General features: G+C 37.5%; 1 protein-coding gene and 1 pseudogene across 1 annotated transcript; both read right to left on the reverse strand.

Annotated features, from left to right (window-relative positions):
- Nucleotides 1-422, reverse strand: part of LOC139310237 (uncharacterized) — an 8,072-nt pseudogene extending 7,650 nt beyond the window's left edge.
- Nucleotides 423-9,386: 8,964 nt separating this feature from the next.
- TGFBI (transforming growth factor beta induced) lies at nt 9,387-59,653 on the reverse strand. The gene is made up of 17 exons (XM_070933897.1): nt 59,447-59,653; nt 49,162-49,260; nt 36,665-36,729; nt 34,273-34,430; nt 33,163-33,327; nt 30,849-30,995; nt 30,558-30,699; nt 27,775-27,987; nt 26,451-26,588; nt 25,089-25,225; nt 24,271-24,407; nt 21,890-22,020; nt 19,344-19,468; nt 17,673-17,775; nt 15,335-15,414; nt 14,041-14,065; nt 9,387-10,739 (listed from the first exon to the last, which is right to left on the reverse strand). The coding sequence occupies exons 1-17, from the start codon at nt 59,566-59,568 to the stop codon at nt 10,699-10,701; spliced, it is 2,028 nt and encodes a 675-aa protein (XP_070789998.1). The 5' UTR covers nt 59,569-59,653; the 3' UTR covers nt 9,387-10,698.
- Between the last annotated feature and the right edge of the window lie 12,436 nt (nt 59,654-72,089).

Here is a 72,089-nt window from a genome sequence, read left to right on the forward strand (position 1 = left end):
TAATGCTATAATAAAATGCTGTCTGAATTCCCCAGTTTAATTCAAGTTCTTATAGAAAAGCAGTATTACAATCTCATGAAACAATCATAGTCTGAAATCAACTTGTATTGGGAACTGGCTTCCCTAGATAATGAAAAATATCCATGAACTGTCTAGTCAAGAATAATCTCTGTATATTTTATTTTTAATATTCAGAAGGTGAGCTTCTCAGCTTAAAAGAGTACAGTTAGGTGCTAAGGGGACATAGTTATCTTTTGGAACAAGACTTTATTCTTCCTAACAATCAGTTGGTATACCTCAGATGTTCTGAACTGACCCCTTGCCAGAAATGTGAGATGATTGGAAATGGCCTGAAGTGACCACTCACTTTTCCTTTGAGCTTGACATTGTTCAGAAACTAGATTCTTATTATCTGCCTCCATTTCTATCATCAGAAAACTGCTGTTCATCAAAACACATCAGTCATATATTGATTATTCACAATCAAATACCAAATTTGGTATTTGGGGCCTGGTGGCGCAGCTGGCTAATAGCCTGTTATTAACATTCAGCTGCCTGCAATTACTGCAAGTTCGAATCTCCCCAGACTCAAGGTTGACTCAGCCTTCCATCCTTTCTAAGGTAGGTAAATTGAAGACCCAGTTTGTGGGGGCAATAAGCTGACTTTGTATAAATATACAAAAGTATGAAGGCTATTGCTTAACGCATTGTAAGCCGCCCTGAGTCTCCGGAGAAGGATATAAATCAAATAAAAAAATATATATTCTAGGCATGTAAATGATTTGTGTCTTTTTCAGCAGAATGTATGTATGAATGACTAGTTTTACCTTTGCTTGACCTTTACAAGTACTTTACTTGTACTTTGAGGTCTTTCTTTCTTTCTTTCTTTCTTTCTTTCTTTCTTTCTTTCTTTCTTTCTTTTCCTTCCTTCCTTCCTTCCTTCCTTCCTTCCTTCCTTCCTTCCTTCCTTCCTTCCTTCCTTCCTTCCTTCCTTCCTTCCTCTCTGTTACATTGGGTGGCTTTTTTAAAAAGAATTTGGCTGCTCCTATAATTGCATGTTTAGTAACTAAGGGCTAAGACACCTTATGTACATATTCACCGATCATCTGCTGGACAATTTGAGACCCGGTCAAATCATACAAAGATGCTTTGCAAACTAGGGAAACAATATGCTGTGGTTGCTAGCCTTCATCGCTGATTTGTTGTCTATGGAATTTCAGTTAAAAGAGATTCCAGGCTTATTTGCTCACAAAAAACAACACTCAAACATAAAAGGAAGAAGAGGTCCTTAAAAACAATTTAAACATAAAATGAGAGCACCTACTAGAACACTTAAATATACAATGATATCAAGTTTAACAAATTGCAATTAAATGTTGACCATATGGATTTTATTTTTCTTCTTTATATTTCTAATATTTTTCTGCCTTATTTTCTGTTATTTTCAGGTGTGGTTTTTTTGTATTATTATTTATTTTTGGATGTTTATGAAAAATGAATGCATGTTACTGATAATACATAAATATTTTTAAATAAAAAAGTTCACCTAATGCTGTTTTGTCTATTATTATTTCTAGCTGCTTTTACTATGAATTTTTGTTGTCTGAATTTTGTGCCACCTCAGTCTAAATTACTGTAATACTTATGATACAAATACTGAAAATAGATGCTATCTTAAGGAAATAGAGTATTCTATATTTAGATAACAAATAAACATCTGACACAGTCTGCATATCTAAAAAAAAAATCAATTTTTAATTTTAAAGCTTTGAAAATTGACTTTTAAAATATTTGAAATTTTACCGGCAACAATCTGGACAGTACAAAATAGTATTTTGTAAATCTTGTAAGGGGTAAGCAATATCAGATGTGTCATGATTTATGATGGAGAGTGTTGGTCTTTTAGGATCAGCTATCAACAGCTGTCAAGAAAAACACTATAGACTAACACTAGAGTAAAAATAAGAAAGTAATGGCAAAAAAAGAGAAGAAGCCTGTGAATGGATTGGCTCCTTGGAACCAACGTCCCCCTAAAGTTCTCATCAAGCATCTTATTTATACTGTATATGTATATCTTACTGATATAGTTTGATACATCACATCACATCATACACTACAGTACAGTATGATTCCTCGCCTCTTACAGTAAACTTAATCTTTCAAGTTGGGAAAGGATCAATCTATAACAGCCATTTAGGAAAAACAAGGAATTTCTCAGAAGAAGTGAAAATTGATTAGTAAGAACCTCAGCTGCAATGTATGAAACTCACAGTTCAATTTTCTCCCACATTTGAATGTCAACTTTTTGTTCAATTTAAAAAGAAGTGTGCAAATCTGAGTAAATTCTTATCTAGCAAATAAACAACATAGAGGCCCCTTAGGTAGCACTGAAAATTCATTATTGCTGCCTGGCCTGGGCTGGAGTTTTTAATTATTATTCTAATCAAGCTGGAGAAGATCTCAATATTTTACTGTGGGAACAGTGAAGCTATTGCAACTCACTAAGCAAGGTTGTGAGCAGTCTAGTTTGACAGCTCATAGTTTCTATGTTGTAATAGCCTGAGGCTAAAGTTCACTTGCCAATTCAGACTTGGTGTATATTTAAAACTTTCTCATCCTATTGTCCAGGGCATCTAATCACACTATGTGTGACAGGGAAATATTTGTAACGGACATTGGCACTCCGGCCAAAGTAGGACTTATGATGGCCTATTTGTCTTTTCCAGGTTGAACCACTTCTTTCTAGGTTCCACCCTTCCCTCAGATTAGGAAACCATCAAGTAGCAGCTTCTGAAGTCTAGTACCCCTACAGCTCTCTAATATCTCCTTTGTGCGGCTCACATGTCTCAACGTGCAAGTTAAATAGGAGCATAGGATTTTCATTTAGTTGTTTACTTAATGAATTTATACCCTGCCTTTCTATTGATATAAACATGTAAGTCAAACAAATGAAAAAGCCCAGAATATAACCCATAACAATTAAAATAACACAATTAAAATCAGTGAGTGAATTTGGGGTAGTAGTTAAAGCATAAGGCTAAAAACCAGGAGAGCATGAGTTTTAATCCTGCTTTGGCACAAAACCAACTGGGTCACATTGGGCCAGTCAGCCTCTCTCAGCCCTAGGACAGTGGCAAGGTTAAGCCACGTTGGAAAATGTTGCCACGAAATGTTGTCCTGGCAATTGCCAGGAGTCAAAAATTCACCCGAAGGCATAAATACATAAACAAACTAATAAAAGAAAAACACAGATTTAATTATGATACCATTATATTGATTCTCACAAAAACCTGGGTGAAGGAGAATTTTGCCATTTTTCCAAAATAGACAGTGGAGACCAAACATATCTATCAATTTGCTTATTTGTTTATTAAATTTATTATTTCAAGGGCTGCCCCAAGACAACCTCTTTTTCTAGGTAAAGTCATAATTACCATAATTGGCTGGTCATGGCTAAGTCTCTAATGGCCAAATGTCTGCCTATTTTTTCTGCAGGGCCATGGGTTCAGGAAGACTTTAAAATTACTGCTGTCCTTGGGGAGCACTGCCATATCAAGAGCCAAAGATGGTATAACCTGAGATTCACTGAGCTTCTGAATGAATCTGAATCTGACCATGTTTTTCCCTAACAGCTTCAAGACATGAGGTCAGTACTTCCATTGCTTTTCTCATTCAGCTCAAAATAAAGAGATAAAGTTGAATGTCATCAGCCTGTTGATTGTTTGGTGAGATGATCTCTCTAAATGGCTTTAGATAGTTAAGTTCAAGTTCCTAAATATTTATCTATTTGTATCCATTTCTATATTTTTATTTCTTATTGATAAATCTATACCAATAATCTATACATACTGTAGAGTCCTCTTATGAATTACTATATTTTGCGGAGTAAATAAGTGGGTGGAAATATCTGTGCGTCTTATATAGCGAATATTGTGGAGGGGTGGAGGAGGGGTGGTGCGGTGCCGATCAGCTGTTCTAGAATGGGCCATGGTGGTGAATGGGCGGCGGTGATGAACGGGCTGTGGCGAACAGGCCATGGCGGCGGTGAATGGGCCACAGTGAATGGGCCACAGCGAATGGGCCATGGCGAATGAGCCATGGCGGTGAACGGGCCACAGTGAATGGGCGGCGGTGAACGGGCCGCAGTAAATGTGCTGTGGTGAACCGGCCACATGAATACCGGATGGATGCTGGGAGGCAGAGGCAGATTTTTTTTTCTTGTTTTCTTCCCCAAAAGCTAGGTGTATCTTATTCTCAGGAGCATCTTATAGTTCGAAAAATACAGTAGTTCCTTATTCCCTATTCCTTTTTCCAGCACATCTTTGCACTGCCCTTTCCTAAAATCCTCTAAACTTTAGACATAATGAGTAACTGAGTTAAAAGGTCATTTTCTGGCCATTTTAACTGCTGGATCTACTCTTGTGATTCACCTCAATCATAACTTCTAAGCTAACGTTTTCATTGGTAGCAGCAGTGCTTTTAATAGAACTAGGTATCTACTTTACAAAATGACTTCCTTCTTTCCACATTAACCCCACACATATAATGTTTTTGCAGTAGATAAGACAAGATGTAACTAAGGAAGAAATAATTATTGGCTCAGGAAATATTGTTCATGTGTTCCTTGCTACTATCACCACCTCTGAATACAACACTACCTTGAGGAGCTTACATTGAAAAAGTGTGATGGGTTTTGGAGAGTAGAAACTTTATTCATTCAACTGTTTCCTTACCATCAGCATTTAATTTCAGTTTCTTCTCCCTCATCATCCCATTAATGAGATTAAGCAGTATTTAAGAGCACAATATGCGATTAGATGATAAGGAGTGGTAGAATGTTTGTCAGCAGTATACATTGTATATCTAAACCTCCAAATGATCTCCCCCAGGAATTTCATCAAATTTGAAACCACATAAGAGACATCACAAATCAACAACATAGGAGTTGAACAGTATCTACCAGCATTACAGACATTACATATACTTTGTGTTCTGACAGAAAGGACTGAAACCACCATAGTAGTAGTAGTATGTATCAACAACAGAATGTCAGATGAGATGGAATTTTTATAGACCAATGCTACAAGAAACTGGGAGATATTTGCCACTGCTACAAGTTTTGTTTCTCTTTTCTGGCCTCTTCAGACCTAAAAGACAAATCAAGCTAAATCTAGGTATCTGCTAAAAATTGAAATATGTGAAAAATTTGTCTCACTTCAGTGGATTGGATTCCGATTTATTCTTCAAGAACCAAGAATAGAACTTAAAATAGTCCCATCTAACCTATCTCATTGATTTCAGTTGGTCTCACTAACTGTTAGTGCCAATTTATTATTATTATTATTTTATTCAATTTATATCCTGCCCTTCTCCAAGTGGACTCAGGGCGGTGCACATTATTATTATCCATTAATAATAATATTATTATTATTATTAAATAATAATTATATAATATTAATATTATATGATATTAATATTATAATATTATAATATTATTATTATTATTAAAAGCAGGGGTGCTTTTTTTTTTTTCCCCAAGAGGCAACTGGATTTTCTAGTTTTTCTTTGAAGAAGTTTTGCTTCTCATCCAAGAAGCTTCTTCAGCTTTGTAGGACCTGGATGACTGAGAATCTCCATAAACACCCCAAGGAAAGCAGCAAGAGCAAACTACTTCTGAAATCTTGCCAAGAACACTGCAGGGACTTGTCCAGGCAATCACTATGAGTCAACACTGACTTCAAAGCACACCCATAGATACACCCAAAAGCTGCTATACTAATTCCAGCCATAGTCTTAGACTCTGTTACCTGGTGGGCAGAGCTGGGGGAGGTTGACTCTCCCCTTTTCAGCTTCTCCATTATATATGTCAGGGCAGCACTTTGCATCCTGGATAAGTAGCAACTTATCTGACATTTTTAAAAAGCCAGACCTTTAGTTTATAGGGGACAGCTAAGCTATCATCTATGTTTCTTTGATTAAACTGCAACTGAAAGAAAAAAAAGACCAGACATTATTGTATCATCTCCCAATTTGATTGTTTCTAAACTGCACATAGATATGGAGAATGGGACAACTTATAGCTTCACTACCCCTTTCTGCATGTTTGAGGAAACATGCATTGTGGCACAAAACTTTCTCCTTACATTCTTGAATGAGGTAGAAAAGGGTGGAGCTTGTTTTGTGACATCACAATGCACTTTTCAGGATTGGCAGGATCATTCAGAGGTTAAACGTAGGCATTTAGCACAATGGGTTAAGGCTATCACAATAGCTTGCTGAATCAGATCAGTCAAGATTCTTTTCTCATCCTGACCAGCCAGCTGCTTGTAAATATGCAAAACCACTGTCCTACTTATGTCCCCAGAAACTTGCCTCACAAGATACATTGCTTCTTTTGACTAGCATTTAAATCATTTGATGAGCTAACCGAATGCTGGTTCTTTCTATACACAATGTACTGAATGTGTGTTGGTGTGTGTTTATATAAGAATTCCTTCTTTCCTTCCTTGTCTTTTGCACTGCTTACAGGCCAGGCAACAAATTATTTCCACTTAAAAGGACAGAATGGACAACTGATTCACCAAGTTTATTTTTGGAAAGTGAATACTTGATGACCCAATGTGGGTTTTCACTTGAGTCTTCTCATGGCCAAGAAGCGAAAGGAAATTGAGTAGCATCAGACCTTGTTATGGAATGTGTTAACTCTCCCAACTGGCCATATTTCAACCATTTCCGCTATTTGTACCTGGTCTCTCTTCCATGAACTCAAAACAGCATACACAGAACTTCCTCTGGCCCAAAGTCACCCAGAAAACATCTATGCTCCCAGAGTGGATTAAATAGTCTTACTTTATTGAAAAGGAGCGCAATGATTTCATGATCAGTAGTCACAAAGATGATTGTATTCTGAGCTGATAGAAGAATAAAGTTTAAGGCTTATTTCAAATATATAAATACTTGTTCCTTTTTCAAAAGTCCTTCTTTCAGTTCCCCATTTGCCTCCATAATAGCTGTGCACTGAATTTTGTCCTGCTAGATCTTTTTGTGGTTTCTTCAGTCTGGATGAGGCAACAAGGCTTTTCATTCCAATTGTACAGCAAAGGGCTTTGGCAATCCTGCTTTTGGACAATAACCTTACCCAACCGGCTATTGCTATCCTGACATTCTTTGGCTCTTTAAAGGTCTATTTACCCATTTGTGCGTTTGTTTTCTCAATTACTTAATTGCACATCTGTTTCCGTTTCTTGGATTGCATAGAAAAAAAATATAGTCTCTAGTTCACTTTTTTTTGGGGGAAGAAAGCTCAAGTAATTAAAATATGTAGAAGTAGCCGTAGAGTTCACAGTTTACCTTTATCTGTAATGAAAGAAATTTTGCTATACATTTTAGCTTAAGCTGACTGGTGTTAAAACTTCAGCTGAGGAGAAAGGTGTTTGAGTGTTTTTCAGGGGATGGAGAAGGAATTGGTGCATGGCCCAAATTACATGTCAAGATGAAGGATTCACTTTTACATATAGATAATGCCAGTTCATTTTCAATCAAGGAAAAGCAATTGGATATCACCGGATATTGGTATGCCACGGGGCAATAATAAAGAGATGAGTCATCCTTCTATATTAGGTAAGGAAATCATTGTCCTGAAATGATCCATTCCTCTCTTATAAATGGAGTTAAGAAAAAGTAATGTCAAATTGCACCTGGGGCTGGTTGGACAAGGCTCAGGAGGACAGCATTCACATTTAGCAAGACAATAATTTTAATGCCTTAAAAAGGTTAAAAAAAAAAAAACTATTTGAGGCCAAGTATTAGAAGAGATGCTGAAATTTCGGCCAAGGGACCTAAATATAAAAATGGGGCCACTTACATTTATTTTGAGAAAATATGTCCCTCGTGGTTACTATTTTTCATTCCGATTCATCTCATAAAGCTGTTGTTAGTGTAATATAAAGGGAAAATCTTGAGCTCCTTGTGATATAATTGTGATACTAATGAAATTATTTGACAAACAAGTAATTTTATTTCATGCTATAATTCCAAAGTTTCCCCCCAAAGTACGGAATGTATAATTCTCTAGATTTCTTTGAATTCTAATCACTATCAACCTCAAAGAGGGCCAGCCATTTATTAGAGATACAGGAATTTTGGAGCTAAACAATAACTGTAGAATCCACAGATGTTTCCCCCTTATTCTAAATATATCAATACACCAAAATGAAGAGTGTGAAGTCTGTATGTGGAGTTTCTTCCCCTCACCAACCTCTTACTTTCCTAGTTTTCACATGTAAATTCACTTGCTTGAATTTGTCTACAGGTGAACGTAACTTCTGTGGGTCAAAACTTTCATAACTATGAATTCAATTTCTTTTACTTGGATCAAAGTCTCCTGGTGATTTAGGGAAGAAAGTAATGGCTGTAGCTTCATTATTATAAAGACAATGGGGGTTGTCACATACCTCTAAGATAAAAATCTTTATGTCCTCAAACATGCTGGAATCATCTGTAATAATTATGAAGCATGCAACCAACCACATCCACATTGCCAAGAAAATTACATTGTCCAAAGATCAAGTTTGATTTGAAAGAAATTTTACCTTACCTATCTATTTAAGTTTAAACTCAAATTTTATTACAGATTGATTGTTTACTCCAAGGTTTTTATGAAGGAGAACTCCATGGCTTTTTTCTTTCTTTTTTTAATGTGAGGGTGTATTTTTACATGTGGGAAGAACAAAGGGTATTAAAGTTAGAAACATATGTGTAAACCAAAGCTAATCAGCAGCACTGATCAAACTGTGGCTTGCATCATGCAAAGTTCCTAATTGTAACAGGAGAGAATATGTAGCTCAGAGTTGAACTGTGGAGTCCTTGATGATCTCTGAGCTTGGTTGTTTTGCTTGCACTGATTATGTTAGTTTGGTTGTCTGCAGGCAAACAACCAAGTTCAGAGAGCGCTAAAAATTCCCTGATATCAACAATGAAGGATTAAAAAAAAAAAAAGTTAAAATGCAGAATTGCATGGAAGATTTTCAAAGCACCAGGAAGAAATTAAAAACCACAGATTCTTGCTTAAGAACTTGCTTATGGTTATCATACAGTATAAGATTATAGACCATCTTTCAGAAAGCTCATGTCAACATATGCAATACCTTGTACCTGCCAAAGTGGCTTTGGACAACAGCCTCTCATATGACATTGTAAAAGCTTTTTGAATTCTAAATTTTAAAAAGGGTTTTTTTTTTTTTTTTTATCAGATCTGGAGATGGCACGCTGTGAGAGAGAGCAGAAAGAAACCCAGATTTGGATTGTCACTGATAGAGCCACGTTCAATTGACAAAATTCAAGTTTACTTTGCATAAAATATGTATATACAAATGTAATTCCAAGTTATTGCAATTGAGAAGAAAAGGGTATGATTATCATGATGAAGTTTCAGGCTTTCTTTTCATAACATAACTAGAGCTGAAAATTCAAACAATCCCTTGGAACTGCACAAAAAGGGTCATTGACATCCTCTACTACAGTCAATGGCAAAACTGTTATGAAACGTGTGTAAGATATGTAAGACGAAACCCATGAGTTGTGCATCATCATGTCATAATGCACATTCTGTCATTTTTCCCCTCTTGCCGCCCCTCCCCTCTCCAGACACCTATGAGAAAGGTCAAATTGTAGGAATGTGAAGATTGTGAGCCTCAAGTCAGAAATAGAGATAGAATCTTAAACCCGGAGTTTATTCTACAGTATTTTTTTTAAAAAAAAGAGTGCAATTTTAAAAAGAGCATTACAATTTAAAGAATCCTAATATGTAAAGATAAAGTAATAATTCTGCCAGTTTACAGTAAACGTACATGAATGGGTCTCTTGACTCTATCCAAAAATATTCTTTGATAAAACTATATAGAAGCAAAATCCTATTGTTTGAACCTTACAAAAAATTGACCCTTCATCCCATTGGACTTGAGAACATTAAAATAGTTTAGGCTCTTGATCTCTAGCAATTGTTTTAGAAGTGAATATGAAAGCATAGTTTAAAGAATTGCAATTTGGTCTACAGAGAGAATATAGACAAACAAAATGGAAGCCAACCTGAGAATTATTTAGACTAAGAGTGCTCAATGTCTTCATATTCCGCAGCTAAAGTCCAAATAAATCGTAGAAACCACTGAAAAAAATAATTTATGGAAGAAATCTATTCACTGGAACAGAGCAAGGTTATATACATAAGATCTAAGGCACTGACACTAGCTAACGAGTTCCATCAGAAAACGCAGGAAAGCTGTTCCTTTGAGAACTAGGGCAACTTTTGTCCAGTGAAGTAGAAAGCATTGGGCTAAACAATTTAATGGGTGCGCTTAGCATATGACACCTGATTCTCTTCTTGATAGCACCTACAAATATTTGGGTTTTTTCTTTGCTTAAGCTCATATGACTTAAATAATTTTGGAATAGATATTTCCTAAATTATCCGCTATTGAGGACAAAGTAATCTTATAAAGTGATGGGTGTGTCTGGCTGTGTCTGGCTATATGGCTTTTATTTTCTTTCTTTTATTTCACTTCAAAAAGAAGATAACCTCTGTATTAAGATACATTCCACCTACATGGTGGTGTTTTGTTCTGTTTAAATTTAGACTTTGCTTTCCACAGTAAAAATCAACTGAACCCTTGATTGTGCTTGACATGTAGATTTGTTGTCACTTTACTGTTTCATCCTGGCTAACAATCTGGAATACACAGGAGCTGAAAAAAGAGGGGAAGAAAAAGCAGAAGCAGATTTAAAACACAAGCCATGTTATTTGATCTCTGCACAGAAATTTGCACAAAAATTAAAATCAGTATTCAGGTATTGTCTCTGTTCCAGGCAAATTGATATTCCTGATGCAATAGATTGAAGCTCCCATAATTCTCTAACTGTAGACTATGTTGTTAAGAGCATGTAATGGGCTATGAGGATAACCTTGAGGGAGACAGGAGGAATTGCCCTGAGCCTAGACCACAGCCTGATAAACAAAATCTGAGTGAAAAGGAAAGCTGAAGATAGAATAAGCATGCTAGAAAGGACAACCCACCCCTCCCCCAGCCCAGCTATCTGGAATTTAAAAGGCAGGGAGGAAAGTACAGTCAGACTTACAAGATTCTGTTACTATAACCTTATAACAAAAGTAGTATTAGTATTTATAATGTGAGTTTCCTTGTCTGGACTACCTTGAAGAGTTAACAGGGTATATGGAGGTTGTAGGCTTGCAATAATTTGTTTTCTTTTAGTCTAGTTTGTCTACCGTCTATTTATTTGGAAAACTATTCAACTCTAATAACATCCAATGATCAACAGAATGTTCACCGATCCACATCTTAGATCAGGTTTAGACATGGAGCAGAATTAGGAAGGAATAAAATGACAGAATCAGTTATACTCACTACAAGTGCAAGTGGGGGAAATATGTTTTTTTTTAAAAAAAGAAAATCTTCTAAATGAGTTTAGAGTTGATTTCCTTGATGTGGTAGCTTTTAAACAGATTTTTAAATAACAATGTCAGAATAATATACATGCTAAAGCGTCTTGTCAATGCCTTTTTTTCTCCATCAAGAAAATAGTGGTAGTATTCAAACTAGGATGTTTATTTTATTTAATTATTGATAGTATTTATAACCTGCCCCAATCCCAAGACTCTGGGCAATGTTCTACAATGTTACAGGACAAGGTATCAAGTCAATAGGTATGATAAGAGCAATGGAAGCTTTGCTAAAATAATATAGCTTTTGTTTGTTTACTGATGCTTGGAAAGCAGAAAAGAGGTTTCCAAGAATGAGAGGCTGCTATCCTCTATGCTGCCTGTGAAGGTTGCTGTCCAATCCATCTTCTGTGTCCTTGTGGGCATGGGGAAGACATTGTGTGTGTGTTTATGTAAGACAGAGAGTGTCTGTGGAGACTCTCAGTCATCCAGGTCATGGCTGTCCCAAAGGTGCTTTTTCAAGAGGCAATTGGACTTTCTGGTTTTTTCTTTTGAAGACGTTTCACTTCTCATCCAGCTCTGAGCTGAAGAAGCTTCTTGGATGAGAAGTGAAACGTCTTCAAAAGAAAAAACCAGAAAGTCCAATTGCCTCTTGAAAAAGCACTTTTGGGTAAGAGAGAAAGGAGAAGAGTGCTTTAAGAAGAGCATTATATTAGCTTAGCTTTTATGGTTGTATTGCGGTTTCTGATTTAACAAAATTCTGAGCAGACTGAAGACTGCTAAACTCTTCCAAATAATAGTTTAAGAAAGATGTCAAGTAGCCATAGTCTGAAATAACATAATGCATTTTCCTATTTAACAATTCTACCCTTTCATTCAGGTGCATCGCTAAATCAAGTTTACTCTTAGGCTCTGGCAGACAAAAGAAACAAATTTGTTAAGAGTTTGGATAGGGAGAATCTCATCACTGAATGACAATGAAGATTAAAACTAATGATTGAGTCATATAGACAATTGATTTATAGATATGATATTTGGCCTCAGGCAGTTATTTTCATTCTTTTCTTCATGATGGTGGATTCAAATTTTATTAGGAATCCTTTTATTCTTTCATCAGATGCTGTCTAACTAATCAGAGCAGGATTTTGGAAACAGCAGTGAATGAAAACCTGTCAGGTTATGTAATGTGGAGCTAATCGGTAGAGGTGAGAGAGGAAAGGATACTTAAATATAAACAAGTCTATTTTTATAAATTATGACAAACAACTCTTTTGAAACGTGAGTAATGCACTCTATATCTGCTGTCTTGGCACACTACAATCATTTGCAGTTTGGCTCAGATATTCATGCCAGTGTGATATGATCATGACTGGTCTTTGCCTCGTTTTCCCTTTGGATATATTTGCCAAGTTGTATTTGACAAAAAGAGAATTAATAGTATATTGGTTCCTTAAAGCAGTTATACAGCGTAAGGTAATGCCGAGATTCTTAACAACCTTACTTCTTGCTGATTGCACCAGAGGCAAAAGTGTGTATGTATTCCTGTGTGTGTAAAGATTATGCAAGACTGTAAAGAAGATCCATGTTGAACCAGACTGAAGGTGAGTTTAGTCCAGCTTCTGTCTTCACAATGGCCAATTAAATAGCAATAGCAATATCACGTTGACTTATATACCATTTCACAGTGCTTTACAGCCCTTTTTAAGCTGTTTACAGAGTCAGCATATTGCCCCCAACAATCTGGGTCTTCATTTTACTGACCTCAGAAGGATGGAAGGCTGAGTCAACCTTGAGCCAATGAGAATCTCAAACTGCTGAACTGCTGGCAGCCAGCAGTCAGCAGAAGTAGCTTGCAGTACTTCATTCTAACCACTGCGCCACCACGGCTCTTTCATGCAAAATAATGCCTCTGGCAAGAACATAAGTTGCATAAAATAGTACCGTCCTACTTATGTTTCCTAGCACATGAATTTGAGACCATTCAGCTCTGATAGAGTTATTGTTTTGCTTAGGCATCCATTCATTATCTTCCATCAGTTTACAAATTGAAATATAAAATCATCTCAATCAGTGCCCCTTCCTTCCTATATACACTCTTTATAAATACAGCTGAACTTTGGGCTACCGTGTGCCAATATGTCTCAGAAATTATTGCATATCTCAGTCTAAGGCTAATGAGGGTTCAGTGAATGCTCTGGTGCTGTAAACAGAAGGATTTATGCTGTTGCAGAGATAGCAACTTCGTAATACAGTGTTTCTCAGTGAGTTTTGTGAGCTAAAACCCATTCCAGTCATTTCTTAGAAGATTTCCATCTGGCTGCACAGTTAATGGCTATAAACATTGTTGTACAAATGATTGTAATACAAACTGTGATTATTTTTTAAAAAATGATAAAATGTGTGTTGAGGTATTGTGACATGTACCCCATTATAGCCATAAGTTTTTGTTTTGTTTTCACTTCAAAAACATAGATTCCCCCCCACCCCATTCCTCTGGGGATGCCTGTGCTTGTATATCCAAGAAGAAATCCATAATCTTATTTCATATTATAAAAGTACATTTAAAGAAGCCAGAATATATCACGTACCGAGCCGAGCATCCCTTAGCGAAATCTGTCAGGAACAAAAGAGAAAAACATCAGTGAAGAAATAGAGGTCCAAACCCAGAGAAAGTCAGGCAGCATCTGTGTGCCTTTCAAAGACATCATTTCTTGCTGTCCTCTTCACTCAACTCCAAAATAATTTCAGACTGTAGGAAAATTTTCAGAGATGATCTGAGCTACACAGAGCTTCCATTAGAAAAGAATTCTTGCAGAAGCACAGAGCATCCAGGGGGATATTTTGGATTACAGGCTCCGTAGCTCTTGCAAGTGAGGTTGGAAAATATTTAATTGAAATTGTAGCCTGCTACAATCCAGCAATTCTCAGAAGTGTACTAACATAAAACATCCATGGCACAGTGAGTAATCAGTATATAATAAAGCAATTAAAAGGATTACAGGCTATCTCTAAAACCAGTTCCTGTAATATTCTTCAACCAACAAAGCTCTCTGAAATAATTTGGCTTAACTGGCCTCTGAAGGGCAGGAAATGGCCCAGTCAATCTGATTGCCCAAGGAAGACTTGGACACTACAAAGGCTCCACTCGACAGAAGTCCTTCCTCTCAGCCTCAGTCCCCCAATGTTGCGGGGGGGGGGGGGGAATAGAAGCTGTCTCTCATGCCCAATTCATATCTCGGAGTTGTCACAGGGAAGACAGAAGGAGAAAGCATTATTTAGCCTGTGAAAAGTGAGATATAAATCTAGCAAAAAAGATGACTAGGCTGGATGGTTTTGTCAACAGCTACAGTGACCTTCTGATCTAAGGAAGCCAGTTCACTTACAAGTTTAAGACTGAGATTGTAGGTAAAGACTAAAGCAGACAGGCACCAGGCTATATCTTAAACATGAAAGTTGACTGGATGTCTTTGGGCCAGTCGCTCTCTCCCAGCTCAGCCTACCTCATAGGTTTGTTGTTGTGGGGAAAACAAAAGGAGAAAGGATCATTTAGATATACTGAAGAAAAATAATAAAGGCGGGAAATAAATAAATAAATAAATAATCTCATTATAATTATAAATGTTAAGCCTGTTCAAGCAATCCTTTCTAGCCTAATTTTCTATATGCAGAAAGATTAAAACTGAATCTGGATTTTGCACAACTGTCTCTGATTCCCTCACAATGCATATGTGTTTGTGGGTGTGAGGGTGTATGTGTGGACACACAGATGAGGGAATTGCATTTATTGGTTTTATCAAAAAACATGCCTTGATCAAATAACTATAACATCAAATGACAATTTTAGAAAAATGGCTATATGATGATTTAATAGCATTATAATACCTTGGATAATGCAGAAGCATGTTTGAAGATTTCCAGAGAAGAATCTGCAGGTTCATCACTTCTTTCGTTATGCTTAGAAGCTGAAAGGACAACATTCAAATATATTTAGTTTTAAAAAAAACCCTGTATTCTCTAATTCACAAATCAGAATTCTTTATTTTATTTTAATATTTTTGTTTGGAATTTGTGCAATGTGCAGTGTTGACCAATACGTATTTTTACAATAAAATTAATGGAATCCAGGCAAAAAAAAAAAAAATTCAACAGTGCTGCTGGATTAGTACCCTGTCGGGGTTAGCAAATGCCGGGTTAGCAAAATTCTCCACACAGATTACATAATAGCTGCACCCTGATATCCTCCTTTTAACAGTATTTCTGAGTCAGTCACTGGTCCACTCAGCAAGGCCTACCATAATAACAACTTGTTCCCAGGGTTTTAACTGGAAGTCTTATCCAGATGTATCCTGCCGATTTGGGACAGATAGAAAAGGCAGATAACTATTTCCTAACCTGATGCCTATGCTTCAGAGGAAGCTACAATTCCTTTAGTGTCAGCCTGCTAGCTGCAGAAAGTTGTAATCCCAATACCATAGAGTTGATTTTCATTAGTGCACATAAATATGATCACTCTATGTTCAAGAATTTGCATTTTTTAGTCTACTTTTTCAACCAAATGAAAGGTTTGCAGCTGTACCCTCCAGCTTGATGAAGTATCAAAAGGTGCTGACAATTTTGAGGGCAGGAAAAGGGATTGTCACAAAGTAGATAAGAGTAACATTAGAGTTTGAATAGCAAATGATATTCTTTAGAAATTAACCTCTGATCTTTTTGTTGCCCCTCTCTTCCATCAAACATATATAGGACCCCAAATCAGCAGAGGTACATAACTAAAGCTACATTAGAATCCATCTAGAATAAGCTTCAAGCCAAGCAAAGAGCTTTCAAGAGAGAGTTTGTTAAAGGCCATTATCAAAACAGACGAAGTGTATAAAAGTGCTTTGGTAGAGAGGAGAATCACAGATAAGCTGCATGGAATTGCTTTGTGTGATTCCCAGTAAAAGTGCCTGATCAAAGGAAAGGTTGCTCTTCCTTTTTATAATCAACTAATTTCTGTCTGGCAAGATTCTTTGTTTCAAATAAGGCTACAGGAATGGGTGCAGATAATGCATGTAACCAACTTGAGCAAATTACTTGCTTGCTTGTAAACTTTGTATACACCCTGTGATCACAGTTCCATTCAAACAGTTTTAAAGCCCACTTCAACTGTTGTTTTGCAGTTCATTGGTCTTAAGAAAAGGTTCCCTATGTTTGATTGTCCTTTTTGAAGAACAGTGGATGTAGCCAGTGGTGGGATTCTACTGGTTCGCAGTTTGGGCGAAACATTAATTCTGACTTTCAGTCATGAGCGGTTCACTCCGACTTTGAAGTGGGCCCATCCGCCCACCCCTGTGTTATACTCACCTATATTTCCATTTCTGAAGCCCAGTTGATCGGGGCGGCAGATTCGATTGCCATGCCTCAGCTGTTTTCCTCGCCGGCTGCAATGTGGAAGGTGAATTTTCTCGAAATTGTACACGCGCTCAGTGAACCGGTTGTTAAATCAGTAGGATCCCACCACTGGATGTAGCTTCTGAGCAACTTCTGCGTGGGATTCTAACCTGACGAGCTTCTGAATTTTGAAAGTCTTGTACTAGTCTCAACCTTACCACCCAACATATGACAGCAGAGACAGAATTCCATGAGTAAGGATGTTATTGTGAATTGCCACTCTGAATTTGGCATATTGTACTTCTGCCAGTGCCAAGTGCTGAATGGAAAAATGAAATAATTTCTGAACTATATGTAGAATCACTTTTTCCTCCTAAATATGTTCTTCTGATCCACATGAAAGAGATTCCAAGAAGCAGATAGAACCTGCCCACATTCCACCATATCCAGCCTCTCCATCCAGTACTGATCTAGAGAATACCTCTGCGCATCCACGGAAGAATGTACAATTGTTGTCAAAGGAAATGATTCACCATATTTTGTGAACCCGGTGTTCCCTTTTTCTTCCCAAAGCACCAAGAAGTTATTTATTATCTTGCTCTGAGAAAGCCAGCACACACTTTAAAATGCATATGCTTTATTTGCACGCCTTAAAAAAAAACCCACAGAAGCGCTAATGTTTCTCTGGAAGATGAGGAACACCTGCTTGTTTCCTTCTGCACAGGAAGTGAACTTCCTTTCTACATAGAAATTCACTGGTGTTCCGTAATAATAGCGTGCCTTTAACTACTTACGGAAGAGAAGCAAATTTAGGGCAAAATGTGTTATGCTTGAACTAAAGCTGACCTACCTGGGGGTTGTAAGATATTATTGACTGCATAAATCACACCATTGGTGGCCATAATATCAGCTTCGGCAACAGGCATCTTGTTGACGTTTATTATGTGGTTTCTCTGAAGCAGAAAAAGTAGAGATAAATTGTCAAAACGTATGAAGAACTGAGATGAGAGAAGATAAACTAATTTGCAAAAATCTAATATAATATAGAAGTAAAGATTCTAATATTCATATGGGCAGGTTTAAAAAAAAATAAGGCTGCTTATGCTATTGACTGGTTTCAGATATTTTGGTCTCACAAATAAAAAATGTTTCAAAGACGTACAGTGTAAATTATATACGTGTTTTTTCTTTGCACAGATGCTGGGTGGGGCTGTGGAAGCTTGGCCGGAAGTAGGCACTCAGTAACAGAGCTCTCTGCGTGATTCTGGGCCAATAACAATCTACCGGTAGAGGAGAATATTTGTAGCTGGAAGTTGAAATGAGCTTCGTTGTTTTCTAGCAGATATTTCACTACCCAGTCTTACCCATCAGTGCACTGGTAATGTTACTTAATTTGGGTAATGAAATGTCTGCAAGAAAACAATCACTTCAAAACGCACCAGTGGTGGGATTCAGCCAGTTCGCACCACTTCGGGAGAACCGGTTGTTAACTTTCAGAGCAGTTTGGCAAACTGGTTTTTGGAAGAAATCATTCGGGCAGAGAACCGGTTGTTAAATTACTTGAATCCCACCACTGGAGAGCACCAAGGACCTCTCAATGACAGTCTCTTAACCCAACTTAAGAAAATGAGAGAAAAATTTCACAGTTTTTGCCTTGAGCTCTAAAGGGAAAGATAAGGTAAAATACAGTAATAACACTGTCTCAAGAAAAGTTCTGCTTGCCATACCATTATAAACCCATTCTGAAGCCCTAGCACGAACTGAGAAATGGAGTAAATAGTGTTTATATAATGTGCATGCGTGCACACACACACACACACACACACACACACCCCTTGATTGAGCTGTGGTACATGCTAATTATAACTCATGGGTCTTTCTCTGTAAGGCAGATTCTGGCTTTCAAGCCTCTGTCTTTGGCTAGTCTGATGAACTAATTACATTTTTCAAGTAACACTATACCTTGATGTGTTTTCAGGCAAGGTTTTTATTGTTGAACTGCTCTTTCTCAAACACAGAATTTACATTAAAAAGTGCAGCGCTGCTTAACGTCTTTGGATTAGTGGCACTAAAACTCAATTATCTGGAACTGTGTGGGAGAGTCTTATTGTTGTTCCATTCTCCATAACATACAAATAAAAGTTTGCCTAAACCTTAAGTAATTAATACAATACAAAAAATAGTTGTCATTCCCAACCATCCAGCAGGACTTGCTTCGAGACTATATGGCAGGAAGAATGAAACAGTGGAAGGGTAAATCAATGCTAATCTTCAATAATAAAGACAATGTCCACTGGGGAAAGAAAACAGATTTTCCCCTAACATTAGACTTTAATAGTTTTACTTCCTGAGGCTCCATCTGGCAACCTCCAGTCTGCTAAATCCTAGTGGCCTTTAAAAAAAAAAAATTAAAGGTGATATAAATTTAGTAGCTGTTCTTTGAACTGCATTAGGACAGATTGAGCTACAATTTAAAAAAAAAAACTTTTTTATAAAAGGAAGGGAGAGATCATAAACTTACAGAGCTGACTTCCAGTTTATCACCCTGCAGAGACTTGATTCTTACAGCAGCACCAACTGCTCCACTCACTAAAATTTCATCCCCAATGTGGTAGTTCAGGATGTTGGCAAGTTCTTGTGCATTACCTAGGACAGGAAGGAAAGGCAAGAGGAGACCAATAATATTTCAGGGTTATAGCTTATTTTCCCATGTTCCATGGTAATTAAGAAAGAAAACAAAATATCATGCTGGCACTGTTCATAAGGAGAAGGAAAAAAAAGATCAAAAGTGTTCCCTTTACATTAAACCAAGCAGCTGTTTCCCCATCTAGTATTTCTATCAAGATTCCCCTAGACAATCATAGCAATTCCTTCCACCTAATAAACTGTTTCACACTCTGCAGCTGGAGCACTTTGTGCAACAGCAGGAGGGATACAGTGTGAGTGCCCCAAACAGAAAGAAACACATTTCTTCATGTTAGCTGCAAAAAGTGCAAAAAGACTTGAATTTTGGGAAACCTATAAAAGGCCAAATTGTGCTCTCTTTTTTAAATTGAATGATGGCTTGCGTAGCACCTGCCTTGCCATTTTGTTTTTGTCACATTGAAATCACTGGCTGCTCTTTCCTGTTCCTTGTATATTTTTTAAATAAAAGAGAATGGCGGCACATATTGACACTGAGTCCTTACATCTGGTGTATGAAATTGCTTTCTGGTAAAAGTTTCTAAATGTGGCCAGAAATAGCTGGAAGATTGAGAGCAAACACTATTCTTTTTTTTTTTAAGGTAAAACTGAATCTCAAATGGAAGTTTATAAAGTCAACTGGTAGACATGGAACTATATTTAGCATGAAAGAGCAGTATTCATCTTTGATCTCTGGGAAAATGTTGGACTCAGAAGTAATGATTGAATTATCTAATGTATAATTATTGAATTATCTGGGCACTGTGAATTTGAAGATATTGATGGTTTAGCTTTCCTGAAGATAAAATGTTGAGATCTTTAGATACAGAAGCAATAAGAGGTAGGTATTTTACAATACCATCTATATCACATTTACATTGCTAATATGTTTAGCCATGATTATCAAATTTTTGATACAGCCATACAAGTCAGTCAAAATCCAGTGGCCCCAACTCCACTCAAAGTATCACATGGACAGTCAGAAATCTGACATTCTATGGACCAGCTTGTTTCACAGAAATCTAACTGAATGTATAGGTAATTTGATCACTGATCTTATGTAGAATTATATAGGTAATCCTCGACTTACAATCACAATTAGCCCAAAATTTCTGTTACTAAGTGAGACAGTTGTTAAGTGAATTTTGCCCCATTTTACAACCTTTCTTGACACAGTTGTTAAGTGATTCACTGCAATTGTTAAGTTAGTAAGATGGTTGTTAAGTGAGTCTGGCTTCCCCCACTGACTTTGTTCATCAAAAGGTCGCAAAACGTGATGACATGACCTCAGGACACTGCAACTGTCATAAATATTAGTCAGTTGCCAAGCATCTGAATTTTGTTCATGTGATCATAGGGATGCTGCACTGGTAGTGAGTGTGAAAAATGATCATAAGTCACATTTTTCAGTGCTGTTGTAACTTCAAACAGTCACTGTAACTTTTCTCCCTCTTATACAAGTCTGTTTGTCTTCTGTATTTTCCTACCTATGACTGATCACTTTCAGAAAGAGTAAGCTAAACATTTGCTTATAAAGCACAAGAACATTTTGACTGTTCCTGGGATGTTTCAGCATCACAACTGCTTATAGTAGCTACAAATCAATTATAAAGTATTCTAAACAACAGAACAAATATACAGAATGCTGTGCTAGGAATTTACAAGGGATAATCAGCGCTCATAAATTGATATCTGCTTTACTACGATGTCTCAAAACTAGTTTCAATAAATAAAGTATAAATTCATATTATTTCAAAGCCATATATTAGATATTCTCTGTACAAGCCTGAATGCTCCATTACTTGCGCAAAAGATGACGGCTTCATATTGATTATTTTCAAGTGACCATTTCAGCTAATATGTATGATATTACTATATTGAACATACATATTTTTGACCATATTATTATTTCTGGAAAATATCTGGATAGTGACTAGAATTTTGGATGACTTCACAATCAGCTGGGCACGTATAGTCTATGCTTCAGTGGGTGAATCAGTTCTATTAATGGATGTGGACTGGTTGCAGGAAAATCTTACTAAATATATTCATGAGTAATCGTAAAAATATAACTTTTCTAGGTCATTATTTTAGTGGAGTTAGTAAAAGTGCACTCTTTTCTTGTGAGAAAAAGGAAAAATACATCAGATTTTATAAACTTAAATAAATACTAATGAAACAAAGACTAACAGAGTACCTTAATTTGTAAAAGCCTCTGCCTATGTTTTAGTCTAATAATATTTGTGAACACTATTTTTTCACTAGTATATCAAAGGGAAGCTGCGTATTTTTGAGGCTGAAACAAAATAAAATATTGGAAACTTACTGGAAGGCTAAGAATAGGTAGCATAAATATAATTGATCAATAAGATCTTGGGAAGTTACCCATAAGTCTGTTCAGCTCCCTCTGAGGCATGGCTAGAAAAGCTTCATTTGTCGGTGCAAACACTGTGAAGGATCTTGGCCTATTCAGTGTTTCGGTTAGGCCTGCAGATTGGATGGCAGCCACCAGGGTACTGTAAAAAAAACAAAACCACAAATGAACAGAAATCCTTGGTTAAGAATTACAAGTTTCCAAAGGCAGTATAAAATATCACAGCTACAATGCAGTGGTCCCAATCTCTACATGAAGTTCCTGAGCAAGTGACTTCTTCATTCATTTTATTGTCAGAGTTCACAAACCTATAATAAATTGATGAACTGGACTTAAGCACTTAAACAAAGTGCTTAAGAAAAATTAGCAATGACTTTTAAGCTAAAACTTCCCTGCAGATTGGTTCTTTTATTTTTTGAGAAGTCTGATCTACAGAGACTTTTAGCTTTGCAGTTCCCAAACTGCTTTCATTAGAACAAAAGCATCTAAGTGACCTATCTAGCAAATTTGCTGGAGATGTCAGAGATTCAAAAAGTATTCAGTGAACGTTCTTGGTTAACTCCAGGGAAATCTGTGTGAGGTTTTAATAATAATAATAATAATAATAATAATAATAATAATAATAATAATAATAATAATAATAATAATAATAATAATAATAATAAGGCAGTTGTGACTCCAACATCAAAGTTCTGTCTTTTTTTATGTACTGTATGTTGACGTACATAAAAAAATGATGGCTTTAAATCTTGTGGTTGTAACCGCTATCCTGACTTCTTGACTGCTCGTAAAGATGTCACTGGTTGACTTCCTGTCTAAACACTGTGAAAATAGTTTTTTTTTAAGGCTGAATGTAAATCTGTAAAACCACCAAATGTATTTTAAAAAGCAAAGTTTAAAAAGCAAAAAAAGAACCTCTAAGAGCCCCAACTTCTATGGATCTTCCCTTAGCATGGGTCTATGAACAGCTGATAGCACAACAGGGAGAAAGGAAAGGGGGAGTTATTGTATGTTTCATATTTCTATCCAGCTGTCCCCCCCCGCATACATGCGTGCTCATGTATACACACTCACTCATACACAGACACTTATGTAAGCTAACTCAAGGGTCAAAGCTTCTTTATGTTAATCAGCTTGAAGAGGTGAGGCATAGGAAGATGTAGGAACTGTACACAGATATCCTATTCTCTTTTGCTTTCATAGGACACGGCTTGTATGTAAGTTTTAACAGGTAGCAACAGGCTTGGTAAGCTTACGGTTATCTTTCTGCAAATATCCGTCCTCAAATAGAGAAGGATTACAACTTTTGGTTGTAAGTTGTGTGCCAATATTTTAACACAACAAATGTCGTTTAGGACTGCATTAGGTGCATTAGAAGAGATGAAACAGATTCCTCTCAGAAACTTTGGCGCGCCACTACCAGTCAATAGAAGCAATAATGAATCAGATGAGCCAGTAATCTTACACAGTTAAAAATAACTTATGTGGCCTGCTTTTTTTTTTTTTTAAATATATAACAGGAACACATACAGGTAGTCCTCACCTTACAATTGTAATTGAGCCCAAAATTTCTATTGCTAAGTGAGACATTTTTTAAGTGAATTTTGCCCCATTTTACAACCTTCCTTGCCACATTTGTTAAGTGAATCACTGCAGTTGTTAAGTTAGTAACACGGTATTCAATGAATCTGGCTTCCCCATTGATTTTGCTTGTCCAAAGGTTGCAAAAGGTGATCACATGACCCCGGGACTTTGCAATTGTCATAAATATGAGTCAGTTGCCAAGCGTCTGAATTTTGATCATGTGAACATGGGGATGCCGCAACGGTTGTAAGTGTGAAAAATGGTCATAAATCACTTTTTTCAGTGCCATTGTAATTTTGAACGATCACTAAATCGACTGTAAGTCAAGGACTATCTGTATTTAAAACATAAGTTATATGTTTGTACCAGAGGTGGATTTCAGCAGGTTCTGACCAGTTCTGGAGAACCGGTAGCGGAAATTTTGAGTAGTTCGGAGAACCGGTAGTAAAAAGAATAGATGCCCCTGCCCCCATCTATTCTCTGCCTCCCAAGTCCCAGCTGATCAAGAGGAAATGGGGATTTTGCAGTAACCTTCCCCTGGAGTGGGGAAGGAATGGAGATTTTGTAATATCCTTCCCCTGCCATGCCCACCAAGCCACGCCCACCAAGCCATGCCACACCCATTAAGCCATGCTCACAGAACCGGTAGTAAAAAGATTTGAAACCCACCACTGGTTTGTACATACATATGCATTTGTATGTTTTAAAATATAGAAACAGTTAGCTTCTCCAAACAATCCTTACAGAAGCAAAACTGTTTTTCCTACTCTACTGCTTGTACAATAATAGTAAGAAGGAAAACTACTACCTGAAGCGATCATCTGCTTTGAGCACATCCATAACAGTTCCCATAGGGGGACTTAGCATCTTATCCATCACAAACAAGGTACCGAATCTTCCTCTCTTGTCATGAGCAGCGATGCAGGCATTTTCTATGCAGAGATTCTACAAGAGGGATTGCATTATAATAAATGTGGAATTTGTGACATTTTACTAAGTTTGGTCCCTAATCATGACCAAACACAACTGCCCCCTATTATTTATCTAAATCATATGAATACATGAAGATAAACATGCCCCCTCTACTTGCACTTTCACAATTTGCTGTGAGGAAGCCACAAACTTCTAGAAAAAATGACAAATGCTCCCCAAAAGCTACCGTAAAACTATCGAAAGGAAGTGCGGTTAAGTCTCCTTAAGAAAGAGGTTTGATATACATTTGCTCCCGATTGCATTCTGCTGATCAATTCTACATTGTTTGAAATCCAATGAAAAGGAAAGATAAAAATAAGTAGCTCTTCTTTTCTGAATCAGGAACAGAATGTGTCTTCTACTACAGATAAATTATTGAAAGTGGAATAAAGGTTGATATCAAAATCCTTGCTCTGCTACAAAATCCCTAGATGAAACCAATCTTTGAGAATTGTTGAGAAGATAAACAAGGAATATCTTTATATACGCTGCCAAGAGTTATTTGGGGGAAAGTTGTAATCTGCAGGCTGCACACATATTATAGCATGAAACATAATAGTGATCTCTCAGTTGGGTATTGTATATGTTTAAAAAATATTGTAAAATATATGACTTAAATATCAAACTAGCAGTAATTATTAAAGAGAAACATACATTGCGGTACACAAATACTCTCAGTTCTTTGCCACCCAAAGTTTCTAGCTTCTGTCCGTGGAAAAGGTATTTAGAAGAAAGATGCTCTTTGATTATATGATTTTGGAGCAAATTTCTGTTTGCTGAAGGACTATGATCTGCCGAAAAAAAAATAAAACCATTATTCATACATTCAGATCAGCACACAGTCAATTGCTTTCATTTTAAAATACTTCCAGGCAGAAGCATCTGTAGGAGATGACAAAGGGAGCAAATCATAAAACCCATGCTACAATGTAAACTCTGCCCTTTTGCACATGCATCAAGATTTTGCACACACATATCAAAGGGCATATGTTGTGACATTGCAATAGTGCTTTCATCACTTTGACCAATCCTGTGGATGCCACTGCATGAAAAGGTCATAGAAACAGAATCAGCATTTCCTCCAACTTTCTCTCTCCCTCCTTTTCTGCAATATTCTAAGCAATGAACAACAGTTGCATTTTTCAGCCTATTTACAGCAAAAATCTCACAATTTTCCATCTTCTCCTCCCTACCCACTTTCAGTTTCTCCTATGCTATTACCAGATAGATATTCTAAAAAAAGAAAAAGAAAAATTACTCTGGGTTTTGGTGGGCGTGGTGATGGTGGTATGAAAATCCAAATACTAGAGGACTTTCCATTATGATGATCTCCAGATATGTTGAACTGACATTCTCCAATCTACCACTCAATTTATTTACTATATTTATTGTTTACTTATAGTACTTTGATACTACTCAATTTGGTCATGAAAACTTACAGTTTATGCTAATAGCTTAGAACATATCTATTCTATCTGGAAGTGTTTGCCGTCATGTAAATTTACATGCACTAAAACCCACTTTGATACGATATAATTATATGCTGAGGATATTTAGCATGCTGTATACACTATTTTATCCTCTTTCCCCCAGTTTTCTGCCCCAATGCTCCAACAATTGATCAGCAATCTGTTTTAGCATGATAGATCTACACTGGGTCATTTTTAAATCTTTAACAATTTAAGTTTAACATTTTGACTCTCTTATGGATATATGACCTCGTTTTAGCTAGCTAAGACTCAGCTTTAGGAAAATGTGTGTGTATGTGATTTAGAACTATTATAAATCCTGAATTCCAGCAAAGAGTGGGATTGAATATGGTTTTGTAATGCAATCCTACTAATTAAAAATTATTCTTAGCAGTTAATTCAAGCAGAAGGCACATCCAACGGCACAATTCCAGGCACAGGCAGGGGGGATGTGCTTTCCTCCTCTCCCTCCATTTCAGCTTGTTGATTGGACATGAGGCACTAATGACAAACAGATCCCACTGTATAAGAGTTCAAGTATACAAACCTTTGTAGAAAGAATTGATGGGAGCCAGGACTGTCAAACGCTCATTCCCAGTAAGATGTGAACCGAGACCAACTTGTCTAAAAAGGTCAATAGATGTTGAAACATCGGATTCCTTCCCCAACTCCAGCAGAGTTTTAGCTTCAATTAAAATAACAACAACAGATGTCAAAGTGGATTTCATAATTATTATACATATTAAAACAGCACCTGATAAAGGAGCAGAATTGTATTTGTTAAAACTAAAAAAAAATAATCATACTTAAGCGCGCTTAGTGAATTCAACAGAGCATTGCTTTTCATTTATTTGTTTGTTTATTCAATTTCTATTTCTCATCAATCAATGAGTTTGGGTAGCTTACAATTCAGAAAATATTACATTACAATTAAAAATTCTAAAAAAAATTTAAAGCATTAAAAATATCCCAATACATGGGAGCAAGATATTTGGCCAGTTAGCAATACAGACAAGAAACACACATCAGCAATCCAGGCAAGGGGACGTAGCCAGGTTTTTAGGGCCTTACAAAAGACTAAGGTTGGGGCCACTCTAATCTCCAAAGGGGAGATATTCCATAGAGCAGGTGTCACTATGGAAAAAGCTCATTTTTTGGTCCCTGTCAGCTGACACTCTTTGGCGGACAATATTTGCAACATGCCCATTCTACTTGATCTCGTTGGGTGGGTAGAGATTCTTGGAAAAAGGCAATCCCTCAAGGGCTCCCATGACTAATTTGTCATGACTAATTCCACTGGTTTCAATGAGTGTAATCTAGACTTAATTAAATTTAGATCAAAACAGTTTCAAAATTATTCAAAGGCAAATAATTCTTCACTTTTTTAGTTTCTTCCATGTTTCGTTTAAACAGAAAGAATTACCATTGCTATTCCCTATTTTCCCGATTTTTAACTTCATTTTAGAAGTTGAAAATGATTTTTGTTTTAATGAAGAAAAACATCTTTCTAATCATACACAACTCTTGTCAGAGATAAAATATCTAGTTTTAGCCTGATTGTCTCTTGCCCATTTTCATAGTTGTGTCTGCCTAAAAGGTAATTTGCAATTTTTTTTAAACAATACCAATCACTTCTCAAAAGTGTAGGGAACATGTAAGGATCAGAATCCCTATGAACAAGGAAGCATACATTATAGCATGGGCATGGGCTATGTGCAATTTCCATTTTCCCATTTCACACATTGATTTTAAATGGGCAAAAATGACTAGTTCCATAAACCATGTTGGAGGAGGAGGAGGAGGAGGAGGAGGAGGAGGAGGAGGAGGAGGAGGAGGAGGAGGAGGAGGAGGAGATTGTTGTTGTTGTTTACCAGAGTCTGGGATGAGAAGCTCATTGACCATGTGTATCACTCCATTTGTGGCCATTACATCCTTGTCAGCAATGATGGACTTTCCATTGAGAATCATCTGATTGCCAACGCAGCTTACTTCCAACATATTACCCTCTAGGGTTTCCATGGATAAACCGGCAATAATAGCTTCAGCACACATAGCTGTTTTTAAGATGTGGTTGTTCAATAGTGCTATAGGGGGAATAGAAGACAGTAAGTGGAATTTTTTTTAAGTAGCTTGTACATCTTTTCTAGTGATTCATAAGCCATGGAGTGAAAATTAAATAGTATTTCAGAACAATGGCAAGCTGACGTGCTTAACACTTTTGTCTATAAATAGGCAAAATAGTCAAGCTAAAACAAATCCTGCAAATTGCTCAGTGCAGCTTTCTCCAATCTGATGCCCTCCTGATATGTTGAGTCTACAACTCCTAGAATTATAACTGGAGGATAGGCTGAGGAAGGTGGGCTCATTGTTTTAGTTCATTGAATATATAAAAAAAGAGATGCTTGTAGCCTCCAGCCTGCCTGGTCATATAGGCAAATCAATTGTAAATAAAATACTTAAGGATAAGGAAGGAGTTATACCAGTCTGAGCAAAGAGGAATCAGTTGCTTGTTCCAAGCCCAACCTTCTTATCATCATCATCATCATCATCATCATCATCATCATCATCATCAATCATCCATAAATGGGGGATGATTATTTGCAGAGAATAGTCACATTCTGTAGCCATATGTCTAAGAGAACCCTGCCCAGTAGAGGTGAAATTCCATTGTTGGAAAAATTACTGGGACTATTGGAACAAGAATAGTGAGGGACAGAAACTTGTATATTGTAATAATATCATTATGTAGCCAGAGGCTCTAATACAGGCAGTCTCCAAGTTAAGAACATCTGACTTATGAACAACCCATACTTACTAATGGGCTGCCTATCACTAAAAATGGCAGACAGTGTTGTCCTTCCTTGAGTCAATGAACCATTGACGCTGCACAATGTTTTTATAAACCCCTGTAGCTGTGCATTTTTTAATATGCTGCCTGTTTTCATGAGTTTTCAGCATTTCATGTAAACGCTGCATAGCATCAGCAGTTTGTTGGCTGAAGGAAGGAAAATGCCATCTGACATTTTTAGTAATAGACAGTCTATTCATAAATATGAGTTCCAACTTACATACAATTTCAAATTAAAGACAGGCTTAGGAACAGAACCCATTCTTAACCCAGGAACTGCCTGTAGTCTTCCAATTCATTCTAAGCCTTCCTTACAATTTACAAAAATATTTGCTAAAAAAGTGCTTCTATAGTATAGTTTACATATACAAAATCAGGTACATTTATTTCCTAAAGATAAGATGCTTCTCAACTCTGACTGAATGCATATGTTCAGATCCTTGGCAAAACTGAGGATTGTTTCCCCATTTAAAAGCACAGACAACTGGTCTAACTATACTTTGGCTTTAGAAATGAATGAGTATTGTTTATTTTAAAAAATATATAAAAAGAACACAGCTTGCTATCACAGAGGTTTATGAGGCCCATCTAGTGTCATCAAATACATCATTCAACATGCTGATTGCTATTGCTCATCTCAACCCCCCCCACCCCCCCATAGAAAATGCTGACCAGCTTGCCCAGTTCCCCCTGCATCTGCCTTCTTGGTAATGAGTCAATGCTGACACAGCTTTCTCATGGTTTCCTCTCTCCATTTCTGCCTTAAAGTCAGCACAAGGTTGAAGAAAGCTCATCGCCAAAGCAGTGACTCATGTAAACACCGTATACCAAAAGAGGAAAAAGAGTTTGGAAGAGCCACCACCATAGTAGGGAAATATGCAAACACTGCAAACTATTACTCCAGTCAGCTTCCCTTCTATTCATATATAATTTGTTAATACAGCAATCGAACAGAGAGAAAAAGAGGCAACATTATCAAAACTTTTTGCCTATATTAGCTCTAGATGGTGAGAACAGACATCATTAGAGTTTTATTAGATTTCAAAATAGGCGGCCCAATTTTTTATTTAGAACCACTAGTTAAAACCCAAAGGCAGTTTCATTTGTCCGAATGAGTAAAAAGCCTAATGATTAGGTTCAGACCATTTTTAAATAGGGAATGTTAGGTTATATGTGATATGCACATATGTGTGTTTACATTCCCATATACTATGTATACCCAAGTATACATTGCTTTCACAAAGTAGAAATAAAATGCAATTTCATTAAAAGTTTAAATAAGGTTTTCACCACAAAATAATGATTAAAAAAAAAAAACTTTGGATTTCATAACTGAGAAAGATCAACATTCTCCATGAATGGTACATCAGATAAACTGATCTCAGACTATACATGTCTTTATAAGCTAATATTAATGCTTGTAACATTTAAAAACTTGACTAATTCTCCCATACAAGTATGTATTTCTTTTGAAAATAAGGACATCTTAAAAGAACATGATTCAAAGGGAGATTCAGTTTTGCCACGAGAATATTAAAATGTGATTTCTATATTTCTGAAAGGATGAATTATAATGAAAGCTAAATGGCCATTCATAATCCTCAGGATAGTGCGTTATACCTCACAGTACAGTTCCTATAACTTGTAACCATCATTTACTGCCTCACTATAACTCACGAGAATAAAGAGGATTGAATAATAATAAATTTCAAAAATACATTTAGCTTCCATATAGACTCGAATCTCTGGTGAAAGCAATAGATTTTCTATTATTATTATTATTATGGATAGATTATGTTTATTTACCTTTCAGAGCTTCTGGGTCTCCCAGGATCCTGTTAAACATTTCTTTAGGAATCTTCTCAAAAGCTTCATTGGTTGGTGCTAATAATGTAAATTGACCTTCACTGTCTAAAAGATTATTGAGACCAGCCGCTGCCACAGCAGCCTTTAAATAAATGGAAAAGAAAGAGAATCGGTTATGTTAGAATAAATCAACCAGTAATAAAGTTGCTGATTACACAAATTTTCAAGAAAGTGGTCTCACTTTCCACTGGTGCAAGGAAATAAGACTGAGATCATTTGAGATGAACTTACCCTAAGAGTTTCAAGACTTTCTTCAATCTCTACAACTTGTAGGATACTGTTGGAAGTTGTAGAAATGACTTTGTCTATCAGATGGACTACTCCATTGGTAGCATGATGGTCAGCCTTCAGTAATCTAGCACAGTTCACAGTCACAATCTGGAATGGGCAGGACAGGAATAAGTGGAATAAGTGGAGTATATTGTTGGCATTAAATGTCCTTGTTGATTTGAAGGATGACACAACACAGGAGGGGTATCATTAAGAGAGAATGAATCTAGTGATTGCTTGTGTAGATCTGACAGAATATTTTGAAGAGTCCTATAGATTTTACAAATAGCTATTTTAAAATGAATAATTTTACTTTAATAAAAACTCATAATTCAAAGAATGTCTTTTTACTCAAACTTTTTTTACTCGAACACAAATATCTAAACACAAGGCACTGTAAAAACTGATGCATACATAGTTCACTGCTTTTCCTTCATATAATTTGTATTATATTCACTGTACACCAATCGGGGTGGGCTTCAAGAATTTTAGTAAGGGGTTCTCTGCCCGGTTTCTGGGTGGGCATGGCCACAGTGGGCATGGCATAGTTTATTTATTTATTTATTTATTTTTCATATTTGTATACCGCCCTACTCCCGAAGGACTCAGGACGGTGAACAGCCATAATAAATACAAATACATATAGAAGTTAAAAACTATTAAGAAACAGATTGAGTAATTTAGGCTCAAAGATTAAAAAACATCCAAATTTATCTAAAGAGGTTTAAAACCCAATTTAAAAGACAGTTTAAAAGCCAATTAAAAAGGGAGAGTTAGGCCAGACCAGCTTGTTGGAATAGAAATGTTTTCAGGGCTCGGCGGAATATGCGTAAGTCTTGGATGTTTCGTAACTCTGGGGGAAGCCCGTTCCAGATGGTAGGTGCCCCCACAGAAAAGGCTCTCTCCCTGGGGGCTGTCAGTCGACATTGTTTGGCCGACGGCACCCTGAGGCGTCCCTCTCTATGGGAGCGAACTGGTCGGTGAGAGGCTATTGGTGGCAGGAGGCGGTCTCGTAAGTACCCTGGTCCTGAGCCATGGAGCGCTCTAAAGATAGTAACCAAAACCTTGAAGCGCACCCGGAAGACCACTGGGAGCCAGTGCAGCTCGCGCAGGAGGGGGGGTTACATGAGAGCGCCACATTGCTCCCATTACCACCCACGCGGCCGCATTCTGGACCAGTTGGAGCCTTCGGGTGCTTCTCAAGGGGAGCCCCATGTAGAGAGCATTACAATAATCCAGGCGTGAGGTGACAAGGGTGTGAGTGACCGTGCGTAACGAGTCCCGATCCAGAAAGGGATGCAACTGGCGAATCAGGCGAACCTGATAAAAAGTCCTCCTGGCTACGGCCGTCATATGCTCTTCAAAAGACAGCCGTGAGTCCAGGAGGATGCCCAAGTTGCGAACCCCATCTGTGGGGGCCAACGACTCGCCCCCAATAGTCAGAGATGGCGCCAACTGACTATATTGGGACGACAGAAGCCACAGCCACTCGGTCTTGGATGGGTTGAGTCTGAGTTTGTTCCTCCCCATCCTGCTGTTGGCCTCCTGCAGCATGGCGCAGGGGTTGTTTTTGCCCTTCCCGGGCTCCGGAGGCTTTCTTTGAGCCTCCAGGAGGGCGAAAACAGCCTCCCGTGTCTCCAGAGGCCCTCTGGAGGCTGGAAACAGGCCCATTTGTCACCCTCCCCAAGCCTCCAGGTGCGCCCTGCATTTATCTGCATCCAAAATGGGCCACATGGGACTCCTGGGAGGGGCAGGGTGGGATGGGAGGGGCCAGCCAGGAGTGGGATTTGGGGGTTCTCCGAACTGCACAGAATCTTAGCTAGAGGTTCTCTAGCGAACCCCCAGCAGCCCACCCCAACACCAATGTACACTAGAAGTTTTCCCCCCTTCTCTTTCAATATAATTTAAGTATTCTTTTAAATTATATATTATAATGAAAATATTATATGGCTGCAGAGAGATGTGAATAAAGGCAGCTGTGCTCAGCTTTTTTAATCTTTGCATTCCTAAAAACATCCTAAATGCTGTATATATTTATCATAATGGATATGAGAAAATCTCTTTAAAGCGTTTCTTCATTGTAGAAACTCCAGATAAAGACAATAAAAAAAACTAGTCTTCTTATCTGGTCTACATTTTTTTGGCTATCATACTATAGAAAGCTAATTTATAGTAATAATTGGCTACATTATTAAGACATCCAAAGTAGGAAATCTTATCTTCGTCCAAACGAAGTCTGTGCCCAGCTGTATTTGTAAATTTATCAGATACTTACTCCATTTGGGTAATGATGAATCTTGATGTCAATATTCTGGTACATTGAAGGGAGAGAAAGTCCGTGTTTTAGCTCATCAGTTAGGACTCGTTTATTCACCATGTGATATCGCAGAGCATTTAGCAGCTCAATATTGACATTGCTCACCAACGAATCCAACACTTCCTAAGATCAAGAAATCATATTGAAGAGCTGGCTGTTCTGAGCATCCTATCCCAGATCTGAGCCTATGTATTTTACGTGACTATTTCTATCTGCTTTCTGCCTGGTAGGGGGTGGGGAACTGTACTAGTTTCCCTAGAGTGGAAATTGAGAGCTTTGCCAGAAAAACAGAAGTTGCTATCTCAACATTTTTCTTAACAGAAATTTTCCTTACTTCTGCTTCCTTTTCCAACCCGATGCATTAAAGTACAACTACCCTAATCCTCAGTTGTCGTGGCTAGTAACAAAATGATTTGGAGGCAGTATGTTGAGGTGGCTTACCCTTGAGAAAAGACATTTTGCCTTTCCAAGTAGGAAACCAAGCTAATGAAGAGATACAGTAATAACTACATATTCAGCTCAGTGCAACAATATCCACAGAATTTTGTTGCTTTCGTTAGATTGATGAAAGCACTGAATAGCAGCATTATGCCACAAGTTCTTTCATTGTGAAGCAGATGTGCAACACTGCAACTGGTGTAGGAAAGGGGATACCATAACACTCCTTTAATTAGTCTGATGTCCTTGTCTCCCTGTAGAAGAAACTGGGTCAAAGTAAAGAAAAGGAACTGACTTTTTGATTGTCAATCTGATATTCATCTCCTAACTTCTAACAGTCTAACTTGTTTTTAGCTTTCATGAGCCTGGAGTGGATATAGTTTGCTGCACATATCTTACATAATTCCACCTAATCTCATATTTTTAAAAATATGTCAAGCATATTTAAATAATATTTCTGATAAAGACAAGGCAAATGTTTCATTTTACAGGCATAACTCTGGATCCAACTTCTTCCCATTCTATTGATTCTTGGTTGTATTCATAATGATTGGTTAAAACCAAGCTTAGAGATCTATCACATCAGGAATTCCACCCACGTTGAGCAAAATGTAGCTGCCCTAGACTTACAGCAGGCAATGACGCCCAGGCCTCATTGGTGGGGGCAAAGATTGTGTAGCTGCCAGGCCTTGTGATTTCAGCACTCAGGTTAGAGCTGGCAGAATAGAGCTGAGTGGTGGTGGCTCCGACAACTCCAAGTGTCTCATAAAGATTGACAAGTGGCAAAGCTGTTAAAAATAAAGGCATTTCTCTTTAGCAAAGTCATAGTCAATTCAGAACAAAGTCTATTCTCCCTCCCTCTCCCTCTCCCTCTCCCTCTCCCCCTCCCCCTCCCCCTCCCTCTCCATTTCCTTCTTTCGCTCCCTCTCTCTCTCTCTCTCTCTCTCTCTCCCTCCCTCTCTCTCTTTTTTCTCTTTCTCTTCTATGGTGCAATCAAATCAGTATTGACTCCTGATGACCACCTAGACAAGTCCTTGTAGTTTTCCTGACAAATTTCAGAAGTGGCTTAGCACTGCCTCCTTCCTAAGACTGAGAGGGACTCACTGGGCCAAAGTCATCCAGCTCTGGCTTTGTGCCTAAGGTGGAACTAGAACTCTCAGTTTCTATCTCATGCCTTAACCACTATATCAAACTGGCTCTCTGGTTAGGGTTAGAGTTATTTCTCAATTAGAATAAAATAATTAAGCCATAATTAAGCCATAACATGGTGCTGAGAGTTAGTGAGGCCAATTGAAATCAATGAGATAGATTAGACAGAATTATTTAAATCCTGTTCTTAGTTCTTGAAAAATAAGTAAGTCTAAATCCAACCCATTGAATCAACACAATTTTTTCACATATTACTGTTCTTAGTGCAGACCTAAAATTAGCTTGATTGGTATTTTAAATCTGTAGAAAACAGAAAAGAGAAACGAAAGTGGCAAATGGTATTTTGCATGCACATGGGTATAATAATAATAATAATAATAATAATAATAATAATAATAATAATAATAATAGGTATAACCAATTTCATTGTATACATGATGTACAATGACAATAAAAGCTATACTATGCATATATAATTGCATAGACATACCGTACCTGCTGTGCAGAAATCCAGATAACCATTAAGAGGACAATACAGAAATCTCTCTTCTTCTGTCTAATGGTTATCTGGATTTTTGCAGACCAGATATTAAGTTAAAATATTACTTTGTGGGTGGAGAAGCAGCAAGGAGAATGAGACTTCACTGTTTCTCATTCCATCATTTTCCTACAATTAATTACTCTTTAAGCATCCATTTGCAATGGCAGACACATCTGAAATTCTACAGAGAAGAAAACATAGGGTGGGAGGTGGGGAAGAGTAATTTATAGAAAGCAATTTGCAGGTTTCATTTTTTTCACTCCAGGCTGCTCTTCTGTGCCATCTACTCAGAACTGATGTTAAGAAATAATATTAGATAGATAGATAGATAGATAGATAGATAGATAGATAGATAGATAGATAGATAAGATAGATAGATAAGATAGAGATAAATAGATATCAGATATGTATTATATATTAAAGAATACGTAGGTTTTACCTAACCCACTACATATGCCTTGTGTGTGTGTTTGTTGTACAGAACCCATGAATGTGATGGTGCTGAATAGGCAGGTTAAGGAGATAAGATGAAGTGAGACTGGTTTATGAACATTTTGCTAGGGAACGGAAAGGGAGGAAAGGAGGTTTGAAAAATTTTAAGGAAAGGAAATCTGCTCTACTTATAGGAGAAAGCAACAAAATGGAAACTCAAGAAAAAGGTAACTGAAGAAGATAAGCTTTGGTAGCATTGTGGCATCAGACAAAAAGTGTTTAGTTCAGTCTTCTGTTTCTAAAAAATGCCTGCTAAGTACTTCTTTGTCATATTTCCTAAGGCAGCTTATTTCTCCTTACATTCCCCACCCCCCAAGACACATTACTCTTGAAACGTAAGTTTCCTTTAACCATCATAATTAATAGCCATTGACAGACAAAAATAGCATGGTTTATGGAAACGCTGAGGAAAGAAAATTCACTATAATCTCCCATTTGCCTGTGTAACAAAAGCCAAAATATGTGGCAGAAAATAGGGATAAAATAAAATTAGGACTGAAAAGTTTTACTCTGAGATGCCAGATGAGAACCTGCTTCCTCTGTATATGTGTTAACTAATTAAATCCCACACATAGGCAATACTGTACTTGTCTTGCTAGCTATTTAACATTGTTTATATTTTAAAAACAGAAAGCATAACTGGTTTTAAACGTTAAAAAAAAGCTGCCACTTTTTATATACAGATACTAGAAAACTTTTCCTTATTATAACTTGCTTTTTTACTTATTGATTTAGTGCTCATTGGTCAAATCAAGAGATACGCATCAATACATTGATCACTACAAATTTATATGGTTCAAACTGGGGAACCTGTAAGTGTCACTTAATAATCTTATTTACCAGCTGGGCAGCCTTTTTCTCCAGGAACTTCTTCATATCCAGGACAACATTCATAAGCAACCACTCTGTAGTGAGAAATATACACAGCATAATAAGATAAATCAACCAAAATGTCAGTTACCATCTGGCATAATTGGTACAGTGAAAGTTGACTGAAATTAAGTCTAGTTAGATCAGTCTGCATTGACCTATCATTCTGTAATTTGTGACCATCAACTTCCTGAAAAGTCATATAGAACAACTGGAAAGATGACTGGCAAGTTGAGAAATATCCCCATGGTGAAGCTAATTGAAAAATTATAGACTACTCAGGGGAGGCATTCTAAAGATGAACTGGAAAATCAATGTGTTTCACTATAAAAGGAGTGGCAGAATCAGAGGGCAGAGTCAAAAGAGGAATCAGCTGTTGTGGTCCACCAGCAGCCTGTGGAGCTGGCAGCGGAGTCAGACAACGATGAGGCTGAGGAAGAACATGACCCAGTCCTGGACGCTGGGGAAGGCCCGGATGAGGGTTCTGTGTCAGAGGCAGAGATGGGGCCAGGGCCATCGGGGAGTGAGGTGTGGACTCCAGAGCCTCCAGAGAATGATAGGAGTGAGGCAGAGGAATAGGAGGAGCCTGTTCCTAATGCACGCATGAGAAGAGCTGCCAGAAGGCAAGAGCAGCTCAAGCAAAGAGGACAACTCAGGAGTAGGGCCAAGAGATGATTGGCCCCTCCCATAAGGCTTAAAACAGACCAGCAACGGCGTTTGGGCTTTGTGAAAAACAACGTTGGTAGCTTCGTCTTCTTCGTCTACGTCTTGTATTTATTTTTGTATCTGTGACTTCTGAATGTTTGCCAAGAAAGGCCTTTGGCAGGTTACCTAATTGGACCAAGATTTGTGATAGGACTGAGGAATTTGTGTTGGAAGGAATTTGCTTTAATTTAATGATGCTGGGAATGAAGTAATTCTCAGCTGTTCGAATAAAGTTTGTTTGTTTTTTCACTGACTGATTTTCCTACTACTTACTTGGGCCTGGGTCACAACATCAGCCTAGAGCCATGATGGTGAACCTATGGCACACGTGCCGGAAGTGGCATGCAGAGCCATCTCTCTGGGCAAGCAAGCCATCACCTGTTGCTCTTCCGAGTTCTGGCCTGCCAGCCAGCTGGTCTTTACATGCATGTGGGCACCAGAAACTGGAAGATCAGGTGGCTGGTGCGCGCATGCGCACTGGCCACCTGATCTTCCGGTTTTTGGCATGCACGCGAGCACTCGCACGCACTCCTTTTTCAGCATTTGGTACCGAAAAGGTTCGCCAACACTGCCCTAGAATCTCTATGTAGCCACAAATGGACTAAGTCCAACTTCTCTTGAATTTCATTTACTAGGGTTGCCAGGTCTGCTTCCAAAAAATAGTGGACAAGCCGGGGGGGGTGTGTTAAGTAGTAAAAAAATAAAAAGAAATTACAATTAAATTATATATTTTCTTACAAACATTTTAACACACCATTTTAGGTCAGTCGACACAAGCTACAATACATTTTAAAAATGTGAATTGTACATAATTTTATAATATATTTTTATTTTAATCTCATTAATTTTTTCGGAGAATCGAGATCAATGGATATTCGATCTTTGTCTCATTCTAACATGGAAAAAAAAGACAAAACGTGATTCTCCTATCCTTATTCTCTTAGACTGTACAGCTTTAGATTACGTACCATTTCATCATAAAGCTTTTGAATAAAAAAAAGTCCACTATTTTGTGAAAAAAAATAGTGAACATAATGTGAAAAAAGTGGATTGTCCGCTCAAATAGTGGACACCTGGCAACCCTATCATTTACCCTTATCTAATGCCAAGAGAGGGCTAACCATTAATGAGTAGTTTTCTGTGCATAGGGATGATTAGCAATAAATCAGTTTAATTGGAGTTTCATGTGTAGTCCTGATCTTTTGCGCCTGATATTCACTTACTATATTGGGGAGCAAGATCTACTAAGGGGCTATCACTTTAGCAAAATGTGCATAAAATATATGAATTGAAGCCAATATCATATGTTGTTTTCTAACTGTTAAACATGTATCCATTCTCTGCATCTTTCTAAAGCTTAAAAAGTTTTAATTCATCTATGTATATCAGGGTGATCAACTGTAATCTACTTTAAAAGTAATGAAGTTATTTATTTTTTTTAGCAGATTAAGCTATTTTGGTATCTGCTGGGCTCCTACACTGTATTTAATCACTGTTTGGATGATATCCATAATTCCATTATGTTTATTATTTTAACACGCTATCTAATGTTTTCTCTCATTAAGCCCTAATACTAGAATAATACTTCTCTCCTTGGGAGATAATTTTTGCTTTCTTTGACCAGCCTACTTGGTCAAAGGAATTGATTTAAATATTTTTTTTTTCATTCTCTTATACCAATTTATATGAATTCATGGCTATCCCAAATGTATTATGAGCAATCAGGTAAATAAATCAGTCAATGAATGTACCTCGGTGTTGTAAATAAATAGCCAGGCCAATTAGTTATGTTCTAAGGTTTATTTTTTAAAAAATTGATCAGTGATCAAATTAATGAGTTGCCTTTAACATATTTAACAGCTGCTGGTGAGTTGTCTTTTCTCTGCCTTCTAGCAGAAGATAATATATAGAAATAAAAGTCAGTATTTTTTTTAAAAAAAACTCCATTTTATTATTGTTTTTAAAAAACAACAAAATAAAAGCTATGTTTTCCTTTTTCATAAGGGAAAAAAAGCTTCATCTTTCCCCAATATTGGTTAATTTCTAAATCTGCAATGTTTAGAAAAGCAGACAATGTACTCTCAGTGTCAAAACTGCAAAGAGAATAATGTATTTCCTGTGGATTTAACCTATAGAATTGACTCAGAAGCAAGTTAGCCATGTTTGATTAAAATGTTATGAAATATATAGGAATGTATCTGTATATGAAATAGGAGAGAGTCATTGGATGGCAGCAAGTTACAACTATTTGGCATTTTATGATTTGATCTTTAGCGTGTTACAGGATGAAAAAAATTCTTTAAAATGATTAAATTTTAAACTATGCAACAAAAACAAATACATTTATAGAAACAGATTTTGTTCTGCAATTTCCAGGAAAAGTTACCTAGGAAAATCCTGACTCATTGTCTAGACTTTATATATATATATATATATATATATATATATATATATATATATATATATATATATATATATATATATATATATATATATATATGCCATATGGGAAATCTTTTGCTTAAAATAATTTGCTTTCTTTTATGCTTGGAACTCTCAATACCCCACTGGTACACTTTTCAGTCTCACACTAACTTTTTCTTTAGTACAGATATACACATTTATATGCCCAATTTGGCAACCAAATAAACTCACCCTTAATAGTCTAGACAGATTTTTAGTTCAAACCAGAATTAAACACAAAAAAATGATTAATGGAGAATTCAGCCACAGTTCAGCATCAAGAATTCCCAAGATAGAATGTTGTTTCTCAAAGGCTTATTTATAGAGAAATGGGTGTTAATGAGCTGCTACTAACTGGCCAGAAACTTAATGTATACAAACTTAGAAGGGCAGTCTGAACTCTTCAGTAGAAGTGTTTGCTTGATTTGGTGGATCAACTGCAAATTAACGAGCACAGAGCCTAAGGGAATAAATGACTAAAAAGAAATTGCTTGTCTTTAAGTTGATGTCAGCAGGGTTTCACATATTATGGAGAAATAAATCTGAGGCAAATATACACAAAATAGACAGTTGTAGCTCAACATTATTATTCTATACCATCTTTATGAGTCACTACTTAGCCTAGGTAAATATCTCTCTCACTGAAAAACAGAGGTAGTAGAAAGGAAAATGTTGACTTTGAAGATCCTCATATGTGTGGATTAACACTCAAAGTGTAGCAGATTTATGTATGACATCTAATTATTTGTTCCACCACTGCTTGAACCATTATCCTAGTTATATCACTGGCTGGATGAATCGTAACCAGAAGCCATTCCCAAGATTTGCTTCTCAAAGTGGTATTATCTAGTGGTTAATATTTTTATTAAGTTTGTTTCCTATGAAATTAAAAAAACATGTCCTTTTCAACAGTAAGAACTGTCAAATGAGAGGGCTGTAAAGCATTATGTAAGTCTAAATAATATTGCTATTGCTATTATTGTTCAGTTGCAGAATAAGTAGCCTGCAAAAATTAAGACACTGCCCATCTCTATGCTAAGCTGCAATTAAAAACTAAGAAGGTTTTTGGATTCCTGGTTCTAGTTATGTTACACAGAGATAGAAGAGGAATTTTTATGAGCTAAGTTCTTAGCTTAGCTTCTATGGTAAATCCCTCATGTCAAATCAAAACTGAGTTTCACATACTTTGTTCCTGAAGAAGGAACTGAAGAAGGATGTGATGGCACACATACTACATACTTGGGTCAGAATCAACTGGCTTCCTGCTTCATTTTCCTGTTTGGTTTTTCTGTTGGAATGGTACGTGGGAATGACCTTGCGAGAAGAGAGGAAGTGATGTGTCTGAGGGAACAATCACACAAGAGAAGGAGGAGCCCACAGTTGCTTAATGGTCAGAGAAAGAAACCTAGGAAGGACCCACCCTAATTGATCAGACTAATAAGAGACAGCAGGAAATCTGCAGTTTCAGACTTGCCAGATTCTGTTAATGTAGTCTTACAATAAAATAAAGTTATCTTAACTCAGTGGTTCTCAACCTGTGGATCGCGACCCCTTTGGGAGTCGAACGACCCTTTCACAGGGGTCGCCTAAGACCATCAGAAAACACATATTTTCAATGGTTTTAGGAATAATTTTATGGTTGAGGGTCACCACAACATGAGGAACTGTATTAAAGGGTCGCAGCATTAGGAGGGTTGAGAACCACTGGCTTAACTGATCATGTTTCCTTTCTGGTTTACTTTGGAGGGTTGATACCTGCTTTCTTTCTCAGTTTGTAACTAAGCAATGATGTTCTGAATTCTGATTCTCCTGGCTTCCAATGTTCTGTATGCATTAGTAATATAAGTCAGATTCAAGTGTTGTCTTTGATTATCCTTATTAATGCTTAAGTTATTGACCAGCCCTCCCTTACCAAACACAAACCAGAGAAATGTATGAGATTAGATGAAATTGGATGAAATAGATACAGATAGTCATGGCAACTATCCTGTACACTGGAAGTATGAAATATTGTGTCCAGCAATTGTTTTAGAATTCAAGCCTATAATCTGTTGCTAATGTGCATGCTGGCTGAAGCTGTCACAACTTGACATTCAAAACCTCTAGAAGTTTCTTAATTGTTTACCGGCTACTTTACTCCCCAAATTCATTACTTTTTAAAGTCTTTTTTATACCCTGTTTTCCCCAAAATAAGACATCCCCTGATAATAAACCCAATCCGGCTTTTGAGTGCATGGCAATAGGGCCAAGCGCTTATTTCAGGGTTCAAAAAAAATATAAGACAGGGTCTTATTTTCGGGGAAACATGGTAGTGACCTAGGAGTAAAGGTATTCTTGTTTGCATTCATTATGGGATGGAATTCTTACAGACTTATGTCATTCCTGGGAAACTAAATCATTCTGTTACAGCCATGAGTAAAATCTAAAAGAATGTAAGGATGCTATCAGGGAAAATAATTCCTTCTTTGCTTCAACATCTAGCTTTGAAAAACTACCTAATTAACTAAACAGAGTTCTTTCCGTGTGCAGTTAATAAAATATTGTGATATCACTTTAGTTGCCATTGCTCTTAAACCAACATCTTATCCAAACATATACTGACAGATATACAAACCTACTTCTCCACGCAGTCTAATTCCAAATAAAACATACATTCTAAAACTGGGAATATCCCAGGAATCCCCTGTTCTTTATGAAAGTAACAGGGCTATGCTAATCCTCACTTTTTATATATATTTTCACATCAGATTCGGATGCTGCCCTGCTCCACCCCCCCCCCCATAGGCCTTGAAAACTGAAAACTTTAAAAAAAAAACCAAAAAAACCCCCCAAAACAGCCCCTGAGTAAAAATAATTGCTATGTCGTCCCCCACCCCACCCCATATCAGTCTAATCTATTGAATTCATAAAACTCAAGGATTCCTTTTCAAACTGATTTAGCATAACTTCAGGCATAATAACAACCAGCGCAAGGAAAGAGTTGTTCAGGCAAGAAAGAAGGAATGTGGAACAAAGGAAAGCTCAATTATTTTCCATTACTGATGGCATTTATACGAGCACAAGACTACAGCAACTAGTAGACCTTTATCAGTGAAAGACAAATGATGGCTGAGTATCAAAGAACTCTGAGAAAACCTTCAAATAGCAAAATCATTGCTCACCTTACAAAATCAAAACACACCAGAGATAACGCTGAACTGTCAAGTGAACCAGAGGACACATAGGTTTGTGGGAAATTTTATAATCAGACAGTATCATGACATTTACCCCTCAGGTTTCCTCAGGTCTATGGGCTAAAGAAAAAGCACAACATCTGGTAATAGAAGGGAGAAATGCAATGACATTATTGTCCAGCAAATCAAAGGTTTGGAAGAAGAACAAAATCAGCTCATCTTCCTTTGATGTTATGAATGAACATTATAGTTCTATCTTTGCCTTGGAAACACAATATTTTGGGAAATGGCCTAAAGGCCATTTGTACATTTACTGTAGCTTCCTTTTCTATCACAGTCCAAGAACATTTTGTAAATAATATCCCTTATTTTATTATTGTGGCAGTTCTTCAAGCTAGGTTAACTAATGGCAGTTAAAGTGCTTTGTGGCAGAAGAGATTTGAACCTACTTTCCTTATATGTAACTTATTATATGGCCTATGCTTTAATCTTCACCATAAATATAAATTCTCCTTTGCAGAGGTTTAAAACTGCTTCTATGTTAACATTTTATAATCAGATTTAGTTTTCCCTCATACAAAACTGGGAAGGTAGCCTCATGGTGGCAAACATTTCTAATTATATCAGTTATATTTGTGCCAATGAAGCAGCACTTGACTCAATGGGAACTTAAAAAGAAGACCACATATTTTAATCTCTGGATACTGAAGTCAGCTTTTTGTATTAGAGCAAAATGAAGGTAGTGAAAGACTATATTTCAGAAATGAGGATTGCAATTTTTAGGTAAAAACAAACACATCACCTACCAAATAATTAATTACATTCTAGTATTTGGGATAAGGTTTCTTCCTTTTTGTTTTGAAGAATTAGTTCACTAAAAACAAAGCAATCAAGTAGCATTAACTGGACCCTAATTTTTAAATCCGAAGTGCTCTACTTTTTTTCAAAGAGTGACTTTGGATTTTCAATCCTTCCTGAGGGACCCATACATGATTTATGCCTTTTCAAAAACCAAGTGAGTTAAATTCTATTTGAATTAAGCTAAGAGAATTACCAGTCACTGCAAATACAGCAAATACAGCAAGGAAGTGGAATTTAGTAGGGATTTAGATATCAGTAAATCAAATGTCAGAAGCTTTGAAATTTCTAGAAACCTGATGCCAGAAGCTTGACAAATGTAGGATTAAAAATATCTCTCCATCTGACACCCTAAAAACACTAAGAAGAAAACCAGAACAATTCTAACAGCATAATATTCACATCTTCTCCCATTAAGTCCCTTGGTACACTTTTGCTATTGGCAATTCCTATTAATAATTATTAATATAATACTTTACTTTTTTATAACATTGTATTCCATTGTAGTTGAAAAAGTCATAGAGATGGAAAAAATTACCTCTGTAAAATTCAGGAAGAAAGAAATCAATCTAATATTTTGAGACTGGAAATCCACAATCAGATTTTTTTTTACAATCAGGAAAGAATCTTTTTTGGGCAATAGTAGGTTCAAATGGCCATGCATGGCCTTCTCCAATTCGAAGAGACACTTGTTCAGCAGACTGAGGCAAAGAGGCAGTCCCGGAACCAGCGAAATCTGGGGGCTGGGCAGGGGACAGGATGTATCTGCCCTCAGTGTGAAAGGGATTGCCACTCTCGAATTGGGCATTTTAGTCACACTAGATGCTGTTTTAGGACCTCTTCCCAGAGCACGATACCATAGTCTCTTGAGACTGAAGGATGTCAATGGAAAGGTTCAAATGATAAGGAATAATTAGCATACTTTTAAAGGGATCATGACGAGAGTCAGTTTGTTGTAATGGTTAAGGCATCGGCTAGAAATCCCAGAAGACAGTGAGTTCTAGCCTTGCCTTTGGCACAAAACCAGCTGGGTGATTTTGGGCCGGTCATTCTCCCTCAGCCCCAGGAAAGAGGCAATGGCAAACCACTTCCAAAAATCCTTCTTAAATTTGCGACCAATTTTAAAAAGGAATTATAGTAACTATTGTCATAGTAGTCTGAAAAAATGGTTTATGACATAATATAGGAATGAGTTAGAAAAGCTTCCTTTGCTTTTTCTATTGCCTTTATTTCTACCTGTTCCTTCCAGATGGTGAGTTATATCTCCTTTTTGGGAGATATCAAGGACCTTCAGAGACTTTTGTGCAATGTCCTTTTGTTGTTGAAATCAGAGAATGGTTTGTACTCCTCGCACAAATGTGGTTTTCTAGTAAAGATGAGCACAAGGAAGTAAGAAAAACCTACATCTGTGCTTAAAATAGAATAACAATCCAATCGCTTCTATACATTGTTTACATGTTTTATCATGTATGTATTCTTTTCAACATATATATTTTAATTATAGATATCATGAATGTAGAATATGAAAATCTATCTTGCAAAACTTGCTTTAATCTGCTAGCCTGTTACAAGTGTCATAAGCTAGTCATGTTTGGACTTGCTTTAGATAGGATTGAAAGCTGTGGATCTTACAGCTATTTTGTCCTTTGATAACTTGGCATGAGTATTTTTACTAATTTCTCAGGACTTTATTTATTCTACATTGTCTATGAATGTTGAAAGATTTATTTGATCTTGATACAGTAGTACATGCATAGGACAGAAAGACCTCAGGAAAGGAGCAATTGCACATAGCATTATAGCTTCTATGGAAGGAGCTGTTTCAGCCAACAATATGGAAGACTACAAAATAAAGCATCCCTAATAGATGGTAGTCCATGTCCATCTTAAAATAAAAGATGAACCCATCATTCTTCTGAATAATTAGTTCTATTTAAGTATCTCTCATTTCAGTGCCCAAAGCTTTTAGCTGTCTGTCGTCTCTGTCTGTATGTCCAAACTTAGTATATTACTACCACTGAAGTCTCCCAATGGTTTACAGCAGTGTTTTTCAACCTTCACAATTTGAAGATGGGTGGATTTACCCAGCATGCTGGCTGGGGAATTCTGGGAGTTGAAGTCCACACATCTTCAGGCTGTCAAGGTTGAGAAACACTGGTTTAAGTCATCTTCATCTTCAGTTAAAAAGTTTTTACCATTCATAAACCATATATAATGAGCTATGGTGGCACAGTGGTTAGAATGCAGTGTTGCAAGCTAATTCTGCTCACTTTGTCAGGCTTTCAGTCCTGACTGGTTTAAGGTTGACTCAGCCTTCCATCCTTCTGAGGTTGGTAAAATTAGGGTCCAGATTGCTGGGAGCAATATGGTCACTCTGTAAACCGCTTAGAGAGGGCTGTAAAACACTGTGTATATAAGTCTAAGTGCTATTGTTATGGCTATATATCACATGTATCAATTCTTAATACTTAACTAAAACTCATAACTAGTTATTTTTTTAAAAAAAAATCCTTACATTTTTGTTCTGTAAGAGAAAGATTTCTTGCCTAGGAGATCAGTATATATAAATGGAAACTAAAACTCTACTAGAAGGTAGCAATTTTGATTAACAACTGCTTAAAATTGGTGGTGGAACAAGAAATAAGTGGTCCAGAAATGTTTTTTAATATATGATATTAAAAAAATCATGATATATGATTAAGTGCTTTAATAAATGTACTATTATTATTAACTGTTATGGCCCAAGTAAGGATTTTCCAGATATATAGATTTTTGAATATCTTTTTACGTTGGCTGTGGATCATGTTGAATTGGTTAATAATTGGAAAAAAGATGCTGCTGCTGAATTTGGTCATGTTCCAGTAACATTATCAATTACAAGAGTTATTCCATTTTTTCAAGATGGTATTTAAATACAACATTCTTGAACGTCTACTTTTTATAAAACAGATGTAACAAAAAAAAATTTTTTTTCTTAAAATAAAACATTCTGTGAATGTCTCAGTTGTTTGGGATGTCTTTATATTCGTGTCACTCGTGTCATTGCTAGTGTTTCACAGGGAAAAAAACCCATCAAATCGTGAAGCAAAAAAATGGAAAGGGGGGGGGATAAGGAGTGAATGCAAAGAGATTGACACTAGAATTACATAAATCTCTGCCATCCAGTTGGTTCCATCTTTTGCATAAAATATGCAAGCCACCCCTTATTAATATTTTCTTCAGGCCAAAGATACCAAGGTTCCTTCAGTCACTCTTTACAGCAACTTCCCTGAACATTTACCAATTTTTCATTGTACTTTTTCAAATGTAATATCTATGATCAGTTAAGTACTCAAGGTAAGGTTTGACAATGTAACTAAAAGCTGAGAATCTACTTCTCATGATCTCACCAGTCTTACTCTGTTCCTATAGCCTATGATTGCATTTGCTTTTCTTTTCTTTTTTTTTTTTTTACCATGCTGGCTCACATTCAAGGTACAACAAGGCACTCAAATCCTTTTCACGTATACTTTTGCCAAGTTTGCTCTCACCCATCCCACCTGCTTTTTATCCTTTTGTTGCTGAATGTTGGACTTAAAATTTATTTCTGTTGAATTTCATCTTGTTAGTTTAGACCTGTCAAGATCATTTGAATTTTGATTATGTATTGCCTAGTACTGATAACCCTTGCCAACTTTCTGTCCGCTACCAATTTGATAAGCCAACCACCTCTCTTGCTTTCAAATTCTGTACTCAAATAATGGAAAGGCAGGACCTAACTTAAGTCCATGGGACATCTTTTCAAAATCTCCTTGCAGGTTGGCACAAAGCCATAAATAAGCACTTGTGGTTATTGTTTAATCAATTATGATCCACCAAATAACAGTCCTTTCCAAGCTACATCTGGACATTTTGTCAAGCCTCGCTTTACATTTTTGGCAAACCATTTCTGAGTGGCAGCCTCACCGCGAAGACCAGACCATGGCTAGGAAGGCTAACACTTCTTTTATTGAGAGTAGCTATAATAACAGAATCTGGTAAGTTTGATTGTGCCTCTACCTCCTTCTCATCTAATACCCATATGAATTAGGGAGATGTCTATCTGAGACATTTCTGTGTACTTTCTGCTTGTTTTGAATTCAGGTTTTTCTCCCTTGTTGCTTTGGTAATGGATCTCATTTATCTATTATACATTAAGATTATGTCCCTTAGTCTCTACACTGAAAATTGGAAATCATAAGACTGTCAATTTTTTAAACATTCTTTGATAGTGTATGTTCCCAATCAACCTCCTCTTGTAGCTCTTCTGATCTAGAAAAAAAAATAAAAAGGAATAGGGTCGCTATTTCTTTCCAGAGAAAAGTACTCTATTTTGGGATTCAAAACCCCCATAATGCCATGGTGCTGAGGCTTCATTATAAAAGTCCATCTCAAATGCAGAAGGGCATAATCAAAAGCTTCAAACCTTTCAGAGTTGTCAATATAATCTATACAACTCTCCAAACACTGCCAGCAGCAAACTGTAAATGTTCATGTGATTAATAGAGATTATTAAATCAGTGCAGAATTGGTATCACTAAACTGACTTTACTGAACTGCAATTAATTTTACATACATACATACATACATACATACATACATACATACATACATACGTATGCATATGTGTGTGTATATATATATATATATATATATATATATATATATATATATATATATGCAAAATTTTATCCTGGGCACACTGCTTTGCCAGCCCTACTTACTTGCAACCATTGATGTAAAAACACATATATGTTTTTGCTCTAAGACACCAGTTCCCTTAAGACATATTTTCCCTTTTCTAACTTCTGTTGATTTCATCTTACGTAGAAACATATTTATCATCACAGATGATCAACCTATAAATTATTTAGGCCAAGTTAGTTCTCTGGATCTTTCATGATACTTATATTTATCTCATCCCTCAAATTCCAAATTTATCTGACCTTGGGGAGGATACACCTTTCTCAGAAGACTAGAAGACTTTAGCAGAAGACTGGCAGTCAGCCAGCCTGTATAAATTCCTAACTGAGTGCAGATTGCTTCTTCCTTCCAAGAGTATGCATCAAGGCCATTTTTTTCCCCAGGAAGTTTTAGGCTACGCTTGTTGGATTTGCCAGGGCAGACCTCAGATTGATTTGCAGATATCCCTCATGGGGCTGAAGAAGTTGGGAAGAAAACTTTACTTCATTATTCACTTGCATGCCTGTTGAGCACAAAAAGAAAAACTTTTTCTTAAACCTTACTTACGTTGATTTTCCACATATTTTCTTCTGGTACCACAGTTTGCAACTTGGCATGTATTTCTTGTTGGTTCCAATGAGTTTCAGCACAGCACATACATTGGGGCTACAAATCAAAGGAGAAATATTATTTTGCATTTCTCCATTCACAGCTTGGCATTCAAACATGTCTTGAGAATACATCAGAAATAAACACTGCAAAGATTAAGAAACAATAAAAAATTTATTGTTGTCGTTGTTGAAGGAGGTAGAATATAAAAGAACTATTGTAAACTCAGCCGGGACTTGACATTAAAGCAAGATCAGGGCTTGTCTTCCTCTGAATTAATAATAACAATAAAATACCTTTTCCCCTCCGACAGTCATAACAATAATTTTAAATGCTTAAGTTAGAACAGTATATTTTCTATCAAGGCAGCTAGCCAGTGTACCACCAAATATCATTGGTTATACTGCCTAAACACTCTTACAACTAGGGATGAAATCCAGCAAGTTCTGACAGGTTCTGGAGAACTGGTAGTGGAAATTTTGAGCAGTTTGGAGAACCGGCAAACCACCTCTGGCTGGCCCCAGAGTGAGGTGAGAATGGAGATTTTACAATATCCTTCCCCCAGGAGTGGGGAGGGAATGGAGATTTTGCAGTATCCTTCCCCTGCCATGCCCACCAAGCCACACCACGCCCACCAAGCCACCCCCACAGAACCGGCAGTTTAAAAAAAATTGGATTTCACCACTGCTTACAACCATGATTCAAGATGTCTCATGTGTGCATGGTTGGGAAAGCTATTTCAAGTCATGTCTTGATGATAAGGCTTCATGGTTTGATGATAAGGCTGGTTGTTTGATTTACGGTATATAGCCTCTTCTCTCAAATTCATGACTCTGGACAAGTTACAGCAGTTAAAAGCAATACAAATATATAAAACCATGTAACAAATCGTATAATGTAATCTGCATGCAAGCAAGATATTTAAAACTATCAATACTCCACACAACAACTATGCAGACTTTATTGCACATCTGGTCCCCGATTCTGGGTGGCAATGTCATGTCTCTAAAGCCTTGCAAAAGATTTTAGGTTTGGAGCCAATCTGATCTTTAGGAGAATGTTGTCTCAAAGGGCGGATGTCACAATAGAAAATGCTTTCTTCTTTGATCCCACCAGTTGACATTTCCTAACAGACAGGATTCTCCTGTGAGACCTAACACAATGTCAAAGTCTTCACCCATACTTTTGCACATGTTATCATGCTGTAACAGCGCAATGCATACTGATATGCTACTCTGCCAATATTCCTTGAAATGTTTTGGGTATAAATATAAAAGTATATAAAGCTGAATTCATAGTTAGCTCCCATTGTGGTAGCACCAAGAGAAAACAATATATTAAGTAGTATAGAAGAAGAAATAAAGGAAATGTTGAGATGGTAATGAGTTGTGGCCAACAACCTCTACTTTTGAAAGAAAAACAATAATATATTTCTCACAGTCTGTTTCAGCTTACACTAAATAATAAGACAGGTAGGCATGGAGAGAACTATAGAAAAGAATAGAATAGGAATAGGAATCTATCAATTATCTTTCATTATCTTTTATCTAGTTCTACTATTAAACAGTGAAAATGAACTCATGAGAAACTCAACTAAGTCATTATTTAATAATAAGAATAAGCAAAAATATAAAGATCTGCAAAAAGAAGCAGAATGCTTCTGGCAAAAGAAAGCAAAAATATTATCAATATTAATAAGTGCCTTGAGTGTAATTCCATCTGAACACTATCAGAATTGGCAAAATCAGCATCAGTCAATTGCAAAAGGCAGCTTTGCTTGGAACAGCTTACAGCCTGAGATGGTTAAACAACATCTGCCTGTCCTACAGTAGGTCCTTGGGAAGCACTTGATAGGGAAACAAAAATATCAATTCCAATCTAAAAATCTGGTTGACTATGAAATGGGAATGTAAATCAAAAGCTGCTGGAAATGTACAGTATTTTATGTGATCTCCCAATGAAGATCAACCGATGGTGTGGATACTCCTTAAGAGTTGGATTTGGATGTGGGAGTCCCCAATTAAATGATCACTTAGCAGCCAAGCTCTTTCATTAGCCTTGGGCAATCATTTTTCCCAAGATGCCTTCCATCAAAAGGTAAGGTTGAGAAAGATAACAGGCTACCCTCAACTTCTTTAAAAAATTTCAAGAAATTAAACAATACCCAGGAACAAACCCATGAACTAGTCTGTGCAACTGATGTTCCAGTTACTAATATTGTCATTATACTAATTTTGCTTTTAAAAAAATACTAGTGGACATTCCAGATCTTGTAGCAGTCAATCTAAATTAGCTAAACAGCATAGAAATTGGCATATTCATTTCTTATGAATCTGGTCCTATATTTAATTGGAAATGCTACAGAGATTGATGCGAGCCACCATTGGGTTAGAATGGTTTTTATAAGCTAAATAAGAGGGGGGAGACTTAGTTTCCATTTGCAAGGAGATAATATCACAACAGTAGACCAATAAATTTGTTAGGCAGCCTTCCACAATCTAATACACTCTGGGAGGTTGGAGTATAACTCACATCATCTCAACACTTCCATTGTTTGGAAGAGTGAGAATTATGATCCAACAACTCTGTCTACAGTTCACTAGATAAAAATCTCAATGCAATCCTTAGATAAACAGGCCATTGAAAGGATTAACATAATTTGCTTGAATTACATTCCAAGCCTTCTAAATGCCTTTTATCTTTGGCATATATCAACTTGATTTGTTTCATCTTTGAGTTCAACATGCATCTTGAACTTCAATGCTATCTGTTCCATTGATTCACAAGAACACACATTTCAGAGGGAGGGGGGAATGAAACCAGAGATTCTTTCCTATGTAGGGTAGGCCAGCTGATAAAATTAGATAGAATGGCTGCTTCAAACAGCTGGTTCTGGGTGGCAAGGAAGAGCAACCTAGAATTATTGTGGTTGTACAATATTGTTACACTGTGATGGGTGACACAGTTGCTTTGAGACTTTGTCCCTTAGATGCCAAAATAATTTAAGTGACTAAGAGATCTGGATTTCACTTACTGCTTTGACACAGGAAACAAACATATCTTGTGTCAGGCATGATTACAAGCCAAGTAACACAGATATAGATGTATAGTTTGATGGCATCTGGACCTTTGGTTTGTTTGATTTCATTTTCTCTCTGGCATCAAATAAAAGCTTTATACCTTTGACTTTAAAGTATAAAATCAATAAACTCCAAGTCTTCAAGCTCTGTCTCAGAACAGCACCTCTCAGCAATGAGCAGAAACTCACATAATTTGGGCAGATGATACAAGCCTATGAATGGACAAATAATCACTAAGGTTATCAAAGTTAAGAGGAGTAGAAGGGAAAGAGAAATAGAGAAGGTGGATGAATTAAAAAAGATCTCTGAATTATCTTTGGAAGAGCCATGAGCTTTTTGAAAGGCCTGTCAAAACTGTTGATATAGTTACCCGAAGACAAACTCAATTGGATGGTATATTCCTAACTATTAAGTTCTACTTTCCACCTATATGATATATCTTGAGTGACTGAGAATAATTTAATACCATGTGGTCAATTATCCAGAGAAAAGGAAGCAATTCATACTAAAATAGGAAACTTGGCAAAAATTAATGATAAAGATAACAGTGAGGATTATGTGTACACATACAAATGTATACATACACGATGTTTGTGTTAAATATCTGGTTTGACAAGCAAGTGCCTGTTTAAGTTGAAGAAAGGTTACTGAGCTCCGAAATCCCACTGAAAGGGAACACCCTTCTGGGAAAGCCAAGTCAGTGGTTTGGCCAGACTTGCAAATTTGGATAATAATAATTGGAAAAACCCAAGAAATGCTGTACAATTCTGATAGTGCAGAAATATACAAATGATAAAATGGATTAGCTGGATCCATCTGACTTCCTAGAAAGAAAATATGGTAGCCCAAATAGTTGAACACTGGCAGGTTAAAGAACACATTCTCTAGTTTAACCTAGAGGCTATTATCACATAGACACTGAAGTTCTGCTCCGATTTTTATTATTATAGAGGCAAAATCCTTGGAGTAAATCTGGAAATATTTGTGACAATGGCCCACCTTAGTGAATACTTTTTGTCTCTGCAATATTGTAAGAGTCTAGAAGTGAAGGAATTAGGGTAGTGATGCCTAATGATTAGGAACTACTTTTGGAAGCCATTCTTCCAGTGGTGGGTTTCAAAATTTTTTAGTACCAGTTCTGTGGGTGTGGCATGGCTTGGTGGGCATGGCTTGGTGGGCGTTGCAGGGGAAGGATACTGCAAAATCCCCATTTCCTCTCGATCAGCTGGGACTCAGGAGGCAGAAAATAGATGGTGGTGGGGCCAGTCAGAGGTGGCATTTACCGGTTCTCTGAACTACTCAAAATTTCTGCTATTGATTCTCCAGAACTGGTCAGAACCTGCTGAAACCCACCTCTGCATTCTTCTTGAAAAAAAAAGGTGGGTGAAGATAGGCAGATAAACCTGGTATATAATGAACTTCTTTAGTCATAATCCAAATATCTGGAAAGTAAGGCAAGAGTGTTTACTCCTTATGAAATGCTAACTGATGTCTTGCAGACTGTGAGTTTTCTATTTTAAGGTATTTTAAATCCATCTCATGGATTCAAAGGTGATTATCATCATAACATAAATGAATATGGGGATTTTGAATCTATAGACAGGAAATGGACTGGAAAATGTAAGGGGGAAGCATACAAAGTACAAGAACTCCTAATTATTACCAGAGATTAAGTGCAGAGATTCACTACATTCCATGATGGGACCAGAATGTAAAGGTTAGCCATCAGCAGTCTCAACCATAGTGCCAGAATTTATGTTCCTGCAGTACACATCATATCTCAAAGTCAACATACTTTCAGGCCACACAGGAATTTCATCTGGACAATCTAAGGTCTCTGATTTGAAAACTTTTTAAAAAAAAATTGATTTATATGCCGCCCTTCTCCGGAGACTCAGGGCAGCTTACAATGCGTTAAGCAATAGCCTTCATACTTTTGTATATTTATACGAAGTCAGCTTATTGACCCCACAAACTGGGTCCTCATTTTACCTACCTTTGAAAGGATGGAAGGCTGAGTCAACCTTGAGCCTGGTGAGATTTGAATTTGCAGTAATTGCAGGCAGCAGATGTAAGTGGATGTTAATTAGTCTGCTGAGCCACCAGAGCTCTGCCTTCCCAAACTAACTAACTATCTTAAACTTCTTGATGTCTATGGAGATTCTCAGTCACCCAGGTCATGGTTGTCCCAAAGGTGCTTTTTCAAGAGGCAACTGGACTTTCTTTGTTTTTACTTGAAGATGTTTTTCTTCTCATCCAAGAAGCTTCTTCAGTTCCGAGAAAGCTTCTTGGATGAGAAGCAAAACACCTTCAAAGAAAAACAAAGAAAGTCCAGTTGCCTCTTGAGAAAGGACCTGTGAGTTAAACTTCTTGAGTTTATCTGCAATAAAAGATACCATCTGACCGGTCACATGCAAGCTTTGCGGTCAGGTTCAAAAAGAAGGAATGGTAATGATTTGAGACCTTATCTGTGGCCAGAGCTTGTGCTTCTGAAGTGACAAGGTTTGACTGTCTATGTTTTAAGCAGGGCTAAAGAGACAAGCTAGGGCTCCTGCTGATATACCTATGTCACACATCAGGGTCCCTCTCTGGACTACTAAACCAATAAGGGCCAGAAGACAATGAGATTGTCTCATTATTATGGGCAGACATATGTTAGACCTTCTCCTTGCTATTGAAGATTTGTTGTATGATCTGAATAGCAGGAGTATTACCATCACCTCATTGCCATATTCATATCATTTGCTTGTTGAATTGACAACATCTATGACCTATGCAGTGTTGGACCTATTTGAATGATGCAATTTGAATTGTGCATCTGTAGGGCACTTCTCCAATCAGCTGTTGGGCAAAGCTGCTGAGGGCCTGGTTCACTGCTGACAATGGTAACTTGGGCCATTGATAAAAATAATCCATAAGTGTGCTCTTTGACTAATTCCAAGTAGCTTCTTGGTTAAGCATGGGCCTCTAGGAGATGAAACAGCATCATCTGGCTGGGAAATTCTGGTAGTTGAAGTCTACACATCTTAAGGTTGTCAAGATTGGGAAACCCTAGAGCAGGGATGTCAAATTCACGGCCCGCAGCCCGGATGCATCATACACTGGCCACCCCCACCCCCATTTTAGCAAAGGGGGGAGGATTTGTGATACATCATGTGATGACGTGTTGTCGCGAGTTTGACACCCTTGCCCTAGTGCATTGATAGTAGAAGACAGAAAGCGAATAGGCTCAAGCATGGGCAAATGCCTACATTTGGGCCTAATCCATAGCAATAAGAGAGGCAAAATTCTTTCTTATTGTTTGAGCAGTTTGTGCCTAATTTAGGTTGTTTAACTTCCCATTAAGGGAGAACCAGCATCAAGAGTTCTGCCTGAGTACTTGATCAGTGAGTTTCACATTTTGCTGATAATATGTGGGCATCCAAGCATCAGGAGAGGTGAGGGGGTTCAAAGTTCTTCGAATACCTCCCTCCCCCAGTGGAAATCGTATTATTATCTCAATTTAACTACCTTCTAAAAGTAGATTAAAATCTACTTTTCTTCTGGAAGGAGTTCTTCCGGGAGGAATTTGGTTGAGGTTTCTAGTTTGCTGCTTTTTGAAGTGTTCATGTTTTACATATACACACATTATGCTTTAAAATTTAATCTCACCATGCCTAGTTTAATTGTATTGTATATCTGTGAATCATGAAGAGTTCTTTGGCATTGTGGCAGGATATAAATAAATGCATGCATACATACATACGTACTTACATACATACATATATACATACATGTTTTGCAGGAGCAGTATTGGGTAAAAGAAAGAGTTAGTTTTGTGAAGAAGCTGTCATCTGCCCAATTGCATTCTTTGTACCATGAGCCAAACATTTGTCTCATAAGGCAACCTTGTGGAAATCACTGTCACCTTATCTCCAATGTTTTTCCCATTGCTCAGAGAAAGATAAGGGAGGCAATCAAGCACATTTGAACCATAACCATGTTTGGCTTTTGATTTAAGGATCCTGTGTCCTCTCCAAAAGGCCAAGGCCAAGACTTGCTCTTCTGAGACTGCTCCTTCTTGTTTCTGCCTTTTCGAACAGACACGGTACTTTAAAAGGAAGAAGAGGGGAGGAAAACCTGCTTTCTTTTTATTATGGGGCAAAAGACACTTTCTATTGAACAAGGACCTCACTCGGCCATACAGATTCTCTTAAAGCTTTCTCAAGGCTTTGTTTTAAACATTAACCCTCTCACAGGACTTGTGGAATTAAAAAAGAGTCAGTTATTAATATACTCTGTGGATAATGGAAAAACATTGAGCCAAGTCACCTCTGAAATTGGCATTAAATTCAGTAATCCATCGGGAAAGTATAAACAAAGACTTTCCATCCTATAGTGTTGGAAGATGAGCTCCAGCCACAGAATGCTTCCATCCAGCCATGAGTCACCTCCAGGAAATCCTTTCACACCTTTGTACAGATGTCCTAACACTTTGTGCCGCTACCCATCCTCCTCCTCCTCCTATTCACTGAGCTAGTGCTTCCTATGGTTAGTCAATGGGAGGGCACAAACATTGGTAGCCAGTTAGAAAACTGCGCCTTTATCCAATTTTTTCCAGTGTGTGATTTTTGCAATGATAAATCAAATGGGAAGGAATCCAACTAGGGGGTGGAGGAGGGGGAGGAGAGAGGTATTGTTAAAGCACAGAAAATCAAAATACACCATTAGTCTGACTGGGAGGAAGGAACAATGGTGGTAGAGTATTCGAGGAAGAAGGGAATAAAAAAGGAATTGTAGCATTTGGGAAGAAATGACAAGTATGCTAGTGTAACACCAACAGGAAATACCCATCTCTCAGTTCCAGAAGCTACACTACAAACATTGGCAGCCTTGTCTCTGGAACAGAAGCCAAGATAGTAGTTATTTGGCTCCATTTCCCAAGATCTGTCCATGTCCCATGGCATCATTGAACATGGAAGGGACATACCGGTAATTCTCCCTCTGGGTCTTCCAGATAGGAACTCTGCAGGCATGATAGATTTACAGTTACCAGCATCTGCAGTCAAAGACATCCAGGTTATATGAATTGCAATCAAATAGTTCTCCAGGAGATCAGGCAGTTCTCTATTTATGGTAGAGGGATGAGAGCTTTCAAAAGCATGTTAGCAATTGGAAAACAGAGTGCAAATGCACAAGTGTTACACACACACCCTGTCACTGTTCTTAGTGGGATCAGTATGTAGAGGGTTGCATGAAGTTATAGAAGAAAGACTTAAACGAATAGAAGTGCTTTCCATTACTGCAAATGCATAATCAGGATGTTGCCATCCTACTACCATTTTTTTCTGGCAGGATAGTCAATCTGTTAGACAAGTTCAGTTGGTGAATCTTTTCTCATCCCTACACCTATTACTGAACTATGCAACGAAAAGAAAAGAGCCTTGGGCAAAATGTTGAAATTCAAGCCCGTTTTGACACTAGAACATCATCCCCGGGGATCCATGTTAGGGATCTGGCAGTGATTTATTCTTACTAACATTTTGAATCTTTGCATTGGGAAGAAAAGGAAAAGGAATGTAGAAAACATCATCTTTATTCTTACTTATCCACGTACATGCATTAGGAGATGAGTGAAGAGATCCTTTCATCAGGACCAAACCATTTGACATATTTTACACGAAGAACTGTGTTTTCATATAAATCAAAGATAGACGACCTTCTTCACTTTTTTGAATTACAAGTTTCATGAGCCTTTGCTGCTAACTAGTTACTAAATCTACTTTACTATTAATCTTCTCATCGTTCCTATCACCTATCTCCTCCCACTTATGACTGTATGACTGTAACTTTGTTGCTTATGATTTATATTGATATTGTTTCCTGATTGCTTATTTGTACCCTATGATTATCATTAAGTGTTGTACCTTATGATTCTTGACAATGTATCTTTTCTTTTATGTACACTGAAAGCATATGCCCCAAGACAAATTCCTTGTGTGTCCAATCATACTTGGCCAATAAAGAATTCTATTCTATTCTATTCTAACCCATAATCTTAAAAAAAAATATTTGAAGGACTTCAAGTTGACCAGGATGTCTGTCCCTGAGATAGGCTTTTGTGATTCACAGTGCATAGATTTGAACAAAGATCCATGCATCACATCTAGGGAAAACAAAACCAGTGCTGTATTCTGAGAAAAGTTTTTAAAAGTGACAGGAATAGGAAAAGCCCTGGAATCATTGTGCTATAAGCAACCTTTGGTGCAAGACAAATCTTACTTCCAAGTCTGACTGGTTGTGTTACTTAGAACACAAGAATACCTTTAAAAAAAAAAAAGATCACAGGCTCAGACAATGAGACATCCATGGGACAGCATTTACTTTCCTACTGTTAAGCACTATGTCTCAAAATCAGCACACTTTCAAAGCCACACTGGACTTTCATTCTGGGCAGGATCAGCTCTTTGACACTAATTTTTTTTCTCCCTTCTATCCACGTTACCAGGTTGGTTCAATAAAGGATATCATCATTTGAGTGATTTTGGGGCATGTCTGTTGGGGAAGGGACAGTATTTGAGAAAGAAAAAGTCTTTGTTTCCTCAGTGACCTTTGACTTCTCCAAACAATCAAGCCCGTTTGCTAGCTTTTCCCTCATTGGCAAAAAAAAAAAAAAAAAAAAGACAGTGTGGGGAGAGATCGAGCATTTTTGAACTACTGAAGGATTTGGCTGCTTGAACTGGAGGAACAAGGCGATCGGGGATGCCTGGTTCCCTAAAAAGCTTCCTCTTTCCTCTAGGAAATCAATGGCAACTAAACCTAGAAAAATCTCTCTCTCTCTCTCTCTCTCTCTCTCTCTCTCTCTCTCTCTCTCTCTCTCTCTCTCTCTCTCTCTCTCTCTGTGTGTGTGTGTGTGTGTGTGTGTGTGTGTGTGTGTGTGTGTGTGTGTCTGTCTCTGTCTCTGTCTCTGTCTGTCTGTCTCTCTCCCCCCCCCCCCCGAAACTCTGGCTTCTGAGCCCCCCGTCCATCCCATCCATTCCAAGAGAGCCGTCCTGAGACTCTTTCCAAGTCCGTCCCCACCCCCACCCCCAAAGAAAGCAAGAGGCATGAGTTGGACCGAATGGCTCGCCCCACGGCCAGAGCACTCCCGGTCCCTTCGTTGTCTCCCTACTCGGTAGCCTTACCCTTGATGCCTGCCCCGGATTCGGCTGTGCTGCAAGATCTGTTGGTAAGGAGCTCGGCTGGCCGCCCAGGCATTGGTGAGCCACAGAGACAGCGCCAAGGAGAAAAGCAGCCCGATGCGCATCGCGAAGGAGTCCCGAAGCTGAGAGAGAGAGAGAGAGAGATCGGCGACTGGACTCTACAAGTCCCAGGCGAGCAATGGGGCAGCGCCGGACGGGGAAACAGCAGGCTCTAAGCACGGAAAGAGCCGCCGTTAAATAAGAGCGTGAGCGAGGAGGCTGGACCGGGTTGAGAAGGGGGGTGGGAAACAGGCCCTATTTGGGCGGCACGGGGCTGGACTGGGCGCGGCTGACTTCCCGACCCAACTGACTAACCTTGCCCGCCAGGCAAAGTAAGGAATGAAGAGGGAGACGGAGAAAGCAGGACTTGCGCCTTCACCTGAAGCTATCCGAGGGGTTGAAGCTGAACAGGGAGTTGGGAAACAAGAACGGGAAGACCGGAGGGAGGCGGCTGGGAGGAAATCCATACATGGATACCATGCTCTTTGTACCACTTCTCTGGCAGGAGAATTGATCTGTCCGGGAAGTTCAGCTGGTGACTCTTGCCCCCATCCCCCACTCCCTACATCGGGCATTAAAAGAACATGAGTCTGCAACCCAAATGAGATGGTGACTGCAAGACCAAATTAAAAAAAAAAAAATACTGTTAAGCCATAAGGAAGTCACTATTCCCATTTTAGGGAAGGGGAACTGAAGACACAATAGTGACTCATTCGATCGGTCCATGAGATCATAATTCAGTCTGGGTCTTCCTAATACAATTCTGATGATTCTACTGTACATCCTAGTCAATGCCTTTGTTTCGGGCTCTACAGTTCCCTGGGACTGCAAATGAGATTACACAACTGTAATGAAATAAAGAAGGCAGTTGCTACAACAAAATGAAGTGTATTCCTAAAAATCAATATGCTTTAAACTGCAACTCAAACAGAATAACCACCGGGGCAAACTTGGGACGGCTAGATGAAAAGAGAATGAAAAGCTGCATTAAAGGAATATAAGGAGAAAGCAGAAGGCGATGAATGAAAACACTGCAGGCATCTTCAGAGTAGAAAGAGTTTCCACTTGTGTAAATTGAGTTCAGCTCCTGATGACTTCATTTGATATGCCCATGTTGTCTTATTGACAACAATATGGTAGCAGTTTGCCATGATCTTCTAGCCAATGTCTGTTACTGTTCTGCCCCAGCTATGGACCCCAAAGAACACAGCACACACAAACTCTATACAAAGCTTTTACTCAAAATAATGTAGTCTTTATCATTCAAAGGCTGTTAATGAACTGTCTTAACAGCCTACCAGAATTCTAAGATAAGGTAATCACAGTCTTACTAGAGTTGGCAGAAAGCCCAGAAGCAGTTTTGCAGACACGAAGGAGAGTGAACTAAAGTTGTTCTCTACAGCTTGTTGCAAGTGGTGTTCCTTCTTAAATAGGCTAAGGAAGTGGCCAATTAGCCCCAAGCCTTACTCTCAGGGAGACCTCCTCCTGAGGAGCCACTCCTGCCTTTTGGCAGCTCAGCACGCCCGTGCATTGAAAAGAGGCTCCTCCTCTTCATCCTCTTCACTTAAAGGAGCTTCTGGAGGTTCTGAATGCCCTGGCTGAATCCCTGCCTCTGGCACCACATCTTCTCCAGCCTCCTCACTGTCTGACTCGAGCGCCAGCTGCACAGGCTGCTGGCGCAGCACACCAGCCTCCTAGTTGTTAGAATCAGCTACAATCTGCACAGTCCACTGATGGGCCATCACAGTTACATATTATCAAGTGCATAAAAGAATAAGTCTTTGCTGTAAAAGTTTATGCATGGCACCTCAATAGGCCTGAACTGATAGTGACTGCAATATGTGTGAACTAGTCAAAGTGTGGCAAAGATCAACCTGTTGAGGAACATCTGGGAGAAAGATTAATTTCATATTCTTCAATGATAGGAAAGGAACTGAAAATAAATCCCTTTGGAGCAACTTTTCAAAACACTTCTGAATCGGGGGGGGGGGGCAACCATTTGCCTTCCTCTTTTCCTGCAGGAGAACCCCATGAATGGAATTCAATTCAGGAAGTTCAGGGCAAGGCGATGAATATTGTCCCATAGTCCCGTATCTAAATGACTTTAACATGAAATAAAAAATAACTGCAATTCAGATAAGGATAGACATGGGGTAAAAGTACAGTTTAGTCATTATGCTGTATAATGACACAAAGTCACAACAAGGATTAAGATTCACAAACTGCAAATGTCTAACCCTATAAATTGGCCAGTTGCTCAGTGAGTTGGGTTTGTTTGCTTAAAAAAAAACAATTAAAACCACAAAGGATCTTATGGCATTTAAAGACTGACATTTATTATTTCATGGGTATATGAGGTAATGTGTTAGTCTTTAAGGTGCAATAAGATTCTTGTTTTTGCTACAAAAGATTTTTAAAAATCTTTTTGTTCTATTAAATAATAACTGTTCAAATGGTTTGCAGAAATATACCTTGTTCAATATTTTCTGTCTGCAAATGTACTGGAAATATTGACTATAACACATCAACACAAAAATGCGTTTATACTTCTTTTCAAACTAAGCAGCCAAGAAATGACAGCTGCTGTACTATAAATCAGGAAATGAATTTCTCCCAAAGGTATCACAGAACCTAACAGAAGAAGCCTTTAACTTGACAGAGATGTGAGTTTGTAAAATGTAACCACAGGCTTCTCATGCATAACCCATATTTCCTGATGATGAAATAATTATAGTTCACAGTATTATTGCAAACTTTATCTACTGAAAACTTACTGCAACCAGTAAATACTATAGCAGAGGGCTTGTAAACAGATAAATGTCCTTCTTGTAAAAAGCGAACTTTTCATGTGCAAGTTGAGGAGACACAGGATCTTTGGTAGAGTTTTATGAAATAAAAACCATTACATCAACCTATGTCTGGACAATATAAAATAACTTACAGACTGGCTGAGTTGCTTACTTATTTAAATACAATATTTTTCTAGGTTTTGAAATGGGGATTTATCATTATTCTAGGGCAATCCCACCCTATTCAGCTTAATAAATGTCCATGCTAGTCAACCAGTATGATAAACTAAATCCGTGATGGCAAACCTATGGCACGCGTGCCCAAAGTGGCATGCGGAGCCATGTTGCCTCGCATGTGCGGCATCGCCCGTTCTTCTTCTGGGTTTCAGCAGGTTCTGACCGGTTCTGGAGAACCGGTAGCAGAAATTTTGAGTAGTTCGGAGAACTGGTAAATACCGCCTCTGACTGGCCCCATCCCCATCTATTCTCTGCCTCCCAAATCCCAGCTGATTGGGAGGAAATGGGGATTTTGCAATAACCTTAACCTGTAATGGGGAGGGAATGGAGATTTTACAGTATCCTTCCCCTGCCATGCCCACCAAGCCAAACCCAGAGAACCAATAGTAAAAAATTTTGAAACCCACCACTGATGTGCACATGACAATCAGTTGGCATTTTTGCATGCGGCACTGCTGGAAACTAGAAGAGCTGGTCTTCGGTTTTCCTGCGTGAGCATGCGCGCCGGCCAGCTAATCATCGCATGTGCATGCACACCAAAACCCAGAAGAGTAGCTGGCTGAAACCAGAAGTTCAGTAGCTGAAACCGGAAGTTCATTTTCAGGTGTGCACATGCGCCCTGGGCAGCTCTTCCAGGTTGCAGCCCCAACAGGTGCACGTACACACTCCCTTTTCGGCACTTGGTGCCAAAAAAGGGTTGCCATCACTGAACTAGATTAACTAATGGTTAAATTCATCTCAAAATAATCACTTTTTAAAGATATATTCTCAAAAATGGAAAAAAATAAATGCAAATTCCTTGTGTGAGACAAATTCCTTGTGTTTCCAATCACACCTGGTCAATAAAAAATAAAGAATCAAGAATAAACAGAAAAAATTTAACTATATTTTTACTACAGCTAATGTTCAGACAGTGAGAAAGTAAGTATGCCTATTCTATTGAATGACTGCCTTTTCTAGTCAAAATTGGTTTACTTAATCGATTAAATTATTTGTTTCATTAAAAACTTTTTAAAATGCTTCTGGTTTCATTCTAATTTTTTAAAATCTGCATTTACCTTGTCGAATGTTACTATCTTTATCTTCTGAGTGAGGAATATACTATGTATCCAAGTAATTTTATTCCATTTACAATCCTATAAAGAATACATTCAGATAGGAAACATCATCCTGTAGTTTTTTGATCTAGAAAGATGCCCTTTTTATAAAAAAAAAAAAGTGAAGCAAACAATCAAGCAACTGTTTTTAGATTATAATGTTGCATGTGACAGTTTATCCTAAGAAAACAGTTTTAGGTAATCGTAGTTTGTGAAAGACACGGACACACGTATGCTACATAATAATGACTGACTGCACATATCTTACAGATGTTTACACCCAAATGTGAAGACTGACTGCTTTCATGTGGCTGGTCTTCCTTGGATGCTTCTTAGCAAATTGCCATAGTAGATGCCCTAGACAACATTAAATGATCTGGGAAAAAGTTAAGCAGAATTGGACTTGATTAGTACTTGGGTGGGAGACCACAAGGAAACCCCAGAATTGTAGGCTTGGCTGCAATCAGTTGAGAGGAAAGAGTGCATCATCTACCATGACTCAGGACTTGTTCCTGACCAGATTACAGGTAGCCCTTGATTTATGACCACAATTGAGCCCAAAATTTCTGTTGCTAAGTGACACATTTGTTAAGTGAGTTTTGCCCCCATTTTATGACCTTTCTGGTCACATTTGTTAAATGAATCACTGCAGTTGTTAAATCAGTCACCCAGTTGTTAAGTGAATCTGACTTTCCCATTGACTTTGCTTGTCAGAAAGTCACAAAAGGTGGTCTTGTAACCATCCTAAATACGAGTCAGTTGCCAAGCATCTGAATTTTGATCACATGACCATGGGGATGCTACAATGGTCATAAGTATGAAAAACAGTTCTGAGTCACTTTTTTCACTTGAGGCTTGTATTCAGATTCTGTTAAATAGCTCTGTTCTCTTAGCCTCATTATACCATAGAAATCACATTGTAACTGGCTCATTACACTAGAAGTGGGACTCACTATTCAAGGGTGAGCAACATTGGCTTCATGCAGTCTCATGTTGCCTGAAGGACTTTCCAGGGTCTCCCCATTGTCCATCGTCCAAGACATGGAAACCAGGATGCCCAGCAGCTGTTTATGGAGAGTAGCAATATCACTTTGATAGGCTTCTGTGAGAAGCCTGTTAAAATCAGACGATATAGAAACTTTTAATGTGCTTACGTTAGTATTCTTTGTGATGTTACTAAGGAACGTGTACATCAAATAAACTGTGAAATATTAAAAACTGATCAGAGCAGGTAAATGGGTAGGAAATTTACTCAGATCTTTGCTTCAGAATTCTTTTTTCAGCATTTTAAAAAGTTGATTACCAAAGAGTTTGTAACAAGGAAATTAGACAAAAGAGTGGGGATTATACCACCATCATTTTAGGGGGCACATGGCAGGAGGTATTGCCATGAATTCTATCCCAGTTATGTGGAAAGAGCCCATCTCAACCTTTAGCTTCCACGTTTAATATCTCAGTTAGGGAAGAATTTGCTGAGTTCCGAATAACTTTCATTCCTGATGTGTCGATGATGTAAGTCTTTTCAACTTCACTGTTTGAGTTTGGGGAGCCAAATGGCTATTTATTTATTTAATTTACATTTGGGAAGCCGAGACTAATAGAGTTCTTTCCTTGTCTCCATTACATCATGATGTTAGATTTTTCTAAGGCTTGTCCAGGCGCAGAGAATGGAAAAATGGCAAGTAGCCATCGCTTTCTCTTCACCCTTGGGCCTTACGGATAGAACACTTAAGCTGGCCAAGGAACCTAGCCTATATATGTCACACATACATACTTTTATGAAATACATATGGTTTACTTTAACTGGAGTGATTTTATAGATTACAGTTAAGCAGATAATTGGGAAAAGATGCTGTTTATAGAAAAAAGAAATAAAGAAAGAGCCAGTTCAGGAGGATTGTAAACATTTCTTGATACAGAATTTTAAGATAAAAGAACATTTGATCCGCTCCTTTGCAGCCCACTTAAATAAGTGATGTTTTAATAAATCATGTTACATTTGGTATAACTTGCACATGAAGAAAGTTTAGCTGTCAAGCAAGTTTATCTTCAAGTCAGCAGTAAGTGATGTTTATAAAAGTTTCTTGCAGCATGTTTTCAGAGTCTCCACATCGTTATTATGGTGCCTGCAGGCTAAATAGCAAGTGAACTTGTCATTGGTGGTAATTGCTTAGCAAGCAAGCAAACCAACCCAAGAAAATGAGGTTCAAGAGGCTGCAATTTGCACTGAACCACAATAGTGGGAGAAATTTCTTAGCTCTTTCTCCTATGATGACTTTTCTGCTTGAATTAAAATGACAGAAGTGGATTCTTGTCTTTTGGATCTGGAAAAGAAAGTGACAAGGGTATATATATATATATATATATATATATATATATATATATATATATATATATATATATATATATATATTATTATTATTATTATTATTATTATTATTATTTCTATGAAGAAAAATCAAGAGACATTCTTCAGTGGAAATGCGCATGTTATACATTCCTGAGATCATGGATTTCTTTGTCTGAAACAGGTAGGAACCAATTTCAGAAAATGGATGAAGGGGCAGCTAACACTGTAATTTGGAAACAGGACAACATCTCACATTATACTACACCTGAGGAACTTAAGTTGCTGCAAACTTCCTGATGAAAAACTTTTATCATCAAATAAGCCCATTGACTATCCTATCTCTAGCATAACCAGCTTGAACAGACTGTCTCATTTACCTCACTGTAGGATCTGCCATGTCTGAGGGACAAAATTTAAGAAACTTATTTCCGTGATTTTTTTTCTGCTGTAAGTTGCTGCCCCTTTTATTATTAGAACTATGTGCAGTTGAAATCAAATGCATTTTAAATAGAGATAATGCACAGTGGATTATAAAATTTTGAGGTCATTTCTTTGAGAAACAGTTCCAATTTACAAGAGTGTTGTTTGAAAAGTCCACTACTTTTGACAGAGTAATGGTAAACCTAAATCTCTATACAGCCAATTGATTTTGATTGTACAAATCAGCCCAGCCACTGGCTCCATAGTATAATTTTGTCATGTATTGGCTAAATGTAAACAACAGTATCCAAAATCTATTTATAATTAGGTCATCATTTAAGAAAAAAGTATCAGAAATTATTATCGCAGGCTTGTTCTGTTAAAGCAAGACAGATTTAGGAGTCTTCCTAGTCACTTTTATTCATCTATACTATTAAGCAAGAAAAGCCAACTGTATAAGTACAGAGTAGGTGAGACTTAGTTTAATACCAATAATTGTATGAGGCATCTTGGAGTCCTAGTGGACAATCATTTAAATATGAGCTAACTGGGACAGCAACCAAAATGTCAATGCAATCCTGGGTTGCATTAATAGAGGGATAGAATCAAGATCACATGAAGTTCTAGTACCGCTTTACAAAGCCATAGTAAGGCCACACGTGTAGTACTGCATCCAGTTCTGGTCACCACAATATTAAAAAATGTTGAGATTCTAGAAAGAGTGCAGAAAAAACAACACAAATGATTAAGGGGATGGAGGCTAAAACACACAAAGAACATTTCACGAATTGGGTATGTCTAAGACTAGGGGAAGGACTAGGGGAGATACGATAGCAATGTTCCAATATTTGAGGGACTCCTACAAAGATGAAGGAGTCAAACTATTTCTAAAGCACCAAAAGACAAGACAAGAAACAATGGATGGAAACTAATCAAGGAGACAACAAGCTAGAACTAAGGAGAAATTTCCAAACGGTGAGAAACTATCAAGCAACAGAATAGCTTGCCTTCAGAATTGTGGGTGTTCCATCACTGGAGGCCTTCAAGAGACTGGGCAATAATTTCTCAGGTGTTTGCTGGTATAGCGTGTCCTGCATGAGCAGGGGATTGGATTAGAACACCTCCATGGTCCCTTCCAACTCTATACTCTATGTTCTGTGTACTATTCTACTTGAATAATTTGAATTTATATGTCAATCAAAAACACTAATTTTGCCAGTAACTTTCTTTTATTAAGTATTATGCTGGTCCATAACTATAAAACAGAATTTGTTTTGATTAAGAACTATTCATTTGGGATAACCCCTCCCCCATGATTAAAAAAATAAGTATTTACAATACTTAGCCTATTATATTGGATAATGGTCCTCTTTCTTGCAGCCTGGTGATACATTTTCCATAACTGTGTTATTATGTCTACTAGCAATGAGAAGCTGTATCTTTTAATGAAATATATTTGGCTGATCTTTTTAGCTAACTGAAGTCCTACAAACAATAGTATAGCAGGCTATTATATTGATTTCCAAGAAAAACATCTATTTTTTTTAACATAATCATTAGCGTTATGCATAGTACATGGTTAACATGATTTCATCTGTATAAAATTCCAGGAGGATTTCTCTACATTCTGTAGTGTGATCAAGATGGACAGTTTTGGTATTTATTAATTTTATCCATCAGTTTTCAAGTTAGATGTCTTGGGCATGTTCCACAAATCTGTCTTTGAATCATAAGTAAAACAGACTTTTTTTTTATCCTATGGGTTATTATTCCTCTAGAATGTCCTAATTAAAGCTCTTTGTGTCTGTTAAACTGTAAAATAAACAAGAGTCTGTTTTTCTTGTCTGACGGTGTACCAAGAGACTATGGAGTTCAAAGTCATATGGTTTTAATCTTCCAGTTTGTATGGGCAGTTTAAGTCATTCTTGGCTGCTTCCTCCTTTGCAGTACTTTCCTAGACAGTTAAAAAAAGAAGAAGAAGAAGGTAGAGCCACCTCAGCCAACATGCTTTGATCTTTTTAGTACTTTTGTCTCTGTTGAAAGAACCTCACAAACAGCTTAGTGTACTCTAAGTGACTGCCCAATAACATGTAATGGCTTGTGATACAAACACGTAGTCACCTCTCAGGAGGCATTGAATCTTCATCTAAACACATGCTAAAGCTATTACAAGACTGATTGGATGCCTAAAGTACACTGAAAAGATCCACTTGAATTGGCGTAAATGGACCAATGAGCATCTGTCCAATGTAAAGATGCTAGCAGCCTTAGGTCACATGGTCCTAAGCATCTACAGTTTACTGCATCACACATGAGTCTCAAAGTAAAAATAAAATGCTTTCAACCAGTTCTTGATAAACACAGGTGTTGAAGAAGAGATAATATTACTATGGATTTCAGTCTAACACTTCTAGAGTAAAAAAAATATTTCTGGTACAGCTTGTAGTTTATGGAAATGAACGGGCATTTCTCTCTCTGCCTATAGCATGGTTACTTAGCCAGATTTAGTAAAAAAAAAAAAAATGGAAATCTTGAGTTCTGATCTTTAGTGATAAAATAAATATCTAGCGTACAAAGATTATTCTGAAATATGATTCCCCCCCAAAAAAATCAGCCAGGTGTTCCTTAGTATGATTTATGTTTGGATGTGTTTAAATAAAAAGGTGCTAGTCAAGGGTATTCAGAATGCTGTCTGACCAATAAAATGTCTTGTGTGAAATGAACTGGCTGCTGTTTATATAAATTGCAACAGGCAGACCTAAGCCACACTTAATGCATCTGAAATGAAAGTGCAATCACTCCTTGGTCACTTTCAGTTCTCATGTAATGGTATGACAAATATCTGTATTGCTTTACGTATGAAAGCTAAGCTATGTTGGTGACAACAAAAAAAAGATCTGTTCCCAAACCCGGAAAAGAAACATGGATCCCAGGTTCCAGAACATTTCTTTGCGTTATTATTCTCATGGAAAAATTAATTATATACTTCTGGGGATGGCCATGGTATTTCAAAATTTCATATTGTAAATCATTGTCGTAAAAAGGCAGGAAGGAATCTCTGGTAAAAAACATTTGGATAATTTATTTCGGCCATTCGGAAACTCTTTCCTTTCCTCATTATAAATTTTGTGTTTCCTATTCTCATTCTTAAGTGGAACATTTTTTAAATTAAAATAAGTAGGACATATAGCTCCTCACTCATAAATCTGTGTCAGACCAAGCCTTATTTTGTTTTCCCCTGATTTCCTCATCAATTTCTGTTAAAATTCTTTCCTTTTCTTCCATTGGGCAAAATCACAGCTGCTATGCTCTTATTTCTCAATTGTTGAGGCAATATGTATCTAAGTCATTCTCTCTCTCTCTCTCTCTCTCTCTCTCTCTCTCTCCCTCCCTCCCTCCCTCCCTCCCTCCCTCCCTCCGATGCACATCATTTTCCACTACACTTTTCAGTTTAAATATGCAATATTTGCTCAAGGTACATATTCAGCTGCCACTGAATTCAAATGTTCTTTCCTTTGAATAAAGACAAAAATGCTATAAAACAAGATTTGACAAAGCAGATTCCTTGCATCAAACATAAGATATTTAGGAGAACTCCAAGGTCAGTAGTTTTCTCTTGAAACACTCTTTTTTTTCCTTACTGCTGCTGCTCCCTTTGACAGCAATGGAGTTGCTCAAAGAAAGAAGAAAAGAAACAGAGCAGTTCTGTTCTGGATTCCTTTCACAGGAACCACATTTATATACTTTTTTCTATACAGACTGAGGTGTACATGTCCAACCAAAACAAACGGGGTTTGCAACAGTGACATGCAAATTTTAAAAAATCACTAGATTGTGTTTGGAAATTTAGGCACTCCGTTTTTCTTTCATAAATTGTTAATCTTCATGCTAACATCAGTACAAAAAAAATCTCACTTGGAAGAGGTTTGGTCCAAAAATGTTCTACATTTTTTTCTCAAGGGTTAGCAGCAGTTCTTTTATGAGCCATTCTATTCTTTCTGACAAAATCATCTGAGACGTATTTTTCCATCTATCCCAGTGTCTTAATCTGTTTACTTTCCTTCCAATTTCTTGATTAACTGCTGCACTGTGGGTTTTTTTTTTTTCATGCTTAGCATCTCTAGTACAACTGATATTGCTTGTGCTGTTCCTTTCCACACCGCTGACACCAGCATCTGATGAAAAGTCTGGAAATTGGGGAGAAATGAAGTCGATCAGCCTCATCACAGGGACCAAAGACTTGATGAGAGGTTTCTCAAAAACAATTTCCAGATGTTTACAGCCAGGGGTCTGTCACACAGAGATGTGACATCATGACAAGTGGCTCCTTCTCTACTAATGACAGCTATGGATTCTCAGGAGGGCAATAGGACATCTCTCTGCTTTTCCATTGCAGGCTGCAAAGTGCTTTTGCAGAAGCTTTTATTTTAACCGTGACAAGCAAATCAATCTAACACTTAGCAAACTAACTCCTGCTGGAATCCTAAAGGTCTGCTGCAAAGCTTATATCATATTCAGAAGAGAGAGAGAGAAAGAGAAAATTATGCAATGGTGGATGAATACCACTATGATCCACATCATTCATCATGCTGCTTTTTTCCTGCCTCTCTATGCATTTCAGTTCTTTTCACAGGCTTGTTGTTATGGGGAAAATAGGAGAAAGGTGTGTTGAAAATAGATTAGACTAGGGTAGAGTAGAGTAGAGTGGAGTGGAGTGGAGTGGAGTGGAGTGGAGTAGAGCAGAATAGAATAGAATAGAATAGAATAGAATAGAATAGAATAGAATAGAATAGAATAGAATAGAATAGAATAGAATAGAATAGAATAGAATAGAATAGAATAGAATAGAATGGACCTGCTCAGGTAGGAAACCCTGTACCATTTCAGACAAATGGTTGTCAAAACTCTTCTTAAAAATTTCCAGTGTTGCAACATTCTGGAGGCAAGTGGTTCCACTAATTAATTGTTCTAACTGTCAGGAAATTTATTCTTAGTTCTAGGTTGCTTTTCTCCTTGATTAGTTTCCAACCATTGATTCTTGTCCTGCTTTCATGTGTTTTGGAGAATAATTTGACTCCCTCTTCTTTGTGGCAATCCTTGAGATATTGGAGCACTGCTATCATATCACCCCTAGTCCTTCTTTTAATTAAACTAGACATGCCCAATTCCAGCAACTGTTCTTATATGTTTCAGCCTCCTGTCCCCTAATCATCTTTGTTGCTCTTCTCTGCACTCTTTCTAGAATCTCAACATCGTTTTTACATTGTAAAAACTGGATGCAGTATTCCAAGGGTGGTCTTACCAAGGGACTATAAAGTGGTATAAAGTGGTATTAACACTTCATGTGATCTTGATTCTATCCTTCTACGTTCTCCACCTTGAGTTATTTGTAAAAATAATAAAGATGGGAAATGATAGATAGATAGACAGATAGATAGAAAGATAGATAGATAGATAGATAGATAGATAGATAGATAGATAGAGACAGACAGACAGACAGACAGACAGATAAATTTTATTGAAGATTCAGAAATTCTTTATGAAGAATTTGCAGAACAGATACCAAAGAACAAAAAATATGAGTCAGCTACAGGACAGGACAGGGTTAGAGTCATGTACTTTTACCTGATTTTGAGAAAGTTCTGCACTATTTTCAACCTTACCTTTAAGAAAGTGTCAGTTTGCTTCTAGTT

Source organism: Pituophis catenifer, unplaced genomic scaffold (genome assembly GCF_029215685.1).
Source record: "Pituophis catenifer annectens isolate HBS135680 unplaced genomic scaffold, rPitCat1.0.hap2 SCAF_2, whole genome shotgun sequence".
Lineage (NCBI taxonomy): Eukaryota > Metazoa > Chordata > Lepidosauria > Squamata > Colubridae > Pituophis > Pituophis catenifer.

Excerpts from the sequence above, each read along its gene's own strand:
- TGFBI (XM_070933897.1), bottom strand. The coding sequence starts at position 59,568 with ATGCGCATCGGGCTGCTTTTCTCCTTGGCGCTGTCTCTGTGGCTCACC. Across the intron at positions 30,996-33,162 it reads TTCATCATTACCCAAATGGA|ATTGTGACTGTGAACTGTGC; the intron begins GTAAGTATCTGA and ends TGCCCATTCCAG. Across the intron at positions 17,776-19,343 it reads ATAAACTGGAAGTCAGCTCT|AGAAACCACATAATAAACGT; the intron begins GTAAGTTTATGA and ends TTTCTGCTTCAG.